Source organism: Procambarus clarkii, chromosome 68, assembly GCF_040958095.1.
Source record: "Procambarus clarkii isolate CNS0578487 chromosome 68, FALCON_Pclarkii_2.0, whole genome shotgun sequence".
NCBI classification, from domain to species: domain Eukaryota; kingdom Metazoa; phylum Arthropoda; class Malacostraca; order Decapoda; family Cambaridae; genus Procambarus; species Procambarus clarkii.
Genome location: NC_091217.1, coordinates 17,538,201 through 17,604,353, shown reverse-complemented (window position 1 = coordinate 17,604,353; position 66,153 = coordinate 17,538,201). Strand labels below are relative to the sequence as shown.

At 50.1% G+C, this 66,153-nt stretch overlaps 1 protein-coding gene across 1 annotated transcript; it reads right to left on the bottom strand.

The window, feature by feature from the left end:
* Positions 1-6,573: 6,573 nt before the first annotated feature.
* Positions 6,574-35,505, bottom strand: LOC123774662 (kielin/chordin-like protein). Its single transcript, XM_069310988.1, has 7 exons — positions 35,493-35,505; positions 25,885-26,072; positions 14,744-14,860; positions 14,569-14,664; positions 11,142-11,315; positions 7,897-9,482; positions 6,574-6,719 (listed from the first exon to the last, which is right to left on the bottom strand). The coding sequence occupies exons 1-6, from the start codon at positions 35,503-35,505 to the stop codon at positions 9,372-9,374; spliced, it is 699 nt and encodes a 232-aa protein (XP_069167089.1). The 3' UTR covers positions 6,574-6,719; positions 7,897-9,371.
* Between the last annotated feature and the right edge of the window lie 30,648 nt (positions 35,506-66,153).

Genomic DNA, 66,153 nt, shown 5'->3' with positions numbered 1-66,153 from the left:
TTTTGTCAGGAAAGCATGAGACTCTGATCACCCATCAGCTCAAATCATCCTGGTTTTGTGAGGAAAATCTCATCAATACTCCAAGACCCAGTGAATATCTTCTTTGGAAGGAAACAATGTCGATTTCGTCTACAATAGATGGACAAACAATGTTGTTGATTACCTGCTGTCCAGCTGACTGGTATTCTGCGCAACCCAGTACGCAGGCGTCCCAAACTGTCGTACTGCACTCGTCGCCCATGACTTTTTTTTTGTGATGACTGTATCACTGATCAGGTCACTTAAAGTCCTACCTGAAGGGCAAGGTGATACCCTGCGGGCATCGCCACAAGGGGGCACCTTGGAAGGTGTACCGAGCTTTACAAGGAAAGGTAGACGAAACAGCTCAATTAGGTGTTAGGTATCCTTGAATCCTCCTGGAAGAATCATTTTACGACCTCTGTTGGAAGAGGAATGAATTTATCCAGGCCTAGGAGTCTCAGACATTAGGTAGGGCAGTTCATTACTACGTGGAGACGTCATGAAGACGTCAGAGAGAAAGAAAGTTGAAACCCAGCTTTCAGGCGAGGAGGGACGGTGGATCGAGGTGCAGCAGGCACCTAAGAAAACTGAGGCTTCACCACGTGCCTCTACCAGCAAGACACCAGACATAATGGACCTAGAAAGGACACGACCAGTCCCACACCAGACATCGCCAGACTCTGCACATCTTCCAAACATCAAGATAATGTAGACAGACCACTTTCCTACAGCATATGGAGTAGTAACGGCAATGGAAAAGGAACAACCAGAGCTCAAACTTTCCATCACAGTCAACCTGAAAGAAGAAATAATAATAACACCACCACAAGACCAACAGACTGCAAATTACATATAAAAAGTAAGAGTCCTGCAAGGGAAACCTGTATGCTTGGAAAAGCTGGACCCTTCAGAAAGACGCACACGAGTCGTGCTTTTGGGATACCCAATCGACTTTCCCCTGGATCCAGTACTAGAACACAAGCAAATCCTGAATGCAGAACGATGCCGCACAAAAGTAGACAAGGCAGCGACACGTCAGGTTCTGGTGACCGTCATGGGACATGTGCCAGAAACATTCAGTCTTGGAAACTGTGGAACATACCGACAGAGACCATACGTCCCAGAACCCCTGCGCTGCTTCAGGTGTCAGAAATACGGCCACCATCAGTCACGCTGCACCGGACAGGAGAGATGCGGAGTGTGCAGCCTGAGACACCCAACCAAAGACTGTATAGCCAAGCACAAGGCAAACCAGGCCACAACAGCCAAATGTCCGAATTGTGGAGGCAAACATCATGCCTGAAACACAACCTGCTCTGCACGGAAAGAATAGTTGCAGACAGCTCAGGCCAAGATAAACACACAGACCAGCACTACATACACCAACACCAACGTCTGGAACACTCGTGCACAGCCACAACAGACACCCACTCTCACAGAGCAAAATTTCCCGAATCTATCAATTCCAATTCAGAAAATACACAAAAATGCAGCCAAAATACAACAAAAGCAAAAAGCAATTACTTTCAGAATCAACACAACAAATGTACAGTTTTACCGAAGTCCAGCTGAAAAACATCGTGAAGATCATGGCAGAGAACATTATCAATTGCCAACAGATAACGCAGAACGCCCCACAGCAACAAACTCAAGAAATCACTTGTGTGATAATGGACAAGATCGTGCAGCAGACCACAGTTACACAAGAAATAGACAGTCTGAGACAAGACGGAGCACAAGAGGACAAATAACGCAACATGGACATACAGACTTCCAACAACAGTCGGGTAGTCAAGACACCAGAACATCACAATCACAAAAACAACTGCAAGAAGCAGTGACCACCCAAGATCAACAGAATCTTACAACACAAGAGACAGACATCATCAGCCTATGCAGTCTGATATGCAACAGCACCAAGAAAAAAGTATTAAACAGCAGAGATGTACAGGTTCCAACAAGACAAGAAGCGGGCACGAACAATCAATGCTGCCCAATATGCAGCAACATCATCAACGAAATACTAGATGACAGAGATGCACAGATTCCGGCAACACGAGAAACGGCCACGAATAGTCAATGCAGTCCGATGTGCAGCAATACCACCAGCAAAGTGATGGACAACAGGGATGCAATGATTCCAGCAATGCCGGGGATGACCACGAGCAATCAGTGCAGTCCAATGTGCAGCGACACGACATGCGAGGTGGAGAATATAGACGTCGAATCCGAAGAGGAGTTCTACTAGAACAGGCAACACCAACCGAACCCGTCGTCTGGCCATTACGAATACTGCAGTGGAACATACAAGGTCTTGGAAATAAAAAACACACACTTCAGGAGGCTGCAATCAGCACGAAAGCAGATATAATCGTTTTGGAAGAAACTTTTTTCCCAGCCACGAAATCCTTCAGATTAGCTGGATATCAGCACTATGTTATACCGTACGAACAGGGGAGACAAAGATGGTTAATGACCCTAGTCAGGAACACCATACCCAGCAAGAAAATAGACCCAGTTTCATGTGGGGATGGAGTAGAGGTATTAGCAGTAACAGTGAATATGGCTAATATTGAGCTCCTCATATACAACGTTTACAAGCCCCCTAGACGTAAACTAGAAGCAGAGGCAGTGCTTGCCTTGGCCACGCCGGAAAATGTAATTATTGCTGGGGATGTTAATGCTCATCATCAAGAGTTAGGTGCGACTGGGCTAGCCAATGTCAGATGGGCGCCATTTAGCTGCAGCTCTGCGAGAAGTACCTGAAATTACACTTCTGAACACTGGGAACCCACTCACATACAAAGGGGTTCCCTTGATCTTACAACTATCTCAACAGCACTCAAGCATCAGGCGAAGTGGGAAGTAGACCCGGTGATCACCAGTGACCACTATGCTACTGTCACAACACTATACATAGAACAATCTCCTACACCACCTGCACAACCTAGGTGGAATTTAAAAAAAAAAGGCCAACTGGAATATATACCAAGAGGAACTTTAAAAATGGTATGCAACATACACGCCACCTGAGGATTTGAACAAACACGGAACCATTGTCCAGGAAGCCATTGCAGCTGCTGCAAACAAAGCTATAAGCAAAACAAAAACTATTGGTTCTATAGTAATGAAGTTGAAGAACAAAACCACAGAGTCAACATCCTCAGAAAACATCTAAAGAGAAACCCCACACCAGAAGGAAGAACTCTGCTAAGAGCGGTGATTTCTGAAGCAACAAGAGTTTCTAGAGGTAAAAGAGGAAAGAAGGTTTGAGTGGTGTCAAACTCTAAATGAACATAGTAGTCTTGGCAAAATATGAGGTCAGATTAAAACCATATCAGGTTGACAAGTCTGACCACAGGCATGTATTCAACCATTGCAGGAGGCTGAAAGACTTGCTCTCCAATTTGCAGAAAGAACAGCTTCATATCAGCTTCTTGCAATGGTCAGAAGGCAGCAAGAACAATTAAAATAAGAGAGGTTGACAGTCATAAGAGCATAACTACAAATGACGAATGTGATTGCCCCTTCACCAAACAAGAACTAATCAGAGCCAAAAAAGGTGATAAGGACACTGCACCAGGTGCTGATAACATTACATCTTTAATGATCGCACACGCAGGTCCTGCTGGAGAACAAGGGATGTTGGACGCTATCAATGCATCTTGGCAGCAAGGCAAACTACCGACCTCTTGGAAGAAAGCAGACATCATACCGATTCCTAAGCCGAAAGAACCTGGCAATTACAGACCCATTTCATTAACATCATACATTAGTAAAACTGCAGAACGGATGGTCTTAAATAGACTACTGTGGAAGACTGGAGACCTTCATAAACACATATTTGGCTTCACTAGAGGAGTAGGTACTGCCAACTGCATAGCAACATTACTAGGAACAGTTAACTCAGGTCCAGCTATAGTGATCTTCCTTGATCTAGAAAAAGCATTCGAACTTGTAAGCACGCAAGCAATTTTACATACCCTAAGCTATGCTGATGATATAGCATTAGTCATTACAGGTTCTTCACTTCTAAATGAAGCACAAGGGGCGTTAGATAAAGTAACATCTGAATGCAGCATTTTAGGATTAAAAATATCTGCACAGAAGTCTAAGGCATAGAGAGTAGGCAGCAACACTCCAGACAGGCACCTACACATTCAAGACATTAACCTTCAGTGGGTTACACAATATCAATATCTCGGAGTGTGGATAGATTCTAAAATGACATTCAACAAGCAAATTCAATATCTGAAGGAGAAAGCAAAATCACGACTAAATATAATGAGAACAATCACAAGACCCCATCTAGGAGCGGGACACAAAGTGTTAAGAATGTTTTACATACACGCTGTTCGTTCCCTAGTTGATTATGCAGCGCCTGCCTTACTCACTCTTTCTCCTGGTCAGTGGGCGAGGTTCCCTAATGTCATAGATGGATCTCACCCAGAACTCGCCTGCTGAGAGGGGGGGGGGAGAAGATAGTTTGCTCACATGGTCCAAGTGAGAACTAATGCTTTGGCTACTCCGTCCAGGGCCGCTAGGGGTCGCCCAGGTATCAGCGGCATGTGAGACACATGCATGAGACCAGGCACCCATAGACATATCTCACAAGCACGCCCAAGGAGGCATGGGGTCCAGGTGAAACGTCATGATGATATCACCCAATTCGTAGCTGGTCGATTGAGACAGCGAGGGTATGAGATGGTAAGGGAGGTGCGCATACCCGATGGAGGGACTTTTGAAAACCTGAAATCATTGCTGGCAAAGTGAACGAGGCCGTAATCTTAGACTGCCAGGTCTCGGCAGACGGCTTCCCACTCTCCCGGCCACACAAGAGCAAGTGTGACCAATATGGAACCTCCGAGATCCTTCAATGGGTCAGGGAGTACACCAGTGCCTGTGTGGCTTCTGCCTCAAAATTATCTTAAATTGGAGACACAGTTGGTGCACGGAGAGTGCCCGTGTTCTGACAGGGATGTGCCTGACTAAAGGAGACATGAAGACCTGCTCTGTAAAGGCCCTGACCTGGACCTATTCTATAGGTCCAGGTCATATCTTTTATAGAATGTAGTCTAAGGGCACGGGAAGGGTTTGATAATGATCACCCCTGGACATGAGTGCACCCGTGTGGCCGCAACACAGAGGCTCCAATCAGGGCCAGTGGGCTCTGTCTAGGAAGCCAGATGTCATCTTGGGGTAACTTGCCCTGTGGCTGTTTCGGTGATGGTGGGTGGCTTGCCCTTCCCAGTGTTCTATAGTCGCATTGGTTGGTTATTTTCCCTCAGTTCGCTTCGCTTGACCGATCCTGGGAGTGGCTTAGTCGAGCGTGTCACTTCCCACGGTGTTTTCCATGCGTACACGCCTGAGTAATTATGGTCTGCTAGTCACACATATTTCTTTCTTTCATTTAGCATGCCTGAATCTTTATTGTATTTGTGTTTATTATATATTTTTTTGTGTTTTCCGATATGACCATCTTAGCCACATGTATTTTTTTTGTATCTTAGTGTTGTAATATGTTTTTAAGCTCACTAGGTAACTGATGCCTTGTGGCTGTGGGGTTGGGCCCCGGAGCTAGAGCAAAACCCTTACTACTACCCCTCCCAATGCCAAAGGACAAAAACTAAATTGTTGCGGTGGTTGTGGTGGTGGTATTAGTGGTTGTTCTGGTGGTTGTGGTGGTAGTAGTAGTGGGTGGTGGTTGTGGTGGAAGTAGCAGTGGTGGTGGTTGTGGTGGAAGTAGCAGTGGTGGTGGTTGTGGTGGAAGTAGCAGTGGTGGTGGTTGTGGTGGAAGTAGCAGTGGTGGTGGTTGTGGTGGAAGTAGCAGTGGTGGTGGTTGTGGTGGAAGTAGCAGTGGTGGTGGTTGTGGTGGAAGTAGCAGTGGTGGTGGTTGTGAAGGTAGTGGTAGTTGTGGTGGTGGGTGTGGTGGAAGTAACAGTGGTGGTGGAAGTAGCAGTGGTAGTGGTAGTTGTGGTGTTGGGTGTGGTGGAAGTAACAGTGGTGGTGGTAGTGGTAGTTGTGGTGTTGGGTGTGGTGGAAGTAACAGTGGTTGTTGCGGAAGTAACAGTGATGGTGGTTGTGGCGGAAGAACCAGTGATGGTGATGGTGGCGGAAATAGTGGTGATGGTAAGGTTCACCACCAGGCAGGAGTGGGCCCCCACACCACCCTCCTCACATCACACACAGGTAACCCTCTACCACCACTACGGTCAATACTCACACGGAACAAGCTCATCACGGGCCCCTGCGGCCTGGGTCAAGCCCATCACGGGCCCCTGCGGCCTGGGTCATGCCCGTCACGGGCCCCTGCGACCTGGGTCAAGCCCGTCACAGGCCCCTGCAGCCTGGGCCTGTGTCAAGCCCGTCACGGGCCCCTGGGGCCTGGGTCAAGCCCGTGCAACATGTGATCAACACGACCATACAAATGTCAACAAAGTCCACCAATGCCACAGTTTATGTACAACTTTAACCAAAGTCTAAATAATTAACCAACACCTACAATATTATCAGCGAGTGAACACACACAATGGGACGAGTACTTGACATCGGTTCTCCTTCAAATTGCTTTATTATCTTTGTTATACATATTGTGCCAATTTCTGTGTTACCGCTCTAAAAGCAAGTTACATTTTGTTTCTATTACATATATCATCTCTCAAACGGTAAATTATGTCACTCACTTTAAAGTGTGTCACCTGGTCCTCCTGGTGTGTCACTTGGTCCTCCTGGTGTCACCTAGTCCTCCTCGTGTCACCTGGTGTTACGGACCAGAGTCCAGCGTCGTAGCACGGAGCAGTGACGACAACGCCATCTGTGAGTCCGCTCCCGAAACCCCCTCCAAATGGACGACGCCATCTAGTGAGGACGGGATATACCGGCCACAGGGGCTGGATTCCCGTCTTAATCAGCTCATAACATAGCCGCTGCTGACCTCTGGTGAGGTGGCGCTTAGACAGCAACGCCATCTATGGAGCAGATAGGTGGACGTTTGTGTCTAAGCCTCTAAGTGAGGTGCCCTAGAGCGTCCCTAGTACTAATGACGTGTCTGATTACAGAGTCGACCTGGGACTGCTGTATTGGACGATGGATCAGTCTACCCAAGGCAGCCAAGGTCTCTCCATGAGTTTGCTGAAGAAGCTGTGAGTCACCCCCAGACGAACACTGCTGAGAGCGTTAGCCTGCCTGTGACGTGGCAGTATCAGGAATCGCCTTATCCGGGGCTGGCTGGTGGAAGAGACTAGCCACTGTGGTGCCGAGAGAGGAGAGTGATCAGCGGAATCACACGAGGCTCCTGCCTAGGGCTCGCAACCCTAGTATCGGTCGTGGAGTGGCCTACACAGCGGAGCTGATCGGAACCTGCCAGCTACAGGCTGGATTGTGGTTGAAGGCCTCCGCGATGGAGCACACAGTGGGACTGTGATTTGGCTGGCCTGTGGCCAGGGTAGATTCACCGAGAGAATTAAAGAGGATTCATCGTGGGCCGAAGAAGAGAACCAGGGCTACTCATCATGAGCACCGTGGAGCATCCTGAGTCTTCGGAGGAAGACAAGTCATTGTACATTTGTGTATTTATAACCCCCATGTGACTGTTTATATATTTATTTATGGTGGTGGTGATTATATATATAAATCCGAGCATTTGTATCCCTTCCCCTTTAATTTAACTTTGCGTTACGGAACACACCCCTTGAAAGCCACTACTAACTTGGGGCCGGATTCCCGAATTCTAATAACACCAGAAAAGAACCCGATTGCGACCCAGTAGGGCCGTAACACCTGGTCCTCCTAGTGTGTCACCTGGTGTGTCACCTGGTCCTCCTGGTGTGTCAACTGGTCCTCCTGGTGTGTCACCTGGTCCTCCTGGTGTGTCACCTGGTCCTCCTGTTGTGTCACCTGGTCCTCCTGGTGTGTCACCTGGTCCTCCTGGTGTGTCACCTGGTCCTCCTGGTGTGTCACCTGGTCCTCCTGGTGTGTCACCTGGTCCTCCTGGTGTGTCACCTGGTCCTCCTGGTGTGTCACCTGGTCCTCCTGGTGTGTCACCTGGTCCTCCTGGTGTGTCACCTGGTCCTCCTGGTGTGTCACCTGGTCCTCCTGGTGTGTCACCTGGTCCTCCTGGTGTGTCACCTGGTCCTCCTGGTGTGTCACCTGGTCCTCCTGGTGTGTCACCTGGTCCTCCTGGTGTGTCACCTGGTCCTCCTGGTGTGTCACCTGGTCCTCCTGGTGTGTCACCTGGTCCTCCTGGTGTGTCACCTGGTCCTCCTGGTGTGTCACCTGGTCCTCCTGGTGTGTCACCTGGTCCTCCTGGTGTGTCACCTGGTCCTCCTGGTGTGTCACCTGGTCCTCCTGGTGTGTCACCTGGTCCTCCTGGTGTGTCACCTGGTCCTCCTGGTGTGTCACCTGGTCCTCCTGGTGTGTCACCTGGTCCTCCTGGTGTGTCACCTGGTCCTCCTGGTGTGTCACCTGGTCCTCCTGGTGTGTCACCTGGTCCTCCTGGTGTGTCACCTGGCCCTCCTGGTGTGTCACCTGGCCCTCCTGGTGTGTCACCTGGCCCTCCTGGTGTGTCACCTGGCCCTCCTGGTGTGTCACCTGGTCCTCCTGGTGTGTCACCTGGTCATAACTCTCTAGTACGACACTTACACTATTACAATATGAATACTCTTGTATTCTCTCACTAACATAACATTATCATAAGATGTTATCAAACAACCGGAAGTTGTAGCAGAGCTTTAAGACGGGCTGGGACGTGTAAGATGGGTTGGGACGTGTAAGACGGGTTGGGACGTGTATAAGACAGGTGGCAGCCCGTCTGAGACAGGCAGGAGTGGGTGTCCCGGGCAGGTCACACGCCTGCATGAAGGCAGGAGAGCGTCCTGCCTTCATGCCTCCCCCAAGGAAGTGATGGTGTGGTCCCCGGGTCACGCTGCATGACCCTTCACCTCGGTACAAGACACACTGACCCATGACCACCTGTTACCTGCGCCAAGTGAGGAGCCTCACGCCTCATGGACAGTGCCGTGGACGCCTCTCTTTAGTCAACTGTACAACATGCTTCAAGTTTGTTTCTTCCAGACGCGGGTTAATTCCTCACGGAAGAGCCCATTTGTGGCGTCATATGGGTGGGTTAGTGGGCGAGTTAGCTGTGGAGGAGAGCAGTATCGGGCCCAGGCCAGTTAACCTGCTGGCTGAGCCGGTTTAACCAGTCCTCATAAGTTGACGGGCCGAGTTAGGTGTGGCGGGGCAGGCGGGCATGCTGATGTTAGGCGGGAGAGTAGGCAGGAGTGCAAGGTGGGTGAGTTAGCGTCCTGGGGTGTAGGAGGGGCAGGGCGGAGGGCGGCGCCCCCAGCCAGTTAGCCAATGAGAGGAGGACGCCAACCTGGACCGAACTGGGAGTCGTAGGAGCAGTTCCACACGCGGTCGTTCTCGCTGTAGTTCATCAGCTTGGCCATCTGGATGCTCCCCTGGAACACATACACTCGTTACTGGTGCGCAGGTCCACTGTGTGTGTGGAGCGGCAGGTGACTAGCTCAGAGGGGAGAGGGAGAGACAGAGAGAGAGACAGACAGAGAGAGACAGAGAGAGAGAGACAGAGAGAGAGAGACAGAGAGAGAGACAGAGAGAGAGACAGAGAGAGAGACAGAGAGAGAGACAGAGAGAGAGACAGAGAGAGAGACAGAGAGAGAGACAGAGAGAGAGACAGAGAGAGAGACAGAGAGAGACAGAGAGAGAGACAGAGAGAGAGACAGAGAGAGACAGAGAGAGAGACAGAGAGAGACAGAGAGAGAGAGAGAGAGAGAGACAGAGAGAGAGACAGAGAGAGAGAGACAGAGAGAGAGAGACAGAGAGAGAGAGAGAGAGAGAGAGAGAGAGAGAGAGAGAGAGAGAGAGAGAGAGACAGAGAGAGAGAGACAGAGAGAGAGAGACAGAAAGAGAGAGACAGAAAGAGAGAGACAGAAAGAGAGAGACAGAAAGAGAGAGACAGAAAGAGAGAGACAGAAAGAGAGAGACAGAAAGAGAGAGACAGAAAGAGAGAGACAGAAAGAGAGAGACAGAAAGAGAGAGACAGAAAGAGAGAGACAGAAAGAGAGAGACAGAGAGAGAGAGACAGAGAGAGAGAGACAGAGAGAGAGAGACAGAGAGAGAGAGACAGAAAGAGAGACAGAAAGAGAGACAGAAAGAGAGAGACAGAAAGAGAGAGACAGAAAGAGAGAGACAGAAAGAGAGAGACAGAAAGAGAGAGACAGAAAGAGAGAGACAGAAAGAGAGAGACAGAAAGAGAGAGACAGAAAGAGAGAGACAGAAAGAGAGAGACAGAAAGAGAGAGACAGAAAGAGAGAGACAGAAAGAGAGAGACAGAAAGAGAGAGACAGAAAGAGAGAGACAGAAAGAGAGAGACAGAAAGAGAGAGACAGAAAGAGAGAGACAGAAAGAGAGAGACAGAAAGAGAGAGACAGAGAGAGAGACAGAAAGAGAGAGACAGAAAGAGAGAGACAGAGAGAGAGACAGAGAGAGAGACAGAGAGAGAGACAGAGAGAGAGACAGAGAGAGAGACAGAGAGAGAGACAGAGAGAGAGACAGAGAGAGAGACAGAGAGAGAGACAGAGAGAGAGACAGAGAGAGAGACAGAGAGAGACAGAGACAGAGAGAGACACACACAGACAAAAACAGAAAGGGCTTGTATCACCAAAAAATTTATATAATGAAAAAAATAAATGCATTATGAAACTCATCACAAATAATTCAATATGAATAAACCTGCTATGCCTATTCTCAATCAAAAAAATACAAGCATTTAAAACATAAGGCAACAAAAACCATTGCCTGCCAGCATAATATATGATATATGTGAATATAAACATTCAACACTGCTCCTTTGATCAGAGAACATACACCTGTCCTCCGTGTGAGTCACTCACCACGCTACACCACACATGGTGAAGAACCCGGACCACTGTAAGAGTCCCACCATGACTCTGTGGCTCCCAAGACCACAGAGTCCAACCATGGCTCTAGGGCCCCCAAGACCACAGAGTCCCACCATGGCTCTTGGGCCCCCAAGACCACAGAGTCCCACCATGACTCTGTGGCTCCCAAGACCAAAAAGTCCCGCTGGTACTCACGATCAGCTTGTTCTTAAGTCCGGGCTCCTGGCGAAAATAGATAAGACCGCTCTCGGGGATCTGGAGGTCGATGTGGCCGGCCAGCCGCTGCTTGTCGTAGTCGGCGCAGTTGACCCACACGCGCACGTCTGTCTGGTTGACGCTGATCAACAGTCGCGTCCACGTCCACCCGACCTGTCGCAGGCCAGCACATGAGCAACCAACCTCGGGACGCAACCACACTACATAAGTTAGGCCAACCCTACATGCGCCTACACACACACACACACACACACACACACAGGAATGAATAGGAATGAATATGTTAGGATGAGAAGAGAGGCAGAAAGACAATACGAAAATGACATCGCAAGCAAGGCAAAGACTCAGCCTAAATTGCTGCATAGCCACATCAGGAGAAAAACAACAGTAAAGGAACAGGTTATGAAATTAAGGTTAGGGGCAGAAGGATTCACAACAAACGACAAGGAAGTGTGTGAGGAACTGAATAAGAAATTCCAGGAGGTCTTCACCTTAGAGCAAGGAGAAATCCCAGAGATAAGAGAGGGAATAGCTAACCAGGAACCACTGGAAGAGTTTGAGATTACCAGCGGGGAAGTAAGGAAGTGTTTACTAGAATTGGATGTGACAAAGGCTATAGGTCCAGATGGAATCTCCCCTTGGATACTAAAGGAAGGAGCAGAAGAACTGTGCCTCCCACTCTCCATGGTGTATAACAAATCACTGGCAACAGGGGAACTGCAGAAATTTGGAAAGCAGCTAACGTAGTCCCGATATACAAGAAAGGGGATAGACAGGAGGCACTGAATTACAGACCAGTGTCCCTAACCTGCATACCATGCAAGTTGATGGAGAAGATTGTGCGAAGAAAGCTAGTGGAACATCTGGAGCGAAAGAACTTTGTAACACAGCATCAACATGGATTCAGGGATGGCAGGTCCTGTCTCACAGGGTTACTTGAATTCTACGACCAGGCAACAAAAATAAGGCAAGAAAGAGAAAGGTGGGCAGACTGCATATTTTTGGATTGTCAGAAAGCCTTTGACACAGTGCCACACAAGAGGCTAGTGAAAAAAACTGGAGATGCAGGCTGGAGTGAAAGGGAAGGTACTCCGTTGGATACAGGAGTACCTAAGTAACAGGAGACAACGAGTCAGTGTGAGGGGTGAGGTCTCAGATTGGCGAGACGTTACGAGTGGAGTACCGCAGGGGTCAGTCCTTGGACCTATACTGTTTCTGATATATGTAAATGATCTTCCAGAGGGTATAGAATCGTTTCTCTCAATGTTTGCCGATGATGCAAAAATTATGAGGAGGATTGAAACTGAGGACGATAGCAGGAGGCTACAAGATGACCTAGACAGACTGAGTGAATGGTCCAACAAATGGCTGTTGAAGTTCAACCCGAGTAAATGCAAAGTAATGAAACTAGGTGGTGGAAATAGGAGGCCAAACACAGGATACAGAATAGGAGATGAAGTACTTAATGAAACGAACAGAGAGAAAGATCTAGGAGTTGATATCACACCAAACCTGTCTCCTGAAGCCCACATAAAAAGAATAACGTCTGCGGCATATGCGAGGCTGGCTAACATCAGAACAGCGTTCAGGAACCTGTGTAAGGAATCATTCAGAATCTTGTACACCACATATGTAAGACCAATCCTGGAGTATGCGGCCCCAGCATGGAGCCCGTACCTTGTCAAGCACAAGACGAAGCTGGAAAAAGTCCAAAGGTACGCCACTAGACTAGTCCCAAAACTAAGAGGCATGAGTTACGAGGAAAGGCTGCGGGAAATGCACCTTACGACACTGGAAGACAGAAGAGTAAGGGGAGACATGATCACAACCTACAAAATCCTCAGAGGAATCGACCGGGTAAACAAGGATAAACTATTCAACACTGGTGGGACGCGAACAAGGGGACACAGGTGGAAACTGAGTACTCACATGAGCCACAGAGACGTTAGAAGGAACTTTTTCAGTGTCAGAGTAGTTAACGGATGGAATGCATTAGGCAGTGATGTGGTGGAGGCTGACTCCATACACAGTTTTAAATGTAGATATGATGGAGCCCAGTAGGCTCAGGAATCTGTACACCAGTTGATTGACAGTTGAGAGGCGGGACCAAAGAGCCAAAGCTCAACCCCCGCAAGCACAAATAGGTGAGTACAAATAGGTGAGTACACACCACACACACCACACACACCACACACACACACACACACACACACACACACACACACACACACACACCACACACACAAAGATAAGATGGAATACGCCAGAGAGGTCGCTTCATGCAGGTCGGCGACCAATCCCCGACCGTCCATGTGGTTGGACACCATTCCTTCCCCCCGTCCCATACCAAATCCTTATCCTGACCCCCTTCCCAGTGCTATATAGTCGTAATGGCTTGGCGCTTTCTCCTGACAATTCCCTCCCTGCCTGCCTATATGCCAGCCCACATTAATATATAATAGCCACCGCCTCCCACACCATCAAAGAACACGGAAACAGGGAGTTAAACATTAAACAGACAGCGATAACTCATGCAAAAGAAAAACAGATATATTATCAAAGCAGAAATAGTACAATTTGAACATTAAAAAATTTAAGAAATATGCTACTTGGAAAGGCAAGTAGCTGGTGAAATAGCGATTCTTAATTACACTTTCTCTCTACACACACACACATGCAACAACACCGAAATATATTGACAGCTACACCGACCATAGACGTTCTGACACAGTCTTACGTGGGTAGGTTGATAGGTAGGTGGGTATGCGCGTTGATAGGGAAGACGGTGCCCTATACTTTCGTACAGGTAACCTTTCCTATAGGTCGGTAGGTTTGTAGGTAGGAGGTTAGGTCAGTAGGTAGGAAGGTAGAGATATGGGAAGTTAAGTATATGAGTGGATGGACTAATAGGCAAGATGGTGGATAGGGATGTAAGATTAAGGTTTGGGCATTAGGCGGGCGAGACGGTAGGTGGGTATAGATAGGTAGGTAGGTAGTGGGGATTATGAAGTGGGTAGTGGGGGGATTATGAAGTGGGTAGTGGGGGGATTATGAAGTGGGTAGTGGGGGGATTATGAAGTGGGTAGTGTGGATTATGGAGCATATTGTATGAGTGTGGAGTGAGGATTACAGTGTGCAGTGCGGGTAACAAGGTGTACAGTAGGAACCATCCAAAATTAACACCCGGGTTGGATTTTTTAATTTAAAAAAATCCAAGCGGATTAAAAAAAAACCTTTTGACTGCCTTACCTTTGCTATTTATATTTAAATGTAAACTTAATTTGTTGTGTAATAATAAAATAGATTAAACCCCCACCCAGGCGGGTTGGGGTTACTACCCCGGGGGCTTAAGACTGGTGGGGTAGTCGGGCAGGGCGTGCAGAGTGGTGGTGGTGGCACAACCTACCTTATCCGGGAGCTTGAAGGAGGCCTGGTGGGTCTTGGCGTCCTCCTTGATGTGGTAGAAGAAGTTGAGATGCTGAGACTTGAGGTTGGAGATTACCTGTAACAGACAACACTCTTAGTGACTGTGTGTGTGTGTGTGTGTGTGTGTGTGTGTGTGTGTGTGTGTGGTTACTAACCTGGAGGAAAGGTTTGATCTTGCCCGGGAGGTTGATGGAGATGAGGGAGCCGATGGTCTTCTTGTGCTGCTTGTACACGAAGTACAGACTCAGTTGATCGTGCAGCGTGGAGGCGATCTGTGGGGGAGGTAGTGGTTAGTCCGGGGTACACCTGCCACCACTACACCAGCCACCACTAACACCTGCCACCTGCTGCCACTACACCTGCCACCACTACACCTGCCACCACCTGCTGCCACTACACCTGCCACCACTACACCTGCCACCTGCTGCCACTACACCTGCCACCTGCTGCCACTACACCTGCCACCACTACACCTGCCACCACCTGCTGCCACTACACCAGCCACCACTACACCTGCCACCTGCTGCCACTACACCTGCCACCTGCTGCCACTACACCCGCCACCTGCTGCCACTACCCCCGCCACCTGCTGCCACTACCCCCGCCACCTGCTGCCACTACCCCTAGAGTGTTGCACCACACCAGGAACCTGCAGGTATGTAGCACCACACCAGGGACCAGCAGGTGTGGGTAGTGGGGACGACACCTTAGCTCGGACATTTTGGTTGTGTCAACACTGTGCGCTAAGCCGCCGCCCCTCTCAGGGGTCGAGTGTTCAGAGTCCCGTGATGCGCCTCAACCCTTTTCAAGAGGTTCACAGAGTTCCCATTTTCAGAGACTATATTCATAGAAGTTTGTTATTGAATTCTTATCTAGAAAATATACACGCTATGCTGTACCCCGTTTGAAACGGGGTACAATTTTGTCAGAGTTTCAGTCCTCGTTGTGGCCGTAAAGAGTTCTAATAAAGAAAAATAAACTCTACGGTCTTTAGGAAGTATTTTAAAAGAAAGTATTTCCTAGTATCAGATGTTAGTTCTTGGACCTGGCATTATACGTTAATATGTATAGTTTTGCTACTAGTTGCCAAATTTTAGCCCAATTTAAAACAGTCATATTTCAGACGTAGTAAAATAGATCAAACCAGATACCGAGCTCCGGCTCTTGTCCCTGCCTTAGATCACTCGTAACTTTGTTAGTATCTAACCAAATCCCCTGAAATTTATCACTGCTATATTTCTGACGTAGTAAATATGATCAAAGCGTTATGGAGTTTCAGCTCCCGTCCCCAATCTTAGTCTAGTCATACTACTTCGCTAATAACAGACCAATTTCCCTTAGATTTAAAACAGTTATATTTCGGACGCAGTAAATATGATCAAGAGTGTTACCGAGTTTCAGCTCCCGTCCCGCGCCTCAGTTTACTCCTACAACTTCGTTATTAATAGATAATTTTCCCTGAGATTTAAAACCGTTGCATTTCGGACGTAGTAAATGGGATCAAAGCAGTAACCGAGCTGTGTCTCCTGTCCTCCGCCTTAGTTCACTCCCGTAACTTCGCTAATAACAGTACAATCCTCACATAATTTAAAACTGGTGTAATTCAGACTTAATAAGAAAAGAAAACAGTGTTACCAAGATCTAACTTTTGTCCACCGACTTAGTTCAGTGTTAACCAACACGTAGTGTTCCAGAACAACAACAACAATAGACCAGCTCCTGCCTGTCACGCTATCAAAGTAAAACACAAGTCTTAACCTTATCCTCAATACTCCTGTGAAGATAACCTGTCACACATTCCTTATCCCTCCCTCCCTTCATGTCCTTCCGCATTCGTTCGCTCCCTTATCTCCTCCTTTATCAACCACCCCAAGCTACCCCCTACCCCCCTCACCCCATAGCTCCCAGCCCCCCATATATTTCCCCTTCCCCCCCCCTATCCCCCCCCCCCCACCACAACTACCTCCCCCTTAATCATCTCACCGGCGCCACACCCACTCCCTCCCCCCCCCCGTCACACGCAACCCTGCACCCTTATCTCTTCCCCCTCCCTCACCCCCTACTTCCCCCAGTCCCCACGCCCTTATCTTCCCAAACTCCACCCCCCCTCCCCAGATCCCCTTCTCAACTCTGCTCCTCAAGAACTTCAATAGCATCTATTACCACTAATCTTACCACATTGTGTCAGTTCTCGAGAGTACTGACACAGCACGGCACCTGTGCCAGGTAAGCTACGGGCTCACCATAGCCCGTGCTACTTGCCCCGCTCCTGTGCCAGGTAAGCTACGGGCTCACCATAGCCCGTGCTACTTGCCCCGCTCCTGTGCCAGGTAAGCTACGGGCTCACCATAGCCTGTACTACTTGGAACTTGTTCTTAGTTGAATCTATAACAACAACAATCCTCGAGTGTAAATACGCAACATCTCTCTATGCAGACGAGGAGTCACAATAACGTGGCTGAAGTGTTGAAAATGGTCCAGGACGGACCGAAACTTCGTCGTCCCTTCACTTTCTAGTGTGTGGTCTAGTCAACATCTCTCTCTCTCTACTCTTGACATATTCTTTCCATATTCTTTCCATATTTGTGTGTTCTCTCCATGTTCTTCAAATTTTCACATGTTCTCTGTACAACTTGTTACACGTTATTCTTGTTCTCAGAATATTCTTACACGTTCTCAGAAAGTTCTTAAAATTTCTTACACACATTAATCGTGTTCTCAGGCAGTTCTTACACCTTCTCAGAATGTTCTTAGCATGTTCTTCCCAACTTCGTTCTTCATTCTTTGTTTACTCTGTATATTTTTTTATGTTTTCATGTTCTCTGCATGTTCAACTCATGTTCACCCACATGATCATCTTATCTTTTCATAGTCTTACAAGTTCCTGTGTTTTTTTAAAGCAAAATGTACAACTGTTTCTGGCATTCAGTAAATAGTTCACTGTTATCTATTTTCAACTGTATATCTGTTACACTAACAAATTTAGTTACAATTCATTGACCTATTTACAAATTAGTTATTTACAAGTTATTTACAAATTATTTAGTTATTTACAAGTTATTTAGTTATTTGCAAGTTATTTAGTTATTTACAAATTATTTAGTTTTTCAAATTTACATATTTACACATTATTTAGTTATTTACAAATTATTACAAAGTATTTATTTTAGTCATTTACCAAGTTTTATTTGCAATCAACTATGTCATTCAATTTCTTTATCAACGTAATATTCCTTATCAACACTGTTCTTAAACAAAACTACACTTTATGCAGTAACAAATTTACTGAAACAATCTTTTCTTAATATTTCTTAACTAAAATCACTCTTCACTCAATTGAAAATAGACAAAGGTAATTTCTTCATAATATTTCTAAACTAAAGATGCTCTCCGAGACATCTTTACTCGTCAGATGAAACTCTTGTGTCATCTTTATGCTCCTATAACAAAGACATTAAGTATACTATTTATGCCATCAAACGTTATTCTCAGAGACATCAGAGATAATTTCAGACACATCAATGATGCACTCAGAGTCATTAAAGACATTCTTAAAGACATCAAGGTTGCAATCAAAGGCATCAAAAAAACTAATCGAGTCATCAATGTTACATTCAAGAGACATTAAGAATACACTTGGAGACAGCAAAAATAATCTCAAAGACATCAATGTTACCAAAGGTAATCTCGGAAACATTAAGAATACTCCTCAAGCATTAAAACACTCTCTCTGTGTCATATTTACGTAAGAAGGATTCTCTCTAAACATCTTCGATCGTTAAAGAATCTCTCCAAGACGTCTTTACACAGCAATAACACATTCTAAGATCATTTTAATTAACATTTATACTTCCTAAGACATCTTTCTGCTACAAATGATATTCTCATGACATCTTGAAACTACAAAGAATATTCTGATTCATCAATAATATCCTCCCTGGGGTCTTTATGTAAGAAGGATACTCTCTAGGAATTCTTTATACATTAAATGAACTCTCACTTCATTCAGAAGGTTCTCAGAATGTTCGGTAATATGTTTATTGTTTGTGATGTGTGTCTATGTATGTATTAACACGATGTACTGAACGGGGTGAGAATAGCTTGAGCTACCTCATCCCTTTGTGTGTATTTTACCTCAATAAACTTATTTCAATTTCAATTTATCACTTCATTGTTCTTCGTTTATTAAATAAATAGTCACTATACCACTAGCACTAGTAACAGTTACACTACAGTTTGTGGTAAACTTACCAAGACATGTCATTATGTAGTCACAATCAACTTTAGGGATTATTTCCATCTAAACATGTACAACTTTTGGTAACATTTCCTATGTTACGGAAAGCCACCGGGACTGCCACCATAACCGGGGCTGACGGCCACCATAACCGGGGCTGACGGCCACCATAACCGGGGCTGACAACTACCACCGGGGCTGACAACTACCACCGGGGCTGACAACCACCACCGGGGCTGACAACCACCACCGGGGCTGACGGCCACCATAACCGGGGCTGACGGCCACCATAACCGGGGCTGACGGCCACCATAACCGGGGCTGACAACTACCACCGGGGCTGACAACCACCACCGGGGCTGACAACCACCACCGGGGCTGACAACTACCACCGGGGCTGACAACCACCACCGGGGCTGACAACCACCACCGGGGCTGACAACTACCACCGGGGCTGAGAACTACCACCGGGGCTGACAACTACCACCGGGGCTGACAACCACCACCGGGGCTGACAACTACCACCGGGGCTGACAACTACCACCGGGGCTGACAACTACCACCGGGGCTGACAACTACCACCGGGGCTGACAACTACCACCGGGGCTGACAACTACCACCGGGGCTGACAACCACCACCGGGGTTGACAACCACCACCGGGGCTGACAACTACCACCGGGGCTGACAACTACCACCGGGGCTGACAACTACCACCGGGGCTGACAACTACCACCGAGGCTGACAACTACCACCGGGGCTGACAACTACCACCGGGGCTGACAACTACCACCGGGGCTGACAACTACCACCGGGGCTGACAACTACCACCGAGGCTGACAACTACCACCGGGGCTGACAACTACCACCGGGGCTGACAACCACCACCGGGGCTGACAACCACCACCGGGGCTGACAACCACCACCGGGGCTGACAACCACCACCGGGGCTGACAACCACCACCGGGGCTGACAACCACCACCGGGGCTGACAACCACCACCGGGGCTGACAACTACCACCGGGGCTGACAACCACCACCGGGGCTGACAACTACCACCGGGGCTGACAACCACCACCGGGGCTGACAACCACCACCGGGGCTGACAACCACCACCGGGGCTGACATCACGCATATCACTTGATATATCGGGTCTAACTTCCTGTTTAATAAGGAATTTTATTCTATTAATAATGTGAAATATCCAGTGGCCGAGCGTTTTAATTTATTCATTTATTCATCATACAAAAATGTATTCACCATTCACTCGTTTATATATTTATTAAACACCAGCCAGCCTCGTTAATGTGACCAAATGCCGTCATCCTTCACGTGGCCGCCTCTCTCACTCTATTGCGACTTATTGCGTATTGTTTCGTATTGTGAATGTCAAGTGTTTAAGTCAAGATAAATGGTCAAATGTGCAAGGGTGAACGAACTAATGACACTAGTGTCTTAGATAAGGTTTAGATAACATTTATCAAATATAACATTCAGTGGGTAGTCATACATGGTCCTGTAGGTAGTTATACATGGCCCTGTAGGTAGTCATACATGATCCTGTGGGTAGTCATACATGGTCCTGTAGGTAGTCATACATGGTCCTGTAGGTAGTCATACATGGTCCTGTAGGTAGTCATACATGGTCCTGTAGGTAGTCATACATGGCCCTGTAGGTAGTCATACATGATCCTGTGGGTAGTCATACATGATCCTGTGGGTAGTCATACATGGTCCTGTAGGTAGTCATACATGGCCCTGTAGGTAGTCATACATGGCCCTGTGGGTAGTCATATATGGCCCTGTAGGTAGTCATACATGGTCCTGTAGGTAGTTATACATGGCCCTGTAGGTAGTTATACATGGCCCTGTAGGTAGTCATACATGGCCCTGTAGGTAGTCATACATGGCCCTGTAGGTAGTCATACATGATCCTGTAGGTAGTCATACATGGCCCTGTAGGTAGTCATACATGGCCCTGTGGGTAGTCATACATGGTCCTGTAGGTAGTTATACATGGCCCTGTAGGTAGTCATACATGGTCCTGTGGGTAGTTATACATGGCCCTGTGGGTAGTTATACATGGCCATGTAGGTAGTCATACATGGTCCTGTAGGTAGTTATACATGGCCCTGTGGGTAGTCATACATGGTCCTGTGGGTAGTCATACATGGTCCTGTGGGTAGTCATACATGGTCCTGTGGGTAGTCATACATGGTCCTGTGGGTAGTCATACATGGCCCTGTAGGTAGTCATACATGGCCCTGTGGGTAGTCATACATGGCCCTGTGGGTAGTCATACATGGTCCTGTAGGTAGTTATACATGGCCCTGTGGGTAGTTATACATGGTCCTGTTGGTTGTCATACATGGTCCTGTAGGTAGTCATACATGGTCCTGTGGGTAGTTATACATGGCCCTGTTGGTTGTCATACATGGCCCTGTAGGTAGTCATACATGGCCCTGTAGGTAGTCATACATGGCCCTGTGGGTAGTCATACATGGCCCTGTGGGTAGTCATACATGGCCCTGTGGGTAGTCATACATGGTCCTGTAGGTAGTCATACATGGTCCTGTGGGTAGTCATACATGGCCCTGTGGGTAGTCATACATGACCCTGTGGGTAGTCATACATGGTCCTGTGGGTAGTCATACATGGTCCTGTGGGTAGTTATACATGGCCCTGTGGGTAGTTATACATGGCCATGTAGGTAGTCATACATGGTCCTGTAGGTAGTTATACATGGCCCTGTGGGTAGTCATACATGGTCCTGTGGGTAGTCATACATGGTCCTGTGGGTAGTCATACATGGCCCTGTGGGTAGTCATACATGGCCCTGTGGGTAGTCATACATGACCCTGTGGGTAGTCATACATGGCCCTGTGGGTAGTCATACATGGCCCTGTGGGTAGTCATACATGACCCTGTGGGTAGTCATACATGGCCCTGTGGGTAGTCATACATGGCCCTGTGGGTAGTCATACATGGCCCTGTGGGTAGTCATACATGACCCTGTGGGTAGTACCCCACACTGACAAACTTCTGTTGCACTACACTAAAGGTCACCGGAGTGAATAAATACAGTGAAGATTTTACTAAAAAATTCGCCCAAAAGGTTCCATAGTCTAAACTCTTGGGTACTTTTAACCCACATTTCACTACCCTGTGTTAAGAAAAAGTTGATGACTGTTCTCCCATTACTGGAGGCTTCTCTCTGATGGTGACTGTTCTCCCATTACTGGAGGCTTCTCTCTGATGGTGACTGTTCTCCCATTACTGGAGGCTTCTCTCTGATGGTGACTGTTCTCCCATTACTGGAGGCTTCTCTCTGATGGTGACTGTTCTCCCATTACTGGAGGCTTCTCTCTGATGGTGACTGTTCTCCCATTACTGGAGGCTTCTCTCTGATGGTGACTGTTCTCCCATTACTGGAGGCTTCTCTCTGATGGTGACTGTTCTCCCATTACTGGAGGCTTCTCTCTGATGGTGACTGTTCTCCCATTACTGGAGGCTTCTCTCTGATGGTGACTGTTGTTCCATTACTGGAGGCTTCTCTCTGATGGTGACTGTTGTTCCATTACTGGAGGCTTCTCTCTGATGGTGACTGTTGTTCCATTACTGGAGGCTTCTCTCTGATGGTGACTGTTGTTCCATTACTGGAGGCTTCTCTCTGATGGTGACTGTTGTTCCATTACTGGAGGCTTCTCTCTGATGGTGACTGTTGTTCCATTACTGGAGGCTTCTCTCTGATGGTGACTGTTGTTCCATTACTGGAGGCTTCTCTCTGATGGTGACTGTTGTTCCATTACTGGAGGCTTCTCTCTGATGGTGACTGTTGTTCCATTACTGGAGGCTTCTCTCTGATGGTGACTGTTGTTCCATTACTGGAGGCTTCTCTCTGATGGTGACTGTTCTCCCATTACTGGAGGCTTCTCTCTGATGGTGACTGTTGTCCCATTACTGGAGGCTTCTCTCTGATGGTGACTGTTCTCCCATTACTGGAGGCTTCTCTCTGATGGTGACTGTTCTCCCATTACTGGAGGCTTCTCTCTGATGGTGACTGTTCTCCCATTACTGGAGGCTTCTCTCTGATGGTGACTGTTCTCCCATTACTGGAGGCTTCTCTCTGATGGTGACTGTTCTCCCATTACTGGAGGCTTCTCTCTGATGGTGACTGTTGTTCCATTACTGAAGGCTTCTCTCTGATGGTGACTGTTCTCCCATTACTGGAGGCTTCTCTCTGATGGTGACTGTTCTCCCATTACTGGAGGCTTCTCTCTGATGGTGACTGTTGTTCCATTACTGGAGGCTTCTCTCTGATGGTGACTGTTCTCCCATTACTGGAGGCTTCTCTCTGATGGTGACTGTTGTTCCATTACTGGAGGCTTCTCTCTGATGGTGACTGTTGTTCCATTACTGGAGGCTTCTCTCTGATGGTGAGTGTTGTTCCATTACTGGAGGCTTCTCTCTGATGGTGACTGTTCTCCCATTACTGGAGGCTTCTCTCTGATGGTGACTGTTGTTCCATTACTGGAGGCTTCTCTCTGATGGTGACTGTTGTTCCATTACTGGAGGCTTCTCTCTGATGGTGACTGTTCTCCCATTACTGGAGGCTTCTCTCTGATGGTGACTGTTGTCCCATTACTGGAGGCTTCTCTCTGATGGTGACTGTTCTCCCATTACTGGAGGCTTCTCTCTGATGGTGACTGTTCTCCCATTACTGGAGGCTTCTCTCTGATGGTGACTGTTGTTCCATTACTGGAGGCTTCTCTCTGATGGTGACTGTTCTCCCATTACTGGAGGCTTCTCTCTGATGGTGACTGTTGTCCCATTACTGGAGGCTTCTCTCTGATGGTGACTGTTCTCCCATTACTGGAGGCTTCTCTCTGATGGTGACTGTTCTCCCATTACTGGAGGCTTCTCTCTGATGGTGACTGTTGTTCCATTACTGGAGGCTTCTCTCTGATGGTGACTGTTCTCCCATTAATGGAAGCTTCTCTCTGATGGTGACTGTTCTCCCATTACTGGAGGCTTCTCTCTGATGGTGACTGTTCTCCCATTACTGGAGGCTTCTCTCTGATGGTGACTGTTGTTCCATTACTGGAGGCTTCTCTCTGATGGTGACTGTTGTTCCATTACTGGAGGCTTCTCTCTGATGGTGACTGTTCTCCCATTACTGGAGGCTTCTCCCTGATGGTGACTGTTGTCCCATTACTGGAGGCTTCTCTCTGATGGTGACTGTTCTCCCATTACTGGAGGCTTCTCACTGGTGGTGACTGTTCTCCCATTACTGGAGGCTTCTCACTGGTGGTGACTGTTCTCCCATTACTGGAGGCTTCTCCCTGATGGTGACTGTTGTCCCATTACTGGAGGCTTCTCTCTGATGGTGACTGTTCTCCCATTACTGGAGGCTTCTCACTGGTGGTGACTGTTCTCCCATTACTGGAGGCTTTTCACTTCTCAGCCCAACCCTCCTCCCACACCTGTACTTGCTCCATGGACCCCCCCCCCCCACTCATCACCCTCCAACACAGGCATCAACTCACTCTCCCTGAACGTGATTGCATTATCCCCCCCCCCCTCTCACCACAGACAGTCCTCGCTCCGCCCCACATTATGTATTCGTATGGAGAAAAATTCCTCACTCCGGTCTTAAGGAATTCTTATGGAGCAAATACTGTCTACCGCACCACCTGTTTGATCTAGATGAATTACTGTCCGAGACTTCCATTTTCCGAGGATATGTTAATAATGTTCGCACTATTATTATTGTGAACACTATTAATGTTAATAGTGTTCACTAAACTTAGTCACTTGTTCTGAAATAACTATGTCTGGTGAACAGTGAAGTAATAATAGGAGCTTAAACTCGGTATCTCAATTGTTCTATTTAATTAAGTCTGAAATAACTACATATTTAAATCTCGGGAAATTGAACTGATGATAATAAAGTTACAAGAGTGAACCAAAGTGGAGGACAGGATCTGGAGCTCGGTAACTAACTTGTTTGTTCTTAATGCGTCAGAAATAACTATTTTAATTTTCGTGAAAACTGGGCTGATAATACTGAAACTATAGAAGCGAACTAAGGCGGAGGACAGGAGCTATATCTCGGTAACTAATTCATTTGTACTTTATGTGACAAATAACTAGATTTTAATTTTAGTGAAGATCACATTGATTGTAACAAAATAAGGTTGAACTAAGGCGGAGGACAGGAGCTTAACCTTGGTAACTATTTTCTTTTCTCAATGCGTCTGAAATATGTGTTTTAAATTTTACAGAAATTGACCTAATAATAACGAACTTACAAGATGAAATTAAGGCGGAGGACAAGAGCTGCAAATCGGTAACTTACCTTTCATCATTTACTACATCTGAAATACGGTGGTTTTAATTTTCAGGATAGTTAGGTTATTAGTAACAAAGTTACAAGAGGAAACAGAGGCGGGGGACATGAGCTGAAACTCTAACAAACTTTTTCTGTTTAATACGTTCGAAATATTTCTGTTTTAAATCTCGGGAAAATTGAATTTATAGTAGCGAACTAAGGCGGAGGACAAGAGTTAGAGCTCACTAACTAACTTAACTTCGTTTAATACTTCCGAAATAACTACCTTTTATATCTTAAAAACTAGCGTTGATAATAATAAAACTACATCTATAAACATTAAGAGGCGGGTCCAAGAACTAACATTTGACATTATTAATTACTTCACATAACATTAAATAACATATCCTCTGAAAATGGAAAACCTCTGACTGTAATTTACCCTAAAACAGGTGGTACGGTCGAAGTGACATTTTCTCCATAAGAACTCCATATGACCGCAACGACGATATTTTCTCCATAACAATTCCTTAACACCATATCGAGGAAGTGGACTGCCAGATTTTCCTCAAACACGGGGTGCGGCTCAGCGAGGAACTGGCTGAAAACCAAAATTCCTCTCTAAGCCTTCAGTCTTTCTACTCAGACTAACCCAGCGTCGACCCTGGAGGGCGCTACGGACAGATTACCCCAACATCCACCCTGGGGGAGAAAGGTAAGAGAGGTTTACCTTGGGGACGGTGGAGGAGTCGAGCTGGATGTTGTCGTAGAGGGCCCGCAGCCTCCAGGCCGGGGTGTCCGGGATGGGGCCCCTGGCCGCCGACACCCCCGTCTGCGACCCGTTGATGCTCAGCAGCTGCAGGATGTCCCACTCTGTGGAGCACACCAAGCCACCTGTTAGTTGTCGCTCCCAGTCCACTGGTGTACATCATACACGAAACGCGCACACGTGTAAATAACAGGTGCACGTGAGTGCACACACACACGCGCACACAGATACACACACACACACGCACGCACACACGCGCACACACACACACACGCCACGCACGGACACACACACACACACACACACACACACACACACACACACACACACACACACACACGCACGCACACACACGCCACGCCCGGACACACACACACGCACGCACGCACACGCACACACACACACGCCACGCACGGACACACACACACACACACACACACACACACGCACACACACGCACACACACACACACGCACACGCCACGCCACGCACGGACATAACTGGAGGCTGGAAACATGGACAAGTCACAGAGATGATGTAACATGAATAATAATAAATAATAATAATAATAAAAGAATAAGAATAATATGATCAATAATAGAGAAAAATCACAGTAATGTGATCAATGAGAAAATCCACAACTCGGGTTGCAATTCTTTTGACCATGTCGTGGCCTAGTGGTGTACAGCGTGTGTCTGGTCATACCCAGCGCATAGTTTCGAATCCTCAAAACAGCCCCCTGTGGATTTTCTCGTGATTAATAATATTAATACCACCCATAGACGTGAACAGGACTCCCGTATTCAACAATAATATTTGGGTCCTGTGCGAAATCTTTCAGATGTTAGACAACACCTGACCCAACACCGTACATGTAACCTCTCCAACAACTACCCAACAACATCTGACTACCACATAGGTGTTCCCTAAGCACTCACACAGGAATCGCGACTCTCTCACCGCCCTAAATATGCAAAAATATGGAAGCTATATTAGCGGCAGGCGGGCCACCACCCTCTCTCTCACTCCCACACACCAAACATTTATAAGAAAATTAAGACTACAGAATATTCTGTCAATACAACACCCCGCATCGCTGAAGATGTAGTGTAGTTCTAGTTTACTAACTACAGAGTTTACGTAAACAGTGACGTAATAATAATAATAGTAAATAATAGTAATTAAATAAAATACAAGAAAATAATATATATTATTATTTATTTAGCATTATTTCAATATATTAATAACTACAAATAATAACAGTAGAGACCTTAAGCTCGGCAAGGTGGAGAGGTTCATAAGGAGACAAGGAACACTGAGCAAGGTCTATGACAACTTAATTTTGGAATTTTCCAGATTCTCAATTAACAAATTTTTTTAAACAGAATTCCGCTGGGAATATTTTCTTCTCAAAGAGCCTAACTTGCACTGTGTTGCCACCTGTCACTGTGTGTTGCCACCTGTCACTCTGTGTTGCCACCTGTCACTCTGTGTTGCCACCTGTCACTCTGTGTTGCCACCTGTCACTCTGTGTTGCCACCTGTCACTCTGTGTTGCCACCTGTCACTCTGTGTTGCCACCTGTCACTCTGTGTTGCCACCTGTCACTCTGTGTTGCCACCTGTCACTCTGTGTTGCCACCTGTCACTCTGTGTTGCCACCTGTCACTCTGTGTTGCCACCTGTCACTCTGTGTTGCCACCTGTCACTCTGTGTTGCCACCTGTCACTCTGTGTTGCCACCTGTCACTCTGTGTTGCCACCTGTCACTCTGTGTTGCCACCTGTCACTCTGTGTTGCCACCTGTCACTCTGTGTTGCCACCTGTCACTCTGTGTTGCCACCTGTCACTCTGTGTTGCCACCTGTCACTCTGTGTTGCCACCTGTCACTCTGTGTTGCCACCTGTCACTCTGTGTTGCCACCTGTCACTCTGTGGTGCCACCTGTCACTCTGTGTTGCCACCTGTCACTCTGTGTTGCCAGCTGGCACCAGCAGCTGGGAGAGATACACCGTCTGAAACAGTTATGCCACCCAGCACCAAGTGTCCACCACCCTACACCCTACACCAGCACCAAGTGTCCACCACCCTACACCAGCACCAAGTGTCCACCACCCTACACCCTACACCAGCACCAAGTGTCCACCACCCTACACCAGCACCAAGTGTCCACCACCCTACACCAGCACCAAGTGTCCACCACCCTACACCAGCACCAAGTGTCCACCACCCTACACCAGCACCAAGTGTCCACCACCCTACACCCTACACCAGCACCAAGTGTCCACCACCCTACACCAGCACCAAGTGTCCACCACCCTACACCAGCATCAAGTGTCCACCACCCTACACCCTACACCAGCACCAAGTGTCCACCACCCTACACCAGCACCAAGTGTCCACCACCCTACACCAGCACCAAGTGTCCACCACCCTACACCAGCATCAAGTGTCCACCACCCTACACCAGCACCAAGTGTCCACCACCCTACACCAGCACCAAGTGTCCACCACCCTACACCAGCACCAAGTGTCCACCACCCTACACCAGCACCAAGTGTCCACCACCCTACACCCTACACCAGCACCAAGTGTCCACCACCCTACACCAGCACCAAGTGTCCACCACCCTACACCCTACACCAGCACCAAGTGTCCACCACCCTACACCAGCACCAAGTGTCCACCACCCTACACCCTACACCAGCACCAAGTGTCCACCACCCTACACCAGCACCAAGTGTCCACCACCCTACACCAGCACCAAGTGTCCACCACCCTACACCAGCACCAAGTGTCCACCACCCTACACCAGCACCAAGTGTCCACCACCCTACACCAGCACCAAGTGTCCACCACCCTACACCAGCACCAAGTGTCCACCACCCTACACCAGCACCAAGTGTCCACCACCCTACACCAGCACCAAGTGTCCACCACCCTACACCAGCACCAAGTGTCCACCACCCTACACCAGCACCAAGTGTCCACCACCCTACACCCTACACCAAGTGTCCACCACCCTACACCAGCACCAAGTGTCCACCAGCCTACACCAGCACCAAGTGTCCACCACCCGGAGCCGGTCGGCCGAGTGGACAGCACGCAGGACTTGTGATCCTGTGGTCCTGGGTTCGATCCCAGGCGCCGGCGAGAAACAATGGGCAGAGTTTCTTTCACCCTATGCCCCTGTTACCTAGCAGTAAAATAGGAACCTGGGTGTTAGTCAGCTGTCACGGGCTGCTTCCTGGGGGTGGAGGCCTGGTCGAGGACCGGGCCGCGGGGACACTAAAAGCCCCGAAATCATCTCAAGATAACCTCAAGATAACCCTACACCAGCACCAAGTGTCCACCACCCTACACCCTACACCAGCACCAAGTGTCCACCACCCTACACCAGCACCAAGTGTCCACCACCCTACACCAGCACCAAGTGTCCACCACCCTACACCAGCACCAAGTGTCCACCACCCTACACCAGCACCAAGTGTCCACCACCCTACACCAGCACCAAGTGTCCACCACCCTACACCAGCACCAAGTGTCCACCACCCTACACCAGCACCAAGTGTGCACCACCCTACACCAGCACCAAGTGTGCACCACCCTACACCAGCACCAAGTGTCCACCACCCTACACCAGCACCAAGTGTCCACCACCCTACACCAGCACCAAGTGTCCACCACCCTACACCAGCACCAAGTGTCCCACCACCCTACACCAGCACCAAGTGTCCACCACCCTACACCAGCACCAAGTGTCCACCACCCTACACCAGCACCAAGTGTCCACCACCCTACACCAGCACCAAGTGTCCACCACCCTACACCAGCACCAAGTGTCCACCACCCTACACCAGCACCAAGTGTCCACCACCCTACACCAGCACCAGTGTCCACCACCCTACACCAGCACCAAGTGTCCACCACCCTACACCAGCACACAAGTTGTCCACCACCCTACACCAGCACCAAGTGTCCCACCACCCTACACCAGCACCAGTGTCCACCACCCTACACCTACACCAGCACCAAGTGTCCACCACCCTACACCAGCACCAAGTGTCCACCACCCTACACCCTACACCAGCACCAAGTGTCCACCACCCTACACCCTACACCAGCACCAAGTGTGCACCACCCTACACCAGCACCAAGTGTCCACCACCCTACACCAGCACCAAGTGTCCACCACCCTACACCAGCACCAAGTGTCCACCACCCTAACACAGCACCAAGTGTGCACCACCCTACACCAGCACCAAGTGTCCACCACCCTACACCCTACACCAGCACCAAGTGTGCACCACCCTACACCAGCACCAAGTGTCCACCCACCCTACACCCTACACCAGCACCAAGTGTCCACCACCCTAACACCAGCACCAAGTGTCCACCACCCTACACCAGCACCAAGTGTCCACCACCCTACACCAGCACCAAGTGTGCACCACCCTACACCAGCACCAAGTGTCCACCACCCTACACCCTACACCAGCACCAAGTGTCCACCACCCTACACCAGCACCAAGTGTCCACCACCCTACACCAGCACCAAGTGTCCACCACCCTACACCAGCACCAAGTGTCCACCACCCTACACCAGCACCAAGTGTCCACCACCCTACACCAGCACCAAGTGTCCACCACCCTACACCAGCACCAAGTGTCCACCACCCTACACCAGCACCAAGTGTCCACCACCCTACACCAGCACCAAGTGTCCACCACCCTACACCAGCACCAAGTGTCCACCACCCTACACCAGCACCCAAGTGTCCACCACCCTACACCAGCACCAAGTGTCCACCACCCTACACCCTACACCAGCACCAAGTGTCCACCACCCTACACCAGCACCAAGTGTCCACCACCCTACACCCTACACCAGCACCAAGTGTCCACCACCCTACACCAGCACCAAGTGTCCACCACCCTACACCAGCACCAAGTGTCCACCACCCTACACCAGCACCAAGTGTCCACCACCCTACACCAGCACCCAAGTGTCCACCACCCTACACCAGCACCAAGTGTCCACCACCCTACACAGCACCAAGTGTCACCACCCTACACCAGCACCAAGTGTCCACCACCCTACACCAGCACCAAGTGTCCACCCCTACACCCTACACCAGCACCAATGTGTCCACCACCCTACACCAGCACCAGTGTCCACCACCCTACACCAGCACCAAGTGTCCACCACCTACACCAGCACCAAGTGTCCACCACCCTACACCAGCACCAAGTGTCCACCACCCTAACCAGCACCAAGTGTCCACCACCCTACACCAGCACAAGTGTCCACCACCCTACACCAGCACCAAGTGTCCACCACCCTACACCAGCACAAGTGTCCACCACCCTACACCAGCACCAAGTGTCCACCACCCTACACCAGCACCAAGTGTCCACCACCCTACACCAGCACCAAGTGTCCACCACCCTACACCAGCACCAAGTGTCCACCACCCACCCTACACCAGCACCAAGTGTCCACCACCCTACACCAGCACCAAGTGTCCACCACCCTACACCAGCACCAAGTGTCCACCCACCCTACACCAGCACCAAGTGTCCACCACCCTACACCAGCACCAAGTGTGCACCACCCTACACCACAGCACCAAGTGTCCACCACCACCCTACACCAGCACCAAGTGTCCACCACCACCCTACACCAGCACCAAGTGTCCACCACCCTACACCAGCACCAAGTGTCCACCACCCTACACCCCTACACCAGCACCAAGTGTCCACCACCCTACAACCCTACACCAGCACCAAGTGTCCACCACCCTACACCATGCACCAAGTGTCCACCACCCTACACCAGCACCAAGTGTCCACCACCCTACACCAGCACCAAGTGTCCACCACCCTACACCAGCACAAGTGTCCACCACCCTACACCAGCACCAAGTGTCCACCCACCCTACACCAGCACCAAGTGTCCACCACCCTACACCAGCACCAAGTGTCCACCACCCTACACCAGCACCAAGTGTGCACACCCTACACCAGCACCAAGTGTCCACCACCCTACACCAGCACCAAGTGTCCACCACCCTACACCAGCACCAAGTGTCCACCACCCTACACCAGCACCAAGTGTCCACCACCCTACACCAGCACCAAGTGTCCACCACCCTACACCAGCACCAAGTGTCCACCACCCTACACCAGCACCAAGTGTCCACCACCCTACACCAGCACCAAGTGTCCACCACCCTACACCAGCACCAAGTGTCCACCACCCTACACCAGCACCAAGTGTCCACCACCCTACACCAGCACCAAGTGTCCACCACCCTACACCAGCACCAAGTGTCCCACCACCCTACACCAGCACCAAGTGTCCACCACCCTACACCCTACACCAGCACCAAGTGTCCACCACCCTACACCAGCACCAAGTGTCCACCACCCTACACCAGCACCAAGTGTCCACCACCCTACACCAGTACCAAGTGTCCACCACACCTACACCAGCACCAAGTGTCCACCACCCTACACCAGCACCAAGTGTCCACCACCCTACACCAGCACCAAGTGTCCACCACCCTACACCAGCACCAACGTGTCCACCACCCTACACCCTACACCAGCACCAAGTGTCCACCACCCTACACCCTACACCAGCACCAACTGTGCACCACCCTACACCAGCACCAAGTGTCCACCACCCTACACCAGCACCAAGTGTCCACCACCCTACACCAGCACCAAGTGTCCACCACCCTACACCAGCACCAAGTGTCCACCACCCTACACCAGCACCAAGTGTCCACCACCCTACACCAGCACCAAGTGTCCACCACCCTACACCAGCACCAAGTGTCCACCACCCTACACCAGCACCAAGTGTCCACACCCTACACCAGCACCAGTGTCCCACCACCCTACACCAGCACCAAGTGTCCACCACCCTACACCAGCACCAAGTGTCCACCACCCTACACCAGCACCAAGTGTCCACCACCCTACACCAGCACCAAGTGTCCACCACCCTACACCAGCACCAAGTGTCCACCACCCTACACCAGCACCAAGTGTCCACCACCCTACACCAGCACCAAGTGTCCACCACCCTACCCAGCACCAAGTGTCCACCACCCTACACCAGCACCAAGTGTCCACACCCACACCAGCACCAAGTGTCCACCACCCTACACCAGCACCAAGTGTCCACCACCCTACACCAGCACCAAGTGTCCCACCACCCTACACCAGCACCAAGTGTCCACCACCCTACACCAGCACCAAGTGTCCACCACCCTACACCCTACACCAGCACCAAGTGTCCACCACCCTACACCAGCACCAAGTGTCCACCACCCTATACCAGCACCAAGTGTCCACCACCCTACACCAGCACCAAGTGTCCACCACCCTACACCAGCACCAAGTGTCCACCACCCTACACCAGCACCAAGTGTCCACCACCCTACACCCTACACCAGCAACAAGTGTCCACCACCCTACACCCTACACCAGCACCAAGTGTCCACCACCCTACACCAGCACCAAGTGTCCACCACCCTACACCAGCACCAAGTGTCCACCACCCTACACCCTACACCAGCACCAAGTGTCCACCACCCTACACCAGCACCAAGTGTCCACCACCCTACACCCTACACCAGCACCAAGTGTTCACCACCCTACACCAGCACCAAGTGTCCACCACCCTACACCAGCACCAAGTGTCCACCACCCTACACCAGCACCAAGTGTCCACCACCCTACACCAGCACCAAGTGTCCACCACCCTACACCAGCACCAAGTGTCCACCACCCTACACCAGCACCAAGTGTCCACCACCCTACACCAGCACCAAGTGTCCACCACCCTACACCAGCACCAAGTGTCCACCACCCTACACCAGCACCAAGTGTCCACCACCCTACACCAGCACCAAGTGTCCACCACCCTACACCAGCACCAAGTGTCCACCACCCTACACCAGCACCAAGTGTCCACCACCCTACACCAGCACCAAGTGTCCACCACCCTACACCAGCACCAAGTGTCCACCACCCTACACCAGCACCAAGTGTCCACCACCCTACACCAGCACCAAGTGTCCACCACCCTACACCAGCACCAAGTGTCCACCACCCTACACCAGCACCAAGTGTCCACCACCCTACACCAGCACCAAGTGTCCACCACCCTACACCAGCACCAAGTGTCCACCACCCTACACCAGCACCAAGTGTCCACCACCCTACACCAGCACCAAGTGTCCACCACCCTACACCAGCACCAAGTGTCCACCACCCTACACCAGCACCAAGTGTCCACCACCCTACACCAGCACCAAGTGTCCACCACCCTACACCCTACACCAGCACCAAGTGTCCACCACCCTACACCCTACACCAGCACCAAGTGTCCACCACCCTACACCAGCACCAAGTGTCCACCACCCTACACCCTACACCAGCAACAAGTGTCCACCACCCTACACCCTACACCAGCAACAAGTGTCCACCACCCTACACCCTACACCAGCACCAAGTGTCCACCACCCTACACCAGCACCAAGTGTCCACCACCCTACACCAGCACCAAGTGTCCACCACCCTACACCAGCACCAAGTGTCCACCACCCTACACCAGCACCAAGTGTCCACCACCCTACACCAGCACCAAGTGTCCACCACCCTACACCAGCACCAAGTGTCCACCACCCTACACCAGCACCAAGTGTCCACCACCCTACACCAGCACCAAGTGTCCACCACCCTACACCAGCACCAAGTGTCCACCACCCTACACCAGCACCAAGTGTCCACCACCCTACACCCTACACCAGCACCAAGTGTCCACCACCCTACACACAGGCGCCGGCGAGAAACAAAAAATGAGTAGAGTTTCTTTCACCCTGATGCATCTGTTACCTAGCAGTAAATAGGTACCTGGGAGTTATACAGCTGTTATGGGCTGCTTCCTGTGTGTACTCACCTAGTTGTGTCTGCAGGATCGAGCATTGACTCTTGGATCCCGCCTTTCGAGCATCGGTTGTTTACAGCAGTGACCCCTGTCCCATTTCCCTATCATACCTGGTTTTAAAATTATGAATAGTATTTGCTTCCACAACCTGTTCCTGAAGTGCATTCCATTTTCGCACTACTCTCACGCTAAAAGAAAACTTCCTAACATCTCTGTGACTCATCTGAGTTTCAAGCTTCCATCCATGTCCCCTCGTTCTGTTACTATTCCACGTGAACATTTCGTCTATGTCCACTCTGTCAATCCCTCTGAGTATTTTATACGTTCCTATCATGTCCCCCCTCTCCCTTCTTCTTTCTAGTGTCGTAAAGCACAGTGTGTGTGTGTGTGTGTGTGTGTGTGTGTGTGTGTGTGTGTGTGTGTGTGTGTGTGTGTGTGTGTGTGTGTGTGTGTGTGTGTGTGTGTGTGTGTGGAAAAAAAAGTTAGTAGTTAGTAACAGCTGATTGACAGTTGAGAGGCGAGCCGAAAGAGCAGATCTCAACTCCCGCAAGCACAACTAGGTGAACACACAGCGTGGGGCCAAAATATTAATTAAAGCCATACAAAAATACTGTCGTTTTCCATCGTATTCGAGCGGGAAAATATGTAATAGGAGCAGGAGAAGGCACTTCCCGCGCCGCTAATGACGTGACGTCTCTAAATGGGAATTCCCGGGATTCCGTCTCTTTTCTGCCCTCGCTAAAAATATTTTGGTCCGAAAGGAAATAATAGAACGAAAACGTTTTGTCTTTGGAATTGTTTGTTAAAATTAGTAGTGTTTGTTACACGCCCCCCCAGCCCCCCCCCCCCCCTCTCAACTACCTGTGTTACTGTTCCACGCCCCCCCCACTAACTGTGTTAGTGTTCCACGCCCCCCCCCCCCCACTACCTGTGTTAGTGTTCCACACCACGAAAGAATTTACACGTGATGAACAATATGACACAGAAAATACAGCATATATCGTATATATGTATGGCAGTGTTGGACCACGAAGGATGGATTAAGACAGGAAAATGCTTAAGGAAATTCGTGTCTTAATTCTTCCTTCGAGGTCCGACACTGCCATACATATATATATATATATTAGTATATTTTGGTAGCAGTCTTTCCTGTAGACATATTATTAAATATGACCGAAAATGTAAGATTAATAATTCTAACACGAATTTTCTCGATCTTTCTTATGTTTCTTTTCACTGTTGATGGTAAATCAAAAATCAATTCTCCAAAATTCATTTTTATTTCTAGTGTGACGCGACACTTGAGCGCGTTTCGTAAAACTTATTACATTTTCAAAGACTTTAGTTTACACACCCACACAACTATAACTGAATAGAGCTTAAACATCTTCGATTTTTTATACCTGCATTTGGGCGAGGTGATATGTTACAACAGTTTTGGATGAGGTGAAAACAAACTTTCAACACAAGCCAGAACACGAAACAATGGGTATTGAAGATCAGAATGGAAGTAATTGCAGAGGGCCTATTGGCCCATATTTCTTGATGCTTCTATATTGGAGTGGAGTCTTGAAGTGGGTAGAATATAGTTATGCATTAATTGGCTGTTGATTGCTGGTGTTGACTTCTTGATGTGTAGTGCCTCGCAGATGTCAAGCCGCCTGCTATCGCTGTATCTATCGATGATTTCTGTGTTGTTTGCTAAGATTTATCTGGTGATGGTTTGTTTGTGGGAAGAGATTATATGTTCCTTAATGGAGCCCTGTTGCTTATGCATCGTTAAACGCCTGGAAAGAGATGTTGTTGTCTTGGTTGTGGGAAGAGATTATCTCTTCCCACAACCAAACCATCGCCAGAGAAACCCTAGTAAACAACACAGAAATCATCGATAGATACAGCGATAGCAGGCGGCTTGACGTTTGCGAGGCACTACACATCAAGAAGTCAACACCAGCAATCAACAGCCAATTAATGCACAACTATATTCTACCCACCTCAAGACTCCGCTCCAATATAGAAGCATCAAGAAATATGGACCAATAGGCTTTCTACAAACACTTCTATTCAATACCCATTGTTTCGTGTTCTGTCTTGTGTTGATGAAATTAATACCCTATTAATGCCACCTCTTGTTCTGTCTTGTGTTGATGAAATTAATACCCTATTAATGCCACCTCACCCCATCCACCTCACTCAAATGTAGATATAAAATCGGAGATGCGTAAGTTCTATTCAGTTGTGTATTTGTAAACTAAAAGTCTTTGAAAATGTAATAAGTTTTACGATACGCGCTCGTGTCGCGTCAGACTAGAAATAAAAATGAATTTTGGAGAATTGATTTTTGATTTACCTCCAACAGTGAAAAGAAATGTACGAAAGATTGAGAAAATTCGTGTTAGAATTATTAATCTTACTTTTTCGGTCATATTTAATAATATATATATATATATATATATATATATATATATATATATATATATATATATATATATATATATATATATATGTATATATATGTATGTATATATATACATACATATATATATATATATATATATAATATATAATATATAATATATATATATATAATATATATTATATATATATATTATATATTATATATATATATTATATAATATTATATATATATATATATAATATATAATATATAATATATATATATATAATATATATAATATATATTATATATATATAATATATATAATATATATTATATATTATATATATATATATATATATATATATATATATATATATATATATATATATATATATATATATATATATATATATATATATATATGTCGTACCTAGTAGCCAGAACGCACTTCTCAGCCTACTATACAATGCCCGATTTGCCTAATAAGCAAAGTTTTCATGAATTATTTGTTTTTCGACTACCTAACCTTACCTAACTTTTTCGGCTACCTAACTTAACCTAACCTATAAAGATAGGTTAGGTAGGGTTTGTTAGGTTCGGTCATATATCTACGTTAATTTTAACTCCAATAAAAAAAATTGACCTCATATAGAATGAAATGGGTAGCTTTATCATTTCATAAGAAAAAAATTTGAGAAAATATATTACTTCAAGAAAACTTGGCTTATTAGGCAAATCGGGCCATGCATTAGTAGGCAGAGAAGTGCGTTCTGGCTACTAGGTACGACATTATATATATATATATATATATATATATATATATATATATATATATATATATATATATATGTGAAACGCCAGAGAAAACATGATAGAGACTGAAGTAACTGGAGGCGAGACCACACTGGGAGGTGTTGATCCGCTCACAGATAACAAACAACAGCGGGTCAGTAAACACACAACTGTGGCCGCCATAAAGAGGAGCACACTGCTCCCGTCTCCACCACACTCCAACACTGCTTAAACCTTTCAAGAGGGAACTGACAGGTTTCTGTAAGAGGGGCCAGCACCGCGGGGGCCAGCACCGCGGGAGCCAGCACCGCGGGGGGGGGGGGGGGCCAGCACCGCGGGGGCCAGCACCGCGGGAGCCAGCACCGCGGGGGGGGGGGCCAGCACCGCGTGGGCCAGCACCGCGGGAGCCAGCACCGCGGGGGGGGGGCCAGCACCGCGGGGGCCAGCACCACGGGAGCCAGCACCGCGGGGGGGGGGGGCCAGCACCGCGGGGGGGGGGGGGCCAGCACCGCGGGGGGGGGGGGCCAGCACCGCGTGGGGGGGCCAGCACCGCGGGGGGGGGGCCAGCACCGCGTGGGGGGGCCAGCACCGCGGGGGGGGGCAGCACCGCGGGGGGGGGGGCCAGCACCGCGGGGGGGGGCCAGCACCGCGGGAGGGGGGGCCAGCACCGCGGGGGGGGGGGGGCCAGCACCGCGGGAGGGGGGGCCAGCACCGCGGGAGGGGGGGGGCCAGCACCGTGGGAGGGGGGGCCCAGCACCGTGGGAGGGGGGGCCCAGCACCGCGGGAGGGGGGGGGCCAGCACCGCGGGAGGGGGGGGCCAGCACCGCGGGAGGGGGGGGGCTAGCACCGCGGGAGGGGGGGGCCAGCACCGCGGGAGGGGGGGGCCAGCACCGCGGGAGGGGGGAGCCAGCACCGCGGGAGGGGGGGCCAGCACCGGGGGGGGGGCCAGCACCGCGGGGGGGGGGGCCAGCACCGCGGGGGGAGATGGCAGCACCGCGGGGGGAGGGGGCAGCACCGCGGGGGGAGGGGGCAGCACCGCGGGGGGAGGGGGCAGCACCGCGGGGGGAGGGGGCAGCACCGCGGGGGGAGGGGGCAGCACCGCGGGGGGAGGGGGCAGCACCGCGGGGACCCCGTGCTGCTGGCCCCCGCGGTGCTGGCCCCCGCGGTGCTGGCCCCCGTGCTGCTGGCCCCCGCGGTGCTGGCCCCCGCGGTGCTGGCCCCCGCGGTGCTGGCCCCCGTGCTGCTGGCCCCCGCGGTGCTGGCCCCCGCGGTGCTGGACCCCGCGGTGCTGGACCCCGCGGTGCTGGGCCCCCCCCCCCCTCGCGGTGCTGGCCCCCGTGCTGCTGGCCCCCGCGGTGCTGGCCCCCGTGGTGCTGGCCCCCGCGGTGCTGGCCCCCACGGTGCTGGGCCCCGCGGTGCTGGCCCCCGCGGTGCTGGCCCCCGCGGTGCTGGCCCCCGCGGTGCTGGCCCCCGTGCTGCTGCTGGCCCCCGTGCTGCTGGCCCCCGTGCTGCTGGCCCCCGTGCTGCTGGCCCCCGCGGTGCTGGCCCCCGCGGTGCTGGCCCCCGTGCTGCTGGCCCCCGTGCTGCTGGCCCCCGCGGTGCTGGCCCCCGCGGTGCTGGCCCCCGCGGTGCTGGCCCCCGTGGTGCTGGCCCCCGTGGTGCTGGCCCCCGTGCTGCTGGCCCCCGCGGTGCTGGCCCCCGCGGTGCTGGCCCCCGCGGTGCTGGCCCCCGCGGTGCTGGCCCCCGCGGTGCTGGCCCCCGAGCTGCTGGCCCCCGCGGTGCTGGCCCCCGTGCTGCTGGCCCCCGCGGTGCTGGCCCCCGTGCTGCTGGCCCCCGTGCTGCTGGCCCCCGCGGTGCTGGCCCCCGCGGTGCTGGCCCCCGCGGTGCTGGCCCCCGCGGTGCTGGCCCCCGTGCTGCTGGCCCCCGTGCTGCTGGCCCCCGCGGTGCTGGCCCCCGCGGTGCTGGCCCCCGCGGTGCTGGCCCCCGTGCTGCTGGCCCCCGCGGTGCTGGCCCCCGCGGTGCTGGCCCCCGTGGTGCTGGCCCCCGTGCTGCTGGCCCCCGCGGTGCTGGCCCCCGCGGTGCTGGCCCCCGTGCTGCTGCCCCCCCCCCCCCCCACGCGGTGCTGGCCCCCCCCCCACGCGGTGCTGGCCCCCGTGCTGCTGGCCCCCGTGCTGCTGCCCCCCCCCCCCCACGCGGTGCTGGCCCCCCCCCCCTCACGCGGTGCTGGCCCCCGTGCTGCTGGCCCCCGCGGTGCTGGCCCCCGTGCTGCTGGCCCCCCCCACGCGGTGCTGGCCCCCGCGCTGCTGGCCTCCGCGCTGCTGGCCCCCGCGCTGCTGGCCCCCGGGCTGCTGGCCCCCGGGCTGCTGGCCCCCGGGCTGCTGGCCCCCGCGGTGCTGGCCCCCGCGGTGCTGGCCCCCGAGCTGCTGGCCCCCGAGCTGCTGGCCCCCGAGCTGCTGGCCCCCGAGCTGCTGGCCCCCGAGCTGCTGGCCCTCGAGCTGCTGGCCCCCGAGCTGCTGGCCCCCGAGCTGCTGGCCCCCGAGCTGCTGGCCCCCGAGCTGCTGGCCCTCGAGCTGCTGGACCCCGTGCTGCTGGCCCCCGCGGTGCTGGCCCCCATGACTCGATTTGATTTACTACGTCTGAAAAATTACTTTCAAATTTCAGGGGGATTGGACTGTTAGTATTGAATATACGACGGGGTACTAAGGTGGGGGACAGGAGCTAGAACTCTCTATTTGTTCGGATCTTATTTACTACATCTGAAATATGATTGTTTAAAAATTGGGCTAACATTGGGCTATTAGTAGCAAAATTGCACTTATAAATGTGGTCTCTTAACAAATTAAGTCTTGAAATGGTCTGTCAAATTTGGGTCTGAAAATGGTCTCTGAATATTTTTGGGATCAAACTGGACTCTGATAACATTTAAATTTCCTCCATAAGAATTCTTTAAGAATGCAGGTGTAAGTAAAACTGACATATCTTGGTCTCAAAGTGGTCTCTGTCAAAGTTGGGTCTTTAAATGGACTTTTAATTTGGACTAATTAATTTTGACTAATTAATTTTAATTTGGACTATTTAATTTTAATTTGGACTAATTAATAATTAATTGGACTAATTAATTTCGGTCACGAACTGGACTCTCACGGATTTTGGTTTGAAAATGGACTGTCAAATTTTGGTCTTTACTGGATTCTGACGAATTTTCGGTCATGTACTGGACTCTGACGAATTTTCAGGCTCAAGCTGTACTTTAATTTTCGTAGTTTACGGGACTTAAATTTCGGTCTTTCAGCTGAACTGTCTTATTTCGGTCTGCAACGTCTCTGACGAATTTTCGGTCTTTACGGGACTGAATATTTTGAGGTTTATACTGGACTGACTATTTTTGGTGTAAAATGATCTTTGTCATATATGGGTCTAAAATAATGTCACATTATTGGTCTTAAATGGACTCTGAAGAAAATCGGTCTTCAAATGGTCTCTGATTAAAATCTGTCTTTTTCAGGTGAAATAGCTGTAAATGATATAAAAACTAAAAGTCACGGCTAAGATGTCTATTTTCCTTAACAAAACTTCTATGATAATATTCCCTGAATTTTTTTTTCCAAATTTCGGTCTTACACTCGTAAATAAACACCTATGATTATATGAACTCAAATATTTTTATACAACTGATCTCTGAAAAATGTTGAATTTTCCCCATAAGAACTCTTTACAAACTTTTATGAACACAATTCCGAAAACGGTCTTTAAAAAATTTCGGTCTTCAACTCTTAAAAAATTATCTGGAAAACCGAACCCTCACACGGCCCATCGCCCCCTAAAAATGGGCCGTAAAGACTGTCATCCCTACTACTCGGGTGTGTTGTGAGGGGTGAGAGTGTGTTGTGAGGGGTGAGAGTGTGTATGGGAGGACCAGGTCCCTGAGCACCGACCTTGGCCAGACCTTACAAGTTACTGTAGCCAGCGGGACCAGACTCAGCGAAGGGAGGGGGATATTTCCGGTTTCACCAACATACCTTCCTGGAATATGCTAAAAGGTACACCGGCTGACCCGTGACCTTTGAAGATCAAACATGAAACATTAGCAGGTGTCTCGGGCCACCTGGACGGTGACAGTTTCAGACAGAGGGGACGGACTGGAGCAGACAGAGAAGCAGGACTGTCTGGCCGTCAAACTGTTGGCCAGTCTTCACCCAGCAGTAATTGGGGACCCGGTTAACAACTGCTTGGCGGGTGATGTTCCGGGTGGAAGTAGCGGGCGGGGCTGACCCTGAGCTCTGGCAAGGGGAAGCTCTCCGTCTCTAGCAGGAGCCACAGGTCTTGTCTTCCTCACCCCACTAAACTGGACAAAATATTAAGTGGCGTCTTGTGGTGTGCGAGTTATGACTGGTGGAGGAGAGTATGAAGGACAACATGACAACATTCTCAGTTGTCACCAGTATGAGTACCGGGAAAAGCTGCATCAACTGACATCAGGTCGCTGGAAGACAGAAGGGGAGAGGGAGACATGATACCCACATACAAATTTCTCAAGAAGGAATGAATGGGATATCCCATTCATTCCTTCTGAATGATGGGATAATGTCTTTATCCCATCCCCCTGGGAATGGGATAAAGACATTATTTAGCACGGGTTGTACTCGCACAAGGGGATACAGGTGGAAACTGAGTACCCAAATAAAACAGAAACATTATATATCATATTTCAGTGTCAGAGTAGTGGACAAATGGAATACATTAGGCAGTGATGTGGTGGAGGCTGACTCCATACACAGCTTTAAAATTTAGATATGAGCCCAATACGCTCAGGAATCTGAATACCTGTTGATTAATAGTTGAATAGCAAGACCAAAGAACAGAAGCTCAATCCCCGCAAAAACAATTTATCACAAGTTTGGCATAGACGCAGAAATCCAGTTGTAGACACTTGGACCACGCCGGCCGCCGTGGGGACCCAGCACCTCCCCCTGACCATCACACCTCGCTCACCCCCCTCCCCAATCTCCCCCAGGCACCACCCCCCTTCCCCAGTCTCCCCCAGGCACCCCCCCTTTCCCCAGTCTCCCCTAGAAACCCCCCCCCTTTCCCCAGTCTCCCCCAGACACCGCCCCCTTCCCCAGTCTCCCCCAGGCACCCCCCTCCTCCCCAGTCTCCCCCAGGCACCCCCCTCCTCCCCAGTCTACCCCAGGCACCCCCTCCCCAGTAACCTTCAAGACAGCGGCGGACACCTGATATCAACAGTTGGGACAGCGTGACAGTATCTGGCTGGCAAGTGTCCTGGGACCGTCTGACATCCGGCCATGTACAGGCGGCACACCTCCAAGTGCTCACGTCTCCGTGAACTGTGATTCCAGGACTGAGCGTTAGTTCCTGGGCCCCACCTTACAACACCTTACTCTTGGAGAAAATGCACTTCAAGATTAAGGAAATGTTGATATATGCGACTTAAGTAATATATATGATGGTTCCAAGATGCTGCAGTAGTAGAGGTTACCACAGATGTTGTACAGGAGGCCAGGCCAGCCTCCAACAGTGGTAGTGGTCATAGTAACTAAGTGGTGGACGGTACAGTGTGTGGTGATGGGCCACCTAAGTGGTGGACGGTACAGTGTGTGGTGATGGGCCACCTGAAAAGTCGACTCTTAAATTATTGAATTTGGGACAACCCAGAAAATTTTCACCTGCAACATAAATATCAGATTTAACCTAACCTCTCCTGGTAATCATAGGCCTAATACACGCCATCTTAGGCCTAAAATAAATAAATATATGCGAACAAGCCTGAATGGTCCCCAGGACAATATGCAACTGAAAACTCACACCCCAGAAGTGACTCGAACCCATACTCCCAGGAGCAACGCAACTGGTATGTACAAGACGCCTTAATCCACTTGACCATCACGACCGGACAAAATGAGGTGATAGCCGAGGCTATTTGAACCACCCCACCGCCGGCACTCGGATAGTAATCTTGGGCATAGCATTTTACCAAATCACCTCATTCTTTGGGGCACGCGTGAGGAACACAAATGCGAACAAGCCTGAATGGTCCCCAGGACAATATGCAACTGAAAACTCACATGTCCTGGGGACCATTCAGGCTTGTTCGCATTTGTGTTCCTCACGTGTGCCCCAAAGAATGAGGTGATTTGGTAAAATGCTATGCCCAAGATTACTACACGAGTGCCGGCGGTGGGGTGGTTCAAATAGCCTCGGCTATCACCTCATTTTCTCCGGTCGTGATGGTCAAGTGGATTAAGGCGTCTTGTACATACCAGTTGCGTTGCTCCTGGGAGTATGGGTTCGAGTCACTTCTGGGGTGTGAGTTTTCAGTTAAATAAATAAATATATATATGTCGTACCTAGTAGCCAGAACGTACTTCTCAGCCTACTATTCAAGGCCCGATTTGCCTAATAAGCCAAGTTTTCATGAATTAATTGTTTTTCGACAACCTAACCTACCTAACCTAACCTAACTTTTTCGGCTACCTAACCTAACCTAACCTATAAAGATAGGTTAGGTAGGGTTGGTTAGGTTCGATCATATATCTACGTTAATTTTAACTCCAATAAAAAAAAATTGACCTCATACATAATGAAATGGGTAGCTTTATCATTTCATAAGAAAAAAATTAGAGAAAATATATTAATTCAGGAAAACTTTGCTTATTAGGCAAATCGGGCCTTGCATAGTAGGCTGAGAAGTGCGTTCTGGCTACTAGGTACGACATTATATATATATAATATATATATATATATATATATATATATATATATATATATATATATATATATAATATATTTATTAGGCCTAGGAATATTTAAATTAGTTTTTTAGCTTTTTTCCGTATTCTGTGAATGTAATAGTACAAACAGTGGTGTACTGGTGGTCGACGGCTACATATTGCTGCCTTCCACCAAACAGTTACCATAAGCACTATCATATGTACATTATGTGCGCTGTATTAGGCACATATAATGTACATATTAGACAGAGCAAAGTTTAGATTTGGTTTATGTTTTTTTCGTTGTTTCTACGAGATTACATAAGATGAAGACTGATCGCTGGGACCACCACCACACTCCTGCTCTCACAAAATTAATATTAACTTTATTTTTCAATTGATGGAAGACGAAAATTTTATTTATATAACTTTACCACTGTAAGTGTATGGTTAGTGGTGAACTTGACAGTGTAAGTGTATGGTTAGTGGTGAACTTGACAGTGTAAGTGTATGGTTAGTGGTGAACTTGACAGTGTAAGTGTATGGTTAGTGGTGAACTTGACAGTGTAAGTGTATGGTTAGTGGTGAACTTGACAGTGTAAGTGTATGGTTAGTGGTGAACTTGACAGTGTAAGTGTATGGTTAGTGGTGAACTTGACAGTGTAAGTGTATGGTTAGTGGTGAACTTGACAGCGTAAGTGTATGGTTAGTGGTGAACTTGACAGCGTAAGTGTATGGTTAGTGGTGAACTTGACAGTGTAAGTGTATGGTTAGTGGTGAACTTGACAGTGTAAGTGTATGGTTAGTGGTGAACTTGACAGTGTAAGTGTATGGTTAGTGGTGAACTTGACAGTGTAAGTGTATGGTTAGTGGTGAACTTGACAGCGTAAGTGTATGGTTAGTGGTGAACTTGACAGCGTAAGTGTATGGTTAGTGGTGAACTTGACAGTGTAAGTGTATGGTTAGTGGTGAACTTGACAGTGTAAGTGTATGGTTAGTGGTGAACTTGACAGCGTAAGTGTATGGTTAGTGGTGAACTTGACAGTGTAAGTGTATGGTTAGTGGTGAACTTGACAGTGTAAGTGTATGGTTAGTGGTGAACTTGACAGCGTAAGTGTATGGTTAGTGGTGAACTTGACAGTGTAAGTGTATGGTTAGTGGTGAACTTGACAGTGTAAGTGTATGGTTAGTGGTGAACTTGACAGTGTAAGTGTATGGTTAGTGGTGAACTTGACAGCGTAAGTGTATGGTTAGTGGTGAACTTGACAGTGTAAGTGTATGGTTACAGGTGAACTTGACAGTGTAAGTGTATGGTTACAGGTGAACTTGACAGTGTAAGTGTATGGTTAGTGGTGAACTTGACAGTGTAAGTGTATGGTTACAGGTTAACTTGACAGTGTAAGTGTATGGTTAGTGGTGAACTTGACAGCGTAAGTGTATGGTTAGTGGTGAACTTGACAGTGTAAGTGTATGGTTAGTGGTGAACTTGACAGTGTAAGTGTATGGTTAGTGGTGAACTTGACAGTGTAAGTGTATGGTTAGTGGTGAACTTGACAGCGTAAGTGTATGGTTAGTGGTGAACTTGACAGTGTAAGTGTATGGTTAGTGGTGAACTTGACAGTGTAAGTGTATGGTTAGTGGTGAACTTGACAGTGTAAGTGTATGGTTAGTGGTGAACTTGACAGTGTAAGTGTATGGTTAGTGGTGAACTTGACAGTGTAAGTGTATGGTTAGTGGTGAACTTGACAGCGTAAGTGTATGGTTAGTGGTGAACTTGACAGTGTAAGTGTATGGTTAGTGGTGAACTTGACAGTGTAAGTGTATGGTTAGTGGTGAACTTGACAGTGTAAGTGTATGGTTAGTGGTGAACTTGACAGTGTAAGTGTATGGTTAGTGGTGAACTTGACAGTGTAAGTGTATGGTTAGTGGTGAACTTGACAGCGTAAGTGTATGGTTAGTGGTGAACTTGACAGTGTAAGTGTATGGTTACAGGTGAACTTGACAGTGTAAGTGTATGGTTACAGGTGAACTTGACAGTGTAAGTGTATGGTTAGTGGTGAACTTGACAGTGTAAGTGTATGGTTACAGGTTAACTTGACAGTGTAAGTGTATGGTTACAGGTGAACTTGACAGTGTAAGTGTATGGTTAGTGGTGAACTTGACAGTGTAAGTGTATGGTTACAGGTTAACTTGACAGTGTAAGTGTATGGTTACAGGTGAACTTGACAGTGTAAGTGTATGGTTACAGGTGAACTTGACAGTGTAAGTGTATGGTTACAGGTGAACTTGACAGTGTAAGTGTATGGTTAGTGGTGAACTTGACAGTGTAAGTGTATGGTTACAGGTTAACTTGACAGTGTAAGTGTATGGTTACAGGTTAACTTGACAGTGTAAGTGTATGGTTACAGGTTAACTTGACAGTGTAAGTGTATGGTTACAGGTGAACTTGACAGTGTAAGTGTATGGTTAGTGGTGAACTTGACAGTGTAAGTGTATGGTTACAGGTTAACTTGACAGTGTAAGTGTATGGTTACAGGTTAACTTGACAGTGTAAGTGTATGGTTACAGGTGAACTTGACAGTGTAAGTGTATGGTTAGTGGTGAACTTGACAGTGTAAGTGTATGGTTACAGGTTAACTTGACAGTGTAAGTGTATGGTTACAGGTGAACTTGACAGTGTAAGTGTATGGTTACAGGTTAACTTGACAGTGTAAGTGTATGGTTACAGGTTAACTTGACAGTGTAAGTGTATGGTTACAGGTGAACTTGACAGTGTAAGTGTATGGTTAGTGGTGAACTTGACAGTGTAAGTGTATGGTTACAGGTTAACTTGACAGTGTAAGTGTATGGTTACAGGTTAACTTGACAGTGTAAGTGTATGGTTACAGGTGAACTTGACAGTGTAAGTGTATGGTTAGTGGTGAACTTGACAGTGTAAGTGTATGGTTACAGGTTAACTTGACAGTGTAAGTGTATGGTTACAGGTTAACTTGACAGTGTAAGTGTATGGTTACAGGTTAACTTGACAGTGTAAGTGTATGGTTAAAGGTTAACTTGACAGTGTAAGTGTATGGTTACAGGTTAACTTGACAGTGTAAGTGTATGGTTACAGGTTAACTTGACAGTGTAAGTGTATGGTTACAGGTGAACTAGTCTCAATAGCCTGTGTGAGTATCAGCGAGGGAAGATAAAAATTCCTCATAAAACACAAAATATGAAAAGTTAGTAATTATCAAAGGCGGCACCAAGCCGGGAAGGCTGTGTAGCACCATCAAATGTGCGGGATAATCAGAGGGCGCTAAATATCACCAAGGATGCCAATACGAGAACAGAAACACATAAGGTGAACGATATCAAAAGTATCCGAGTCGTTAAGAATTCTATCGAGGGACAAGTGACCGCGAGGGACGGTCGGGGAGCAAGACACACGCTCGTCCTGGAAGTCAGGACATTCAAGAAGGATATACACGACCGTAAGAGGGACAATGCAGTTAGGACAACAAGGAGCAGGACGGCGCTCCATTAAGGGACCATGAGTTAAGTGAGTATGGCCAATACACAACCTTGCTAGAGCCGTTTCCCATCGCCGGTTACAGTGGTAGGAGAACGGCCACTGGGACACACAACTCTTAAGAGTACGTAGTTTGTTACCAGTAACAGACGACCAACAAGCCTGCCAACGGGTAAGGATGGAGGAATGGATAACCGGGTAAAAGTCGGATTAAGGAATACCTTTACGGGAGATGGGACAAGAGCGGACAACTTCCCTGGCAGCAGCATCCGCACGCTCATTTAAAGACACCAATATGGCTGGGAACCCAACAAATCTCAACCGACTTAAATTTACTGTGAATAAGAAACAGCCATTGCTGGATCTCTACGACCACCAGATGGACAGGATTAAAGGACCCGAAAGCCATGAGGGCACTACGAGAGTCAACAACAACTACAAAGGAAGATCGACAACGAGAAAGCAGAAGACGAAGAGCATAGATAATAGCATAAAGCTCCGCTGTAAAGATGCTAGTCTCCGGAGGTAAGCGACACATAAGTGTGATCAGGAAAAAACAATATAGTAGCCAACACCGTCCGCAGACTTAGACCCATCGGTGAAGACAGAAACGGAGCGGGAGTGAGAAGAAAAGTGCTCAAGGAAAAGGCGTTTTAGAACCGTAGGAGGGGTAAAAGCTTTAGTGATGCGGGTCAAGGACGTACAAAACTGCGGAAGAGGGACTCTCCACGGGGGCAAAGAAGGAACAACACGAGGAGAAACATTAGAAATACCAACGGAAAGAGAATCCCGTAGGCGAGATAACCGGACAGAAAGAGGGAGGTGGTGAAGAGGAACAGGAACCGCAGGAGGGGTAAAAGTTAAAGCACGACAGAGGCGAGAAGAAGGATGTTGCAAGGATCGCGCAAGATAGCGAAGACAATAGCGATCACGGCGGTCCTGGAGAGACAGGAAGCCAGTGTCAACATACAAGCTAAGGACGGGAGTCGAACGAAAGGCACCAGAACTGAGGCGCAACCCAGTATGGTGCAAAGCATCAAGACGGCGAAGAGTAGGAGAAGCAGACGAGTAAGCAGGGCAACCATAATCGAGCTTAGACAGGACGAGAGAGGAATGTAAAGCAAGGAGAGTGCGCCTATCTGCTCCCCAAGAAGTATGAGACAACACCTGAAGGAGGGTAAGGGCCTTAGAGCACTCAACACGGAGGTAAGAGATATGGGGAGACCAAGACAAACGAGTGTCAAAAATCAACCCCAAAAACTTAGCAGAATCAAAATATGAGAAATAAACCTTGCTTTAAAAATCACGTTACAGAATTCCTAAACAGTGTATTTCCTCTCTTGGAATACCAAACAGTAAACAAAGTTAACTATTTTTGCACTACTTTTTTTTAACTAAAAAGACCACTCTTTTCAGCTACAGCCTACAGGGAGCCTCCTGGCTGTCTGGGAGACGACTCGCCTCCCCATTTCACAACAGCGACAAGTTATCACCAAATATGTTTAAAGAAGAAAAATATATTTATGTTTCAATCAAAATTAATATATTTTTAAGATTTGTTATTTCTTAAGAGGGGAGGTGACCGTGGTGGAGGACAAGTCTGTGCCTGGGAATCTATGTAACATTATACCAGGACAATATTTACGGCAGGACAAGAGTGGGAAGCACACGAGAGATGAGAGTCACGCTGACCTTCACCTTACACGCTAACACACTTGAGGGAGTGGGAAGCACACGAGAGATGAGAGTCACGCTGACCTTCACCTTACACGCTAACACACTTGAGGGTTCAACAGCTTGTAAACAAACAATACACTGTGTTATGAAGGCGTCCTTAGTGTCTACACTCACACCCTCAAGCATAGCACGCCCATGTGTACCTGTGTGTGCTTCACATGTGTAGCTGTGTGCCTCACATGTGTAGCTGTGTGCCTCACATGGGCAGCTGTGTGCCTCACATGGGCAGCTGTGTGCCTCACATGTGTAGCTGTGTGCCTCACACGTGCAGCTGTGTGCCTCACATGTGTAGCTGTGTGCCTCACATGTGTAGCTGTGTGTGCTTCACATGTGTAGCTGTGTGTGCTTCACATGTGTAGCTGTGTGTGCTTCACATGTGTAGCTGTGTGTGCTTCACATGTGCAACTGTGTGCCTCACATGTGTAGCTGTGTGTGCTTCACATGTGTAGCTGTGTGTGCTTCACATGTGTAGCTGTGTGTGCCTCACATGTGTAGCTGTGTGTGCCTCACATGTGTAGCTGTGTGTGCTTCACATGTGCAGCTGTGTGTGCCTCACATGTGTAGCTGTGTGCCTCACATGGGCAGCTGTGTACCCCACACGTGCAGCTGTGTACACCACACGTGCAGCTGTGTACCCCACACGTGCAGCTGTGTACACCACACGTGCAGCTGTGTACACCACACGTGCAGCTGTGTACACCACACGTGCAGCTGTGTACACCACACGTCCAGCTGTGTACCCCACACGTCCAGCTGTGTACCCCACACGTCCAGCTGTGTACCCCACACGTCCAGCTGTGTACCCCACACGTCCAGCTGTGTACCCCACACGTCCAGCTGTGTACCCCACACGTGCAGCTGTGTACACCACACGTGCAGCTGTGTACACCACACGTGCAGCTGTGTACACCACACGTGCAGCTGTGTACACCACACGTGCAGCTGTGTACACCACACGTGCAGCTGTGTACAACAATCACCACAACCACCACCAACGGTCATCAACACGTGTCCTCGTGTGTCCACCAGTACATCAACACGTGTCCTCGTGTGTCCACCAGTACATCAACACGTGTCCTCGTGTGTCCACCAGTACAACAACACGTGTCCTCGTGTGTCCACCAGTACATCAACACGTGTCCTCGTGTGTCCACCAGTACAACAACACGTGTCCTCGTGTGTCCACCAGCATCATCACCCCCCACCCCCTCCTCTCTGGGGTGCGGGGAGGGACGTCTCTGTGTTATCGATTGGGAGGCACCTCGCCAGGGCGGCCGACCCCGCCCAACCTGCTCCGCCACGCCCTCCTCTCCCAGACAAAGACGCCGCCGCCGCCGCCACCGTGGGAGTGTGGCGGGTACTGGGACGGAGGCTGGGAGTGTGACGGGTACTGGGACGGAGGCTGGGAGTGTGGCGGAGGCTGGGAGTGTGGCGGGTACTGGGACGGAGGCTGGGAGTGTGGCGGGTACTGGGACGGAGGCTGGGAGTGTGGCGGGTACTGGGACGGTGGCTGGGAGTGTGGCGGGTACTGGGACGGTGGCTGGGAGTGTGGCGGGTACTGGGACGGAGGCTGGGAGTGTGGCGGGTACTGGGACGGAGGCTGGGAGTGTGGCGGGTACTGGGACGGAGGCTGGGAGTGTGGCGGGTACTGGGACGGAGGCTGGGAGTGTGGCGGGTACTGGGACGGAGGCTGGGAGTGTGGCGGGTACTGGGACGGAGGCTGGGAGTGTGGCGGGTACTGGGACGGAGGCTGGGAGTGTGGCGGGTACTGGGACGGAGGCTGGGAGTGTGGCGGGTACTGGGACGGAGGCTGGGAGTGTGGCGGGTACTGGGACGGAGGCTGGGAGTGTGGCGGGTACTGGGACGGAGGCTGGGAGTGTGAGAGGCGTTTAGAAGGATGGAAAGTATTTGGAAGGATAAAGAGGATGTGGACGGGTAAGCGGGCGGGTTCCTAAGGTGTGTAAGGCGGTCTGGTGGGAGGAAGGGAAGTCTTGGAGAGATGGAAGGAGTTATGAGGCCTTAAGGAGAGGCGGGGACCGGGCGAGGGTGACGAGAGGCAAGACACACAAGTACGCAACACACTTGACACTTAAGAGAATACGCCAGGATGGTCCTGGGGTGCTGCAGTGGCACCCGGGTAAGACTGGAGAAGCTCGGGTGTTGTTGGAGAGGTTGGAGGGGGGGGGGAGGCTAGCCCGGGCCTGGCCGAGGACGGGAGCCTGGTCGGGCCGGGCCGAGGACGGGAGCCTGGTCGGGTCGGGCCGGGCCGAGGACGGGAGCCTGGTCGGGTCGGGCCGAGGACGGGAGCCTGGTCGGGCCGGGCCGAGGACGGGAGCCTGGTCGGGCCGGGCCGAGGACGGGAGCCTGGTCGGGCCGAGCCGAGGACGGGGACAGGGTCGGGTCGGGCCGAGGACGGGGACAGGGTCGGGTCGGGCCGAGGACGGGGACAGGGTCGGGTCGGGCCGAGGACGGGGACAGGGTCGGGTCGGGCCGAGGACGGGGACAGGGTCGGGTCGGGCCGAGGACGGGGACAGGGTCGGGTCGGGACGGGGACGGGGACAGGGTCGGGTCGGGACGGGGACAGGGTCGGGTCTGGTCGGGCCGAGGACGGGGACAGGGTCGGGTCGGGCCGGGGACAGGGTCGGGTCGGGTCGGGTCGGGTCGGGTCGGGTCGGGTCGGGTCGGGTAGGGCCGGGTCGGGCCGGGCCGGGCCGGGCCGGGCCGAGGACGGGGACAGGGTCGGGCCGGGCGCCGGGAGCCCTGGCGTGACAGTCAGGGCTCAGCCTGCCTCGTGCCATTGGGAACAAAGTAACTATAAAAAGCACTCTGAGAGTTGAAGGTCAATTGTAGACATAAAGAGTGGTGCCGTGAAGGGTGGAGGCAACATGACTGGCGGGAGAGTGTAAGGAGAGTGAGGACGGAAGTAATCATCCCAAGATTAAAGCAAGATGAGAGAGGAAAATACTCATGAGAAGAGACACCAGAGCTGACTAGACGTTGGGTGCGTCGTGAAGGAACACGGGGCGAGGGTGCTATATATTGTTATAGTGTTATAGTATACAAGTTTGTTATATGGAAGAGGTGGGAGGGTGTGTGTGCATGTGTGTGTGTGTGTGTGTGTGTGTGTGTATATGTGTGTGGAGGTGGAGGATGTATGAGGGATACCTGGCCACCGGATCCCGGGCACCGCCGGGTACCTTACCTTGCGATTATTTCGTGACTTAACGTCCTCGCGTCCCGGTCCCCGACCAGGCCTCCTGGTTGCTGAACTGGTCAACCAGGCTGTTGGACGCGGCTGCTCGCAGCCTGACGTATGAATCACAGTCTGGTTGATCAGGTATCCTTTGGAGGTGCTTATTGAGTTCTCTCTTGAACACTGTGAGGGGTCTTCCAGTTATGTCCCTTATGTGTAGTGGAAGCGTGTTGAACAGTCTCGGGCCTCTGATGTTGATAGTTCTCTCTCAGAGTACCTGTTGCACCTCTGCTCTTCAACGGGGGTATTCTGCACATCCTGCCATGCCTTCTGGTCTCATGTGATGATATTTCTGTGTGCAGGTTTGGGACCAGCCCCTCTACTATTTTCCACGTGTAAATTATTATGTATCTCTCCCGCCTGCGCTCAAGGGAGTACAGATTTAGGCTCTTTAGTCGGTCCCAGTAGTTTAGATGTTTTACTGAGTGGATTCTAGCAGTAAAGGATCTCTGCACGCTCTCCAGGTCAGCAATTTCTCCAGCTTTGAAAGGTGCTGTCATTGTGCAGCAGTACTCCACTCTAGAGAGCACTGGCGTCTTGAAAAGTATCATCATCTGTATAGCATTTCTAGTGTGAAAAGTTCTTGTTATCCAACCTGTCATTTTTCTTGCAGTTGTGACGGCTACTTTATTGTGTTCTTTAAAGGTAAGGTCTTCCGACATGAGTACACCCAGGTCCTTTGCATTGCCTTTTCGCTCTATGGTGAGATTTGCCTGAGTTTTGTATGGGGGGTTTCACTTTTTATGTTTTTCCGTAGCGCATAAGCTGGAACTTATGTTCATTAAATACCATATTATTTTCTGTAGCCCATAGAAAGACCTGATTTACATCTGATTGGAGGTTTGCCGTGTCCTCTATGTTGTCTACTCTCATAATAATCCTAGTGTCATCTGCGAAGGATGATACAGTGCTATAGGTTGTGTCCTTGTCTATGTTCAATATGAGAATGAAAAAGAGTAATGGAGCAAGCACAGTACCCTGGAGGACTGTGCTCTTCACGGTTAATGGTCCGGATTTTTTTTTATATCTCTTCTAGTATTTAAAATATTCTTCAAATCTCATCTAGTTGTTCTTCCTGTTCTAGTATACCTCTTCTGGGATCTAGTAGACACCTCTTCTAGTATACCTCTTCTGGGATCTAGTAGACACCTCTTCTAGTATTTGACATAAGAATGAATACAATTATTTGACTTATTCTTTGTATTTTGTTTGACGGGCACAAAAACCTCCATCGCCACCGTGTATACCACATCCGTTCTTGGTTTTCCTTCTAATGCTCCGTAGTTTAGTCATAGTGGTGGAGCAGCTGCGGAACACAGGAGCTACTGGCTCTAAACCCCTCTTCACCTGGCTCTAAACCCCTCTTGGCCTGGCTCTAAACCCCTCTTGGCCTGGCTCTAAACCCCTCTTCACCTGGCTCTAAACCCCTCTTCACCTGGCTCTAAACCCCTCTTCACCTGGCTCTAAACCCCTCTTCACCTGGCAAGTGAAGTTCATTGTTCACCGTAAAACTGGAGAGTTGCTTCCTAATCACTCTTTCAAACACTTTAATTGTGTGTGGTGTTAGCACAACCGCTTTATAGCTCTTATCCAATGTTTTGTTACCATCGTGTTGAGTGGTGCCGAGTCTGCTGCCTTAAGTACTCACCTAGTTGTGCTTGCGGGGGTTGAGTTCTGGCTCTTTAGTCCCGCCTCTCAACCGTCAATCAACTAGTGTATAGATTCTGCTCTGCCCGAAACGCTTTGCGTAATAGTGGCTTTAGGCATTGTATGTACTAGCTCTATCTATAAAGCCAACAAACTTTGTAAAATCTCTATGTATGTACCTTTACCTAAATAAAAATTATTATTATTATTATTATTATTCCTGAGCCTATTGGGCTCTATCATATCTACACTTGAAACTGTGTATGGAGTCGGCCTCCACCACATCACTTCCTAATGCATTCCATTTGTCAACCACTCTGACACTAAAAAAGTTCTTTTTAATATCTCTGTGGCTCATTTGGGCGCTCAGTTTCTCAGAAGTTTTAAGTGCTTCTGAGGCTGAGTGCATGGGCATGTTGTCAATTTATCTTTCAATATCTGGAGTGCTTGTGTTAACATCAGTTATATTGTCAGAGTTTTGGCTATCATGCATAAAGCAGTTGTCCGGATCTTCAGTTAATATGTTACTTACTGTGGGTGTTAAATAGAGCCTCGTACTGCTCTTTTGGGATTTCGGTAATTTTGTCGTCGTCCTCTACGTATGAACGTTGATTTGTAAATATACGCCCAATACTGGTAGTGACTTGTGGTTTTCATTTTACACATGTGGAAAGAAAACGTTCAACATTTGAAAAAAATTATGTTTGCTATGGTAGGCACTGAACACCATGAGCCTTCCACTTTGAAAAACAAACTTTGTAAATATCATACAAAAAGTTCATCACACACTAAACTGTAACAATTTTCAGTAATTAACTAATAATTTGATGCAGCCTTTGACCTAATTTCTGCAACTTAAGGCCATGATAATTCACAGTTTCATAATTTACCAATAATATAATCTGAATTGGTTTTGCCTAACCATAAGCTTACGAACCCAGACAAACCGACTTACTTAATCTGTCGAGTCCTACGCTCATAAGGTGCAGAATGTGAACAAACTGTGCCACAAAAGCGCCTCAATTTGAAAGCTGCGGTCGATGGCATCCACAGGCTTAGAACGGGGTTAGGTAACCCGTTTTCTACGAATCGACAATATAAACTAAGGCAATCGTCACTAATAGGTAAGAAGACACTGTTATGGTGCTTATCGGGGCCGTCCAGTGTCGTTACTCCGGCAGAACACTGGCAGTTATTCTGCTCCATAAACTGAGAGTGGAGAGCCGTACGGACGCTGGCGGTGGCATGGCTGCCAACCTTTATAACAATTTTCCTGTGATCGCCAAAAGGATCGTGATCCTTTTTATTTTTTAATCTAAATTGAAAAACAAAAATTCAGTGCCTAAGCTAAGACTTTATTGAAGGGCGGTATTCCTAGTCTAGCAACTAGTAAGGAATTGATATTTTCGCCTAACTAGCCAGCGAGCTTCCACTTAAGGGGGGGGGGGGGGAAGACACCCTCTCTAGCGAGTCCAACAACTTGGGCTGGACGGTAGAGCGACGGTCTCGCTTCATGGATGTTGGCGTTCAATCCCCGACCGTCCAAGTGATTTGGAAACCATTCCTTTCCCCCGTCCCTTCCCAAATCCTTATCCTGACCCCTTCCAAGTGCAATATAGTCATAATGGCTTGGCGCTTTCCCCCCTGATAATTCCCTCCCCCTCCCCCTCTAGCGAGCGAGCCTCCACTAGAGGGAGACTCACCCATGAGTGTGGCAGCTACAGTAATGTTTCAAGAGACGGCCTTCCTTGTACTCTTTTGAGGTAAGTCCAAACATTCTCTCTGCTACATGTAGGATGTACCACCGTGTAGATGCTCGAATATTTTTACATTAATGGTTTTTACCCTTTTCTGCCTCGCGCACCCTTTTCTGCCTCGCGCACCCTTTTCTGCCTCGCGCACCCTTTTCTGCCTCGCGCACCCTTTTCTGCCTCGCGCACCCTTTTCTGCCTCGCGCACCCTTTTCTGCCTCGCGCACCCTTTTCTGCCTCGCGCACCCTTTTCTGCCTCGCGCACCCTTTTCTGCCTCGCGCACCCTTTTCTGCCTCGCGCACCCTTATCTGCCTCGTGCACCCTTTTCTGCCTCGCGCACCCTTTTCTGCCTGGTGCACCCTTTTCACCACTACTCAATGTCTGAATCCTTTTCCAAGATTGACTCAAAAGTTTCATTTCAAATAATATGCATATAGTGTTGAAAATCATAATTTTTTGTATATTGGTACATATATATACATATACTTGCATTATATATATACTTAAATAAAAAAATTAATAGACCAGAAAATATGGATGGACTTCATAACTTGAATACAACTTGTTGTGTTGTGTTCAGAACTATTTACTTAGCTCACTAAACTGAAGCACACTTCTGTATGTGGAGATTTCCACCAAACCAATATGTATAATCAATAAAATGAAGTACTAATATAAACCATACATCTAATTCATACATCTAAATCATACATTCATGATAACACACTGGTCACGTCAGCTTACAGGCCTATGGATGCCTATGGATAACAACGGTCATGGAAGACTAGAACCTTCCACCATGAGAATGTTTAAGGGGCCCGGTGACGGTGAGAATGTTTAAGGGGCCCGGTGACGGTGAGAATGTTTAAGGGGCCCGGTGACGGTGAGAATGTTTAAGGGCCCCGGTGACGGTGAGAATGTTTAAGGGGCCCGGTGACGGTGAATGTTTAAGGGGCCCGGTGACGGTGAATGTTTAAGGGGCCCGGTGACGGTGAGAATGTTTAAGGGGCCCGGTGACGGTGAATGTTTAAGGGGCCCGGTGACGGTGAATGTTTAAGGGCCCCGGTGACGGTGAGAATGTTTAAGGGGCCCGGTGACGGTGAGAATGTTTAAGGGGCCCGGTGACGGTGAGAATGTTTAAGGGGCCCGGTGACGGTGAATGTTTAAGGGGCCCGGTGACGGTGAGAATGTTTAAGGGGCCCGGTGACGGTGAGAATGTTTAAGGGGCCCGGTGACGGTGGTGATTTTTCCGAATATGAAAAATACTGACAAATTTTAAACAAAATCTCCCGTTATTTGGCAGCGTGAAAATTTCCTCCTAATATGTTAAGAAAATATTTTTTTTACGATTTTTTTTAAATAAATGGGAGCGTGAGGGGCGGGAACGGGTACTGATAATAACGATAACACCTCCTATATACTGGCCATCAGGAATAATGAGACGCAAGCACCTGTTTGACGCACTAGGAAGACCAGTAGTAACGAGTCTACAGAGTGGGTATGCCGCTACTGCCACCTGCAGGGCCAAATTTCATACATAATAATGAGTTAGAATGTTGTTATGCTGTATTCTATTATATATTTTATATATAATAAAATGTATTTACATATATATGTAAATACATTGCCCAATGGCAATATTTCTCATGTCCCTTTGTACGAAAATCTGATAATCAAAAACCACAAAATATGGTTTATTTTTTATTTCTCTCTTCTTTCTTTCTCTTCGGATTTTGTTGTGACTTGTACATCTTGGAGAATGTTGTTGTGACTTGTACATCTTGGAGAATGTTGTTGTGACTTGTACATCTTGGAGAATGTTGTTGTGACTTGTACATCTTGGAGAATGTTGTTGTGACTTGTACATCTTGGAGAATGTTGTTGTGACTTGTACATCTTGGAGAATGTTGTTGTGACTTGTACATCTTGGAGAATGTTGTTGTGACTTGTACATCTTGGAGAATGTTGTTGTGACTTGTACATCTTGGAGAATGTTGTTGTGACTTGTACATCTTGGAGAATGTTGTTGTGACTTGTACATCTTGGAGAATGTTGTTGTGACTTGTACATCTTGGAGAATGTTGTTGTGACTTGTACATCTTGGAGAATGTATATCCGCCACTAAGCAGGTGAAGTTGGAACGTGATTGGTCAACACGTTAGTCAGTCACAGCGGGGAGAAGTTGTGACTTATATATTTTCTTGACAGATTTATTTTACAGATTTCAAACTCTAGTCTCTTTGTCTATTTAGTTTGTAATGATACACGAGGACCAGATGGATCTGGTCCACTGATCCATCACTGTAATGGATGGACCTTATCACTTGTATATACTGTATGGGCAATAATGTTACTGCAAAATATATACGTTTGTTATTGATCAACCAGGCTGTGACTCATACGTCAGGCTGCGAGTATCTGCGCCCAACAGCCTGATTGACAAGTCCAGCAACGAGGAGGCCTAGTTGAGGACCGGGCCGCGGGGACGCTAAGCCGCGAAACCATCTCAAGGTAGCCTCAAGATTATTCCTAACGTCTCCCTATATTTTGTTTTAGTGGGGGGGGGGGTATTTTTTCTTTACTTCATTTCAATACATATTGGCCGACACGTTCCACAAGTGGCCTACAAGTCAAGCAATGTGCATTAAAACATACAAAAAAATTCATTACTTAGAACTACCTTTTGCCCATTTGTCTCCGCCTCCACCTGGGATCGAACCCGGAACCTCAGGACAACGAATCCGAAGCGCTGTCCACTCAGCTGTCAGGCGCCCCACTATATTCCATCTATTTATCCCAATGACACTATCATATTTTCCTATAAAACTTATAAGTTCAATTCTAACATTGACTTTTAAGGAGTACTCTCGACTAGTAGAGAGAGAAGTGTTCGCTGCTCCACACACACACACACAACCCACTCCTCCTACTCCTTGTGCATGTCCGGCATTACACTTTATTTGATCATAACTTACAAGAACGAGCAGTTTCAACAATATATTCATAACACCCAACACACAACACTGTTTATAGGAAAGTAAATTTCCCCCACGCTAACCCTAAATTCTGAGAGAGCCATGTTTTACACCTATCCCTGCCCTCCACCCACCTGTCCCTGCCCTCCACCCACCTGTCCCTGCCCTCCACCCACCTGTCCCTGCCCTCCACCCACCTGTCCCTGCCCTCCACCCACCTGTCCCTGCCCTCCACCCACCTATCCCTGCCCTCCACCCACCTGTCCCTGCCCTCCACCCACCTGTCCCTGCCCTCCACCCACCTGTCCCTGCCCTCCACCCACCTATCCCTGCCCTCCACCCACCTGTCCCTGCCCTCCACCCACCTGTCCCTGCCCTCCACCCACCTGTCCCTGCCCTCCACCCACCTATCCCTGCCCTCCACCCACCTGTCCCTGCCCTCCACCCTCCTGTCCCTGCCCTCCACCCACCTATCCCTGCCCTCCACCCACCTATCCCTGCCCTCCACCCACCTATCCCTGCCCTCCACCCTCCTGTCCCTGCCCTCCACCCACCTATCCCTGCCCTCCACCCTCCTGTCCCTGCCCTCCACCCTCCTATCCCTGCCCTCCACCCTCCTATCCCTGCCCTCCACCCTCCTATCCCTGCCCTCAACCCTCCTATCCCTGCCCTCAACCCTCCTATCCCTGCCCTCAACCCTCCTATCCCTGCCCTCAACCCTCCTATCCCTGCCCTCAACCCACCTATCCCTGCCCTCAACCCTCCTATCCCAGCCCTCCACCCTCCTATCCCTGCCCTCCACCCTCCTATCCCTGCCCTCCACCCTCCTATCCCTGCCCTCCACCCTCCTATCCCTGCCCTCCACCCTCCTATCCCTGCCCTCCACCCTCCTATCCCTGCCCTCAACCCACCTATCCCTGCCCTCAACCCACCTATCCCTGCCCTCAACCCTCCTATCCCTGCTCTCCACCCTCCTATCCCTGCCCTCCACCCTCCTATCCCTGCCCTCAACCCACCTATCCCTGCTCTCCACCCTCCTATCCCTGCCCTCCACCCTCCTATCCCTGCCCCCAACCCTCCTATCCCTGCCCTCAACCCTCCTATCCCTGCCCTCAACCCACCTATCCCTGCCCTCAACCCACCTATCCCTGCTCTCCACCCTCCTATCCCTGCCCTCCACCCTCCTATCCCTGCTCTCCACCCTCCTATCCCTGCCCTCCACCCTCCTATCCCTGCCCTCAACCCACCTATCCCTGCCCTCAACCCACCTATCCCTGCTCTCCACCCTCCTATCCCTGCCCTCCACCCTCCTATCCCTGCTCTCCACCCTCCTATCCCTGCCCTCCACCCTCCTATCCCTGCCCTCAACCCTCCTATCCCTGCCCCCAACCCTCCTATCCCTGCCCTCAACCCACCTATCCCTGCTCTCCACCCTCCTATCCCTGCCCTCAACCCTCCTATCCCTGCCCTCAACCCTCCTATCCCTGCCCTCAATCTTCCTATCCCTGCCCTCAACCCTCCTATCCCTGCCCTCAACCCTCCTATCCCTGCCCTCAACCCTCCTATCCCTGCCCTCAACCCTCCTATCCCTGCCCTCAACCCTCCTATCCCTGCCCTCAACCCTCCTATCCCTGCCCTCAACCCTCCTATCCCTGCCCTCAACCCTCCTATCCCTGCCCTCAACCCTCCTATCCCTGCCCTCAACCCTCCTATCCCTGCCCTCAACCCACCTATCCCTGCCCTCAACCCACCTATCCCTGCCCTCCACCCTCCTATCCCTGCCCTCCACCCACCTATCCCTGCCCTCAACCCTCCTATCCCTGCCCTCAATCTTCCTATCCCTGCCCTCAACCCTCCTATTCCTGCCCTCAATCTTCCTATCCCTGCCCTCAACCCTCCTATCCCTGCCCTCAACCCTCCTATCCCTGCCCTCAATCTTCCTATCCCTGCCCTCAACCCTCCTATCCCTGCCCTCAATCTTCCTATCCCTGCCCTCAACCCTCCTATCCCTGCCCTCAATCTTCCTATCCCTGCCCTCAACCCTCCTATCCCTGCCCTCAACCCTCCTATCCCTGCCCTCAACCCTCCTATCCCTGCCCTCAACCCTCCTATCCCTGCCCTCAACCCTCCTATCCCTGCCCTCAACCCTCCTATCCCTGCCCTCAACCCTCCTATCCCTGCCCTCAACCCTCCTATACCTGCCCTCAACCCTCCTATACCTGCCCTCAACCCTCCTATCCCTGCCCTCAACCCTCCTATACCTGCCCTCAACCCTCCTATACCTGCCCTCAACCCTCCTATACCTGCCCTCAACCCTCCTATCCCTGCCCTCAACCCTCCTATCCCTGCCCTCAACCCTCCTATCCCTGCCCTCAACCCTCCTATCCCTGCCCTCAATCTTCCTATACCTGCCCTCAACCCTCCTATCCCTGCCCTCAACCCTCCTATCCCTGCCCTCAACCCTACTAAAAATAATTTGATGGAAATGCATAGAAATATCGGCATCTGATCCCCCCCCCCCCACCTTTAATAATAATTTCTATGAAACTAAGTGAAACACATCGGTACACCCATGGTGGACCATGACGACCATGGGTGTGCCTGGTGCAGGACCATGGTGGACCATGACGACCATGGGTGTGACTGGTGCAGGACCATGGTGGACCATGACGACCATGGGTGTGCCTGGGGCAGGACCATGGTGGACCATGACGACCATGGGTGTGCCTGGGGCAGGACCATGGTGGACCATGACGACCATGGGTGTGCCTGGGGCAGGACCATGGTGGACCATGACGACCATGGGTGTGACTGGTGCAGGACCATGGTGGACCATGACGACCATGGGTGTGACTGGTGCAGGACCATGGTGGACCATGACGACCATGGGTGTGACTGGTGCAGGACCATGGTGGACCATGATGACCATGGGTGTGACTGGTGCAGGACCATGGTGGACCATGACGACCATGGGTGTGACTGGTGCAGGACCATGGTGGACCATGACGACCATGGGTGTGACTGGTGCAGGACCATGGTGGACCATGACGACCATGGGTGTGACTGGTGCAGGACCATGGTGGACCATGATGACCATGGGTGTGACTGGTGCAGGACCATGGTGGACCATGACGACCATGGGTGTGACTGGTGCAGGACCATGGTGGACCATGACGACCATGGGTGTGACTGGTGCAGGACCATGACGACCATGGGTGTGACTGGTGCAGGACCATGGTGGACCATGACGACCATGGGTGTGACTGGTGCAGGACCATGGTGGACCATGACGACCATGGGTGTGACTGGTGCAGGACCATGGTGGACCATGACGACCATGGGTGTGACTGGTGCAGGACCATGGTGGACCATGACGACCATGGGTGTGACTGGTGGTGGACCATGACGACCATGGGTGTGACTGGTGCAGGACCATGGTGGACCATGACGACCATGGGTGTGACTGGTGCAGGACCATGGTGGACCATGACGACCATGGGTGTGACTGGTGCAGGACCATGGTGGACCATGACGACCATGGGTGTGACTGGTGCAGGACCATGGTGGACCATGACGACCATGGGTGTGACTGGTGCAGGACCATGGTGGACCATGACGACCATGGGTGTGACTGGTGCAGGACCATGGTGGACCATGACGACCATGGGTGTGACTGGTGCAGGACCATGGTGGACCATGACGACCATGGGTGTGACTGGTGCAGGACCATGGTGGACCATGACGACCATGGGTGTGACTGGTGCAGGACCATGGTGGACCATGACGACCAGTGTGTGCCTGGGGCAGGACCATGGTGGACCATGACGACCATGAGTGTGACTGGGGCAGGACCATGGTGGACCATGACGACCATGGGTGTGACTGGTGCAGGACCATGGTGGACCATGACGACCATGGGTGTGACTGGTGCAGGACCATGGTGGACCATGACGACCAGTGTGTGCCTGGGGCAGGACCATGGTGGACCATGACGACCAGTGTGTGACTGGTGCAGGACCATGGTGGACCATGACGACCAGTGTGTGCCTGGGGCAGGACCATGGTGGACCATGACGACCAGTGTGTGCCTGGGGCAGGACCATGGTGGACCATGACGACCAGTGTGTGCCTGGGGCAGGACCATGGTGGACCATGACGACCAGTGTGTGCCTGGGGCAGGACCATGGTGGACCATGACGACCATGGGTGTGACTGGTGCAGGACCATGGTGGACCATGACGACCATGGGTGTGACTGGTGCAGGACCATGGTGGACCATGACGACCATGGGTGTGACTGGTGCAGGACCATGGTGGACCATGACGACCATGGGTGTGACTGGTGGTGGACCATGACGACCATGGGTGTGACTGGTGCAGGACCATGGTGGACCATGACGACCATGGGTGTGACTGGTGCAGGACCATGGTGGACCATGACGACCATGGGTGTGACTGGTGCAGGACCATGGTGGACCATGACGACCATGGGTGTGACTGGTGCAGGACCATGGTGGACCATGACGACCATGGGTGTGACTGGTGCAGGACCATGGTGGACCATGACGACCATGGGTGTGACTGGTGCAGGACCATGGTGGACCATGACGACCATGGGTGTGACTGGTGCAGGACCATGGTGGACCATGACGACCATGGGTGTGACTGGTGCAGGACCATGGTGGACCATGACGACCAGTGTGTGCCTGGGGCAGGACCATGGTGGACCATGACGACCATGAGTGTGACTGGGGCAGGACCATGGTGGACCATGACGACCATGGGTGTGACTGGTGCAGGACCATGGTGGACCATGACGACCATGGGTGTGACTGGTGCAGGACCATGGTGGACCATGACGACCAGTGTGTGCCTGGGGCAGGACCATGGTGGACCATGACGACCAGTGTGTGACTGGTGCAGGACCATGGTGGACCATGACGACCAGTGTGTGCCTGGGGCAGGACCATGGTGGACCATGACGACCAGTGTGTGCCTGGGGCAGGACCATGGTGGACCATGACGACCAGTGTGTGCCTGGGGCAGGACCATGGTGGACCATGACGACCAGTGTGTGCCTGGGGCAGGACCATGGTGGACCATGACGACCAGTGTGTGCCTGGGGCAGGACCATGGTGGACCATGACGATCATGGGTGTGACTGGTGCAGGACCATGGTGGACCATGACGACCAGTGTGTGCCTGGGGCAGGACCATGGTGGACCATGACGACCAGTGTGTGCCTGGGGCAGGACCATGGTGGACCATGACCAAGGATAACTATCGCCAAACGTCATATATCGTCGACGCCAAATCGTCGAATTCGTCCAAACCAAAAACAATAAATGTTAACTAAGCAGCGAACAGTCTCCTTCAGCCTGTTTCACCGTGTCCAGTGATGACGGTACTAGACCCTGGGACTACTGTGATCACCAGGCTGTTGTGTGAGGCAGCCTGCATGGTGCTGGCTATACTGGAGGTCGGCGGCCGCTCAGGACCGCGCCGCCACCACACCCAACTGGATTCCTTTCAATTTCCCCACTCAACGTCATCGTCAGGTAACGGATTTACATTTCAATTTAAATTTTTCGCGCCACTATTTCTGGCGCCTTCCTACTTCATCAGCGGCGGTTGATGGGGGGGGGAGGGGGGCTTGATGGGGGTTGGTGGTGGATAGGGGAGAACGGCAGGATGGGGGGAGAACGGCAGGATGAGGGGAGAACGGCAGGATGGGGGGGGAGAACGGCAGGATGGGGGAAGAACGGCAGGATGAGGGGAGAACGGCAGGATGGGGGGGAGAACGGCAGGATGGGGGGAGAACGGCAGGATGAGGGGAGAACGGCAGGATGGGGGGGAGAACGGCAGGATGGGGGGAGAACGGCAGGATGAGGGGAGAACGGCAGGATGGGGGGAGAACGGCAGGATGGGGGGAGAACGGCAGGATGAGGGGAAGAACGGCAGGATGGGGGGAGAACGGCAGGATGAGGGGAGAACGGCAGGATGAGGGGAGAACGGCAGGATGGGGGGGAGAACGGCAGGATGGGGGGGAGAACGGCAGGATGGGGGGGAGAACGGCAGGATGGGGGGGAGAACGGCAGGATGGGGGGAGAACGGCAGGATGAGGGGAGAACGGCAGGATGGGGGGGAGAACGGCAGGATGGGGGGAGAACGGCAGGATGAGGAGAGAACGGCAGGATGAGGAGAGAACGGCAGGATGGGGGGAGAACGGCAGGATGGGGGAGAACGACAGGATGGGGGAGGAGAACGGCAGGATGGGGGAGGAGAACGGCAGGATGGGGGGGAGAACGACAGGATGGGGGGGAGAACGGATACCTAAGATAAGTTATCAGATAAGTCTTGAGCACTACTCCCAGTGCAGGAGTCACAGCCTAATTACAAGTAATAGTAATTACTAATTACTAGGACTCGACAATTAGTAATTGTCGAGTCCTTTCTCGTATGTTAGGTTGTGAGTCT

Excerpts from the sequence above, each read along its gene's own strand:
- LOC123774662 (XM_069310988.1), bottom strand. Across the intron at positions 14,861-25,884 it reads ACTCCTCCACCGTCCCCAAG|ATCGCCTCCACGCTGCACGA; the intron begins GTAAACCTCTCT and ends CCTCCCCCACAG. Across the intron at positions 11,316-14,568 it reads CCTTCAAGCTCCCGGATAAG|GTCGGGTGGACGTGGACGCG; the intron begins GTAGGTTGTGCC and ends GGCCTGCGACAG.